At 45.8% G+C, this 72,089-nt stretch overlaps 1 protein-coding gene and 1 non-coding gene across 6 annotated transcripts; both read right to left on the minus strand.

The window, feature by feature from the left end:
* Nucleotides 1–8,058: 8,058 nt before the first annotated feature.
* Nucleotides 8,059–8,131, minus strand: TRNAR-UCU (transfer RNA arginine (anticodon UCU)). The gene has a single exon. It is a non-coding gene; the product is annotated as a tRNA-Arg (tRNA).
* Nucleotides 8,132–9,680: 1,549 nt separating this feature from the next.
* LOC127324220 (E3 ubiquitin-protein ligase listerin) lies at nt 9,681–46,156 on the minus strand. 5 transcript variants are annotated; one of them, XM_051352214.2, is made up of 23 exons: nt 45,925–46,156; nt 45,714–45,776; nt 45,165–45,242; nt 44,621–44,712; nt 44,099–44,201; nt 42,339–42,491; nt 40,681–41,390; nt 39,659–40,457; nt 38,117–38,756; nt 36,960–38,032; nt 36,412–36,867; nt 33,855–33,925; nt 32,799–33,564; nt 32,616–32,691; nt 32,430–32,546; nt 22,196–22,282; nt 21,940–22,113; nt 19,434–19,710; nt 19,199–19,360; nt 18,901–19,116; nt 18,790–18,827; nt 18,566–18,697; nt 9,681–10,744 (listed from the first exon to the last, which is right to left on the minus strand). In XM_051352214.2, exons 1-23 carry the CDS (start codon nt 46,045–46,047, stop codon nt 10,578–10,580), a joined length of 6,573 nt encoding a protein of 2,190 aa, XP_051208174.1. In that variant the 5' UTR covers nt 46,048–46,156; the 3' UTR covers nt 9,681–10,577. The 5 variants fall into 5 exon arrangements, with proteins under 5 accessions (XP_051208174.1, XP_051208173.1, XP_051208175.1 ...); XM_051352213.2 differs by having other exon boundaries at nt 32,799–33,567; XM_051352217.2 differs by lacking the exon at nt 9,681–10,744 and adding an exon at nt 16,171–16,316 and having other exon boundaries at nt 32,799–33,567.
* Between the last annotated feature and the right edge of the window lie 25,933 nt (nt 46,157–72,089).

The raw sequence follows: 72,089 nt of genomic DNA on the forward strand, positions 1-72,089 counted from the left end.
GCTTGACGCGGCGGACGCTCTCCGCCGCCTCGTACTCCCGCACTTGGCGGACGGTGCCGGACTCCTCTCGCCGGAAGCGAGCACTGGCCTCCGCCTCCGTGATCGCCGCCACCTGCGCGATCACGGCGTCCTCCTCGTCGGAGCTGTGCATGTAGTCTCCCGCGGAGAACGTCGGCTCCAGCGCGGCAATGAGCTCCTCCTCCTCGGAGCTATCGTAGACGGGCGGGCGCGGTGGGCGGCTCCAACCGCCGGACGAGGAGCCCTCGCCGCCGTTGTTTCCGTACTTGGCGAGCTTCCATGAGCCCCCAGTTCGTCCACCAGCAGGTACTGCACTTGCGTGTGCCCTCCGACCTGTTGAACTTGCGCAGTTCCGCCTCCGTGCAAACCACGGGGAACCGACGGCGAGTCCCTGCCGTCCAATCCTGCACCGTCCCGTGCAGAGCCACCACGTGAAGCCATGGCGTCGCGGAGCTGGGGCGAAGCGTCGTTTCTGCGCGCTGGATTGCTCGCCGGAGAGGTGGCTGGTGGCGGCGTAGCGAGTGGTAGCGTCGGAGAGGTTTGGAAACCGAACTCCCCTCCACGACCCGTTTTAATACGGGGCGGCCGCCGAGTTTCTCGGGCACCTGAACTCTATTTACAGGCCAGACCGCGAGTTCGGGCTTTGTTCTAGGCCTATTTTGGCCTGAACCCGCTGGAATTTTTCGGTTCGGCTCCTTTTTCGTTTGAGTTGCTCTTAGGCCTATCAGGCACTTTGCTTTAATTAAGTGTTACCACAAGTAGATGATCTCATCTAGTCTTCAACATATATCTCCTGACTATTCTTTTTATATGGATGTGTCAATAAAAAAATGTATGTTATAGAAAAAATTCGAGATATCTAATATTCATAGTTTTGAGTAATCTAAAATTTATATTTACATATTTGTAAGAAAAATTAAACAGCAGTCCCTTTATCGTCTGGAACAGTGCTTATCAATGAAAAATACTTATTTATTGGGGCATATACAAAACATCAAACCATGAGGTTTGAATTTTGGTGCGTTCAGGATACAATTATCGATTGTACTAATTAATCACCTAACCATAGCTTCAAAATACTGTATAAAAGAGTTTGACGACACGTTAATTATGGGTATGATAAGTTTATAGCATGCTGAGACGAAAATAATGCTGTAGTGTTCTGGTGGGCCGTGCCTAAACCAAGGAAAGGCAGTAGCTCCTCCTGCTGAACAATCCCAGTCTAAGCTGGCTAGCATGTGACTAACATAGACACAACAAAAGCGATATGGCACACTCGACGCATCTCTTCCGAGCAAGAGCCCAAACCTATCCATCTATCTATATGGAGATCTCTGGAATAAAAATCTATCTATCCATCTACGTCCACACATCTCATCTATATATGAGAACTAGTGAGTACCGTAGGAGCTATTTAGGTAACTAATTTCCTCCAATGTTGGACAGCCACATCACCGGAAATAACCATATACTGGTTTAAGCGTATAGTTAGATAGGCAGGCACGTAACATGCTTGATCCTTAGTGGCCAAATATAATCGTCTTAACCCTCTTTTTTTTCAGGAAGTGGAGCTTGACCAAATAGGCCTCCATGTGCATGGCGCCTTTTGTTGGCACTCTTTCTTCTCTTTCTTCTTCCTCCATAGTTCACTGGAAGAGAAGATCCATTTTATTCTGCTGACGGTGTGATATATACACTTGACGAAAAATAGGGCCGAAAGTGGAATGCAACCTTCCACTTAACTAACTTCTTATATATATATTCTTCTTTTATATAGTTCATTGATAGAAGATGTCAGTTTTGGTGTGGTGACAATCTGGTACGTACACCTTCCACTTGCTAAAATTAGGGACAAACTACAACTGCAACCAAAGTTGGCCAAACAAGGGGCTCTAATCAGCATGACGCCTTTTGTCTGAACTCTCTTTAACTCACTTACTCTTATGTAGTTCCTTAAGATCCCTTGTAGCGCGCTAGCTGGTGGCACGACATGGCTTTACTAAAACTGGAGCCGGAACCAAAACTACAACCACGCTCGGGCTTAATATACATGACAGTTTTCATGTGAATTTAGTTTCATCTTGATAGAAAGATTATCAATAGCTATTATTAGAAATGGTAGGAAAATTTATTAATTTTCTTCATGACCATAGATGTGGAGCTCAAGATTGGTGTGATCTAATTTTAGTGTGCATGTCAAAAAATGATCTGAAAAGTCTTCAACTTCTTCTGCTATTTGTTAATCTAAATAAATTTTGGGGTATATTTGAATGATATAGATGGAAATATCATGAATATAATTAAAAATAATTTGGACATATTAGAATGTAAGAAAAAAAGAATTACAAAGCATCAAAACTGAAGAAAAAAAATGTTTTTAATAAAATTCTCCAACAAACATGGCGCCTTCTGTTCGAACTCGCTTTTTTTTTTTAGAAACACAGTACAAACGCAGGCGCTCACATACACGCGCATACACTCACCCCTATGAACGCACACACGCACACCCTACCCCTATGAGCACCTCCGGAAGACCGAGCCGGCGGATTGGATCTTGAAATTGACGAAGTCACCACAGACGCCTCCCACTGAAAGAATATTGTTCGAACTCGCTTTGTATAGTTCCTCAAACAAGATCCCTTGTAGCGGGCAAGTGTTGTGCTTGGGGTTCACATTGCTTGACTAAAAGGGGATCCTTAACCGGATGTACAAACTAGTTCGGCCAAACAGAGGCTTAATGTACATTCTGGTCCCTGTTTAACCTATTGTTTACTTCCTCATGATGATAGACAACTCATTCAAAAGTTTAGCGGTGCTAGCTAAGTTCTTTCTGTACGACCCATAAACGATGTGTAGCTAGAACTTGGCATGGTGTTGCGTGGATTTATTTGCATGTGTCAACATGTATCTGAACCGTCTCAGACTTTTTTGAGGTTTCTTTGGATCTTATGGATGAAAAGTATCATTATTAGAAAAGAAACATAATTTTGACGTGAATGTAATCACAAAATAGAGAATTACTAGATATCAAATTTACATAGACGAAATTTTCTGATGAACATAGCGCCTTTTGTTTGAACTCTCTTTAAGTAACTTCTTGTAGGGATCCTCAAAAGAAGATCACATGTACATGCTAGTCGCGAGGTACACATCGATGTACAACAAGTGGAGAAAAAACCGAAACTATAAATAAGCTCAGCCAAGAAGGGCCTTAAGGTACATTAGTATGTTCCCTATTTAACCTACCATGCATTAACTCCTTTGTCGGAAAGACGGTTTGTTCCATAGTTTCTTAGCAATTTAGCAGAATACCGTAAGACCTATAGATGACATGGAGCCAGATGCACGATATGTTGCTTTAATGTGGATATGTTGACGTGTATCAAACCGTCTTGAATTACAAAGCATCAAAATTTACAGTGCGCAACATACAGACTTAGAAAACATCAAATTTGCAAGAAGAAATAGTCATTTAAATAAAGTGGACTTATAGGTGCACCCTAAAATCTCTCGAAAAAATGCAAAAAAAACACAAGGTACCACAACTTTAAGCGAATGTGCGGGAAAAAAGTAATTAACCTAGATGCTGAATATCCTATAAAACCAAAGTACACAAGAAAGCAATAATTCATACAAAACACCGAAAGCGCATTTACAGATAATTTCCTAAAGAACAAAATTGTTAAATAAAATCTAAAAATATTCGTGCATTCCTCTACCAGACTCGCAGTTCCTCTAGTAGATAGAAGACTAAATTAGCACTGCATCCAAGTGGGACAGCTCAAGTAAGTGTGGTACACCATGGATGATGCATGTGATGAGCGAGGTGACTGACGCATGCCTGCATGCATCTTGTCGCGCTGCTGCCGAACCGTTGAATTTTTGTTCCAGGGGGCGGTTGTTCGTACTAGCGGCGCCGGCCAGAGATATCTGGGAGGCCACATCCTGTTGGAGCCAGATATAGCAGCTCGACAGGAACTGCTGGTCATGTGGGGGTCTTCGATCTCTTTGGATTACTAGCTTGTACTTGTTGCCTTACCTCGGTTGAGTTTGAACTGTGGAGGTACGTGCTTGATTGCTTCTTGCCTTGCCTTTCTCGAGACACTGCTAATTCAACAAGTAGATGACTTTTTAGACATTTGATCATGTAGTTTTCAACATGACAGTTGGCTTCTTCTCTGATTGATTTGCCATGTATCGAGCTAGTGGTATTGGTTGTGGAATCTATCTGTCTATCTGTTTAGACTAGCTAATCACCGAGGAAGTCAAGCCGGCGCCGAAGATATATTGCATACTAATCCTTCTAATCGGCAAGGACGACTAGTCTAATCTTATCTTTGCACACCATCATTGACTTGAATGATTAATTATTATTTGTGCATCCATTGTGGCGGTGAGTCAAGCTCGAAAAGTTGGAAGCTCGTAGCTAGCTAGGAACATGAAGTGGTCTAGGGTTGGCCCTCAAGTGCCTGCCTCAAACATGGATGTTGGTACATGTTACCTCGCTGCTTTTCACTTCTAATCTACCGTCTCTCCGTCTTTCTCTTGTTTATGTATCTAGAGAGAATTGAGTTGTCATATGTACATGCCACAAGACGAAGTTGGTGGCTTAGGGAAGATAGCAGCGTATGGGTTGATCACATTAAGGGCTCCTTTGATTCAGAGGATATATAAAAAATTGTGTAGAATTTGAATCCTATAAAAAATTGCATACATAAGGTGTTTGATTAGTAGAAATATGCCCTATAGAAACTAATCCTATAGAAATTTTGTAGCGTAAATTTTATCGAAAAAGAAACATTAGATCATATCTCATAGAAAATTTCTTTGCTACAATCAAACATAATTTATCTTCCTATAGAATTCAAGTAGGCATAACATTCAATCATATGCCTTTTCTATTCCTATGATTTTGCTATATATAAATCAAAGAAGCCCTACATATGCGCTTGCTTCCCACTAATAATATGCCAATAGTAGAGTCATTAGTAAATTTAGTTATTAAATGTCATGAATGGAGTAAAATGTAGGGGCCTCCTATTTGACGCCGGTTGGCCAACACCCTGGTATCTTTTTTCCTTTTTATAAAAATATCCTGAGACGTATTTTAGAAAGTTGTTTTTCATACGGTTCAAAAATAAATCTGTAAAATTTTATATTAAAGAGGGATTTTTAATAACCATATTTACAAACTAAAGAAAAAAATGTTGGAGAAATTAATAAAATGTAAAAATATTCACACAATACAACATGATATTTCCTATGCTTAAAAATATATTCATGTATTAGATAATAAAAATTACTGACGCGATTTTGAAAGGAAACAAGAAAAATATTGGTTTAAACGAAAAGAATGAGTAAATGAATTAAAAGAAAAGGAAAGGAAAGCACACACACACACACAAAACCCACCTAGAAGAAGGAAAACCCTTAGATGGCCGGGCCAACACATCAAAGATACAAAGCATTGACAAGTTGACAAAAAACGCGGGGTATCTTTTTTTTTTTGAGGTAAACAAACGTGGGGCATCTATTCACCGCTCGACGCCGGATGGATGAAAGTGTCCCACCTGAAGCGATTTCTTCATGGATCACAATTTGTTGAAAGAACATTTTTTAATCTAAATTTTATAATAATTATTTTAAAAGAATTTGAACACTTTTTAATCTAAATTTTTTAAATCACGAATATTTTTAAATCTAAACATCTTTAAATCATGAACATTTTTAAAAAAATGAAATCTCACGAACACCAAGAAAACCAAACCGATTTTTTTTTGTAGAGAACCACAAAACCCAAAAGAAACCATCAAAACCGGCGAAAAATCGGAAATAGGTAAAAATTGTGGCGCAATATGTGTAGGCCCAACGCGAACATACGCCCACGTGATTTAAAACACTTGGAAAGCACAAAGGGGCATTATCCTATGCGAGCAGGCAGAGAAAATGATATATACTACGGTGCAAAATTCTATAGAATTAAAGCATGTAGGAAAGCAAGCAATTCGTCAGAATTGTCGATCGTGAACACACCTAAAAGGGGCATTAAAGAAAACCAAAAAGTTATTGTGAATTCCAAATGCTTGTTGTCCCAGGCTCGTAGTTCCTTTGACAGATATCGATTGATGCATAGACGGGACTATGTTTCCCATTGTAAAAAAATAAAATAAAAAGTGGATCGGTACAAGCATATATTGTGTGGTACAGCTGACCTGGATTGTATGCACGAGCATGCATCATATGCATGTGAAGAGCTAAATAGTCACTGACGCAGAGAGTGGTACGGTGGCAGAGAACTTGTCGCTGCCGAACCGTTGATTTATCAGGGGTTTACGGGCGGCGACAACAGGCAGGCGGTGTCAGGAGATATCTGGGAGGCCACATCCTGTTGGATCCCGATATGGCAGCTGGACAAGAACTGCTGATCAATTGGGGGTCTTCGATCTCTTGGGATTACTAGCCTGTACTGTGTTGCCTTGCCTTGGTTGAGTGTGAACTGTAGAGGTACGTACGTGCTTGGTTACTTGTTGCGTTACCTTTGTTGAGTATGAAGATAAAATTACTCTCTCAAACGTCAATTAGTAGATGACGTCTTAGACATTTGATCATGTAGTTTTCAAGATGAGTACGTGACAGCTGTGTTCTTTTTGGTCTATTTTCTTGACTATTAACTTAAGTTGATTTGTCATGGATCGAGTTAGTGGTATGACTAGTGGAACCTTTTATCTAGCTAGCTTATCGCTAATGAAGTGAAGCCGGCGCCGATCGAAGACATGGTGCATGCTAATCCGTCTAATAATCGGCGAGGGCGACTGGTCTAATCATGTCCGCGCTCTATCATTGAGTTGAGTGATTAGTTGTGCATGCCATTGTGGTGATGAGTTAAGCTTGGAAAGTTGGTAGCTCAGCTAGCTTGCTAGGGGCTGGGGGTTGGCCCTCAGTGCCTGGCTCAGAAATGGATGTTCGTACACGTTGCCTGGCCGCTTTTCACGTCAAGTCGGCCGTCTCTCACCTCTGTGTTTGGTGGTTCATAAGTCTTGTACTCCATATCCAGGCAGAGATGACTTGTCATCAAGTCATTCGTGGACGAGGAAACTGGCATACCTGACGATCACCCGCCTAGGTTAAGCACGCACTTCCCAACTATTACCTCCATTCCAAAATATAAAACTTTTTATAAAGCTAAGTAGTAATGCGTCAAGGGAGGAGTAGGGAGGAGATTAAGTTGCTCGTAATAACTAGTAGAAAGTGTGGCAAAATGTATGGTTTGCACTCATACTAAGCCGCGTGCTGCCCGTACCAGTGCAAAGTCCACGAATCATGTTGGCTAGATGCCAAGGAAACATCTCCGCGTCGCCTCGGTGCAGGTCACCGTGACAATTCCTGCTCCGACGCTCGTTGGGTTGGTTAACGACCCAACATACCCCTCTAATCGCGTGGGCCTGGCGCGTTAGTGAGGGATGGCGACCCGTGAGGTAGAATCTAAATTTTGATGTGGTGGAATTGACAAGTACTAGTACACAAAATTAACTAGTCTATGCACAATTACACATATATAATATAATATACATAATATACGAATTTAGGTGTGGCAGAAGCCAGAGCTTGCCAAATAGCTAGCCCTGCCACCGTTGAGGATGATGTTCGACAACTACCGGAGACGGCACATAAAAGGCCGTAGGCGGTGACTGCGAGGAATGGACAAAGTCAAAGTCGGTGGCTAGGCGGCTCGGGTGGAGAAGTGGAAGAAACTTAGGAGGGCAGGTGAGGTGGTGCTCATGGTCACGGAATGATGAAATGGGCAACTCAGGCAGATAGCAGTTGGGCTGGTGCGGGTGGGCAGGTGGAACGGTGGCGACACCAGTTGGTGTGTTTGTGGTGGGCTAAGTTGGTGTAGACAAATAGGAGGACGCTGTCAGCACCGGGGAGCTCTTATTTGCCGGTGGGCATCGTACCAACAGGTAACGCCAGATTCAGCCCATTCAGGCCCAGAGCGCTGTTATGCACAGTAAAATTGAAAAAAAATAAGCGTAAAAAGAGCACGCCCGGTGGGACTCGAACCCGCAATCGCCTGATTAGAAGTCAGACGCCTTGTCCATTAGGCCACGGGCGCTGTTATTGACTGTGAATACTATGATTGCAATAAGTAACCGAGCGAGTAATGCGTAACCTGTACAAATCGATCGCAATGGAGAAGCACTGACAGCAACCAGAAGAAAATAATGATAAAGAGATGCCATTACAGGAAGGCCTGGCTAGAGAACAACAACATTTTTTACTTGCCGGCGTCACATCAATCATCAATGTAGGTGCAAGGAAGGACAGGTTCCCAACAGCTAAACCATTGAGACCAGAACCAAATTTGGAACATCACAAGTCTGACAGGCTCCAATCAAGAAACATTACATTTACACCTTACTATTTCATGTTCACAACAGGTCAACAATCAGATTAAGTGGGCGGAAACACACATGCTCCGCGGCCTCAAGTCATGCACCTGCACCTTCCCAGCTGCACACCAATCTTTTTTTTTTTTTTAATTTTCACCGGGGGGGAGAGGATCCCCACCTTCCCAGCTGCACACCAATCTGAACCAGTGCCGACAATCTTTCTGAAGATGACGGGGACCGATTTGGATCGCTGATTGAACAATTGGAGTTTCCAACTAATCAAGAAACATGACATTTATACCTTTTTTTCATATTCACAGCAGGCCAGCAGTCAGCTTAAGTGGGCGAAAAATGCTCTGCCGCCTCCAATCAATTGGTCTCATTTTCAACCATCCGCAACACATCATATAAAAACCGTCACCACCAGGAAAAAAAAGAGTAGAACGAAGCAGCAGCTTGCCACAGAGAATTTGGGCAAAGAGGATTGCCCAAGATAGAACCAAGAGTGCTGCAGACCACACGAGCAACAGGAAATAAGGACAAGAGGCTTAACCTGACTTGTACTGGACAGGCTTACACGAGGAGGACAAGAAGATTCTGCGCGAAGGAGCAATGCTGTTGATGCAGAAGGCAGCAAGTCTGGCTGCTGCTGCTGGAGACACAGCGTCTTCAATCTGGGAGTCTGATAAAGTTCTTAGCCAATCCCTGCTGATGGTTGTTTAGCTCGTTTGGCTTATCTTTTGCTATGCTTTAGCTGGGTTGCTGTGGTGCTGATATTGGTTTTGACCTCTCAGAGGATTTCCTTTTAGTGCCCCAACTCTGGCTTTCCTGTATGCTCTCAGTTCCTTTCTCCTTCGGCAATTAATGGAAAGGGGGCTAGCCCAGTAGGAAAAAGATCCATGCCAATCCAGGCCGCACAAAGTCTGATCTCAAGCAGGAACGCCAAATTTCCCGACCGAGACCTCCGTCTCTTAAAAGCACCGCCGCTGTCCATTAGGCACAGAAAAAGATCCGGCAGATGGCTCCTGATCCAAAATGCTTGATAAAGAAGGAATGAATAAACAGATACACTAGACTTGTTGATCAGATATTCAGATAACTCCCAAATATGAGCAGTTCTTCAGTCATCTGGGTAATTTCAGTGTCAGCCCCAGTTTCGCAGCATAACCACAAGATGACATTTCGATTGATGATACACTAGAGTTTCAGAGCACTTCTTGGTAGCACGTACTGCTACTGTGCCACATGTGTAAATATACGGCAAGACATTGATTAGAGGTTGCTCACTTCATCAACCATGGTATGTCCGAAACTTTTCATCAAGTCTGCTGTTCATAAGGAGGTCCTGAAGCAATTTTGACAACAAACGACAATGTGACCATATGGCAAAGCAATAGAATACCATGTTCATTGGTTTTGGTAAAAAAAAAAGGCAGATACTTAGTGCTGTAAACCCTCCAGATGATTTTTTCTGCAGGCCCAAGCTCAAGGTGTCGGATTGATGCTGTTCAAGAAAGACAGCCTTCTTCTAGCAACCTTCGATCTATAACACCAGGCATCGAACGCCTCCGTCAGGTCCAGGAACGCGGCATCCTTCGACTGAAGCCACTCCGACAGAATATCAGCCTGTGTGTTCGAAGGCAGAGTCATCACAATTGCGGTAATCGCAGACTCTAACCCCTGCCAGACCTCGCTGTCCAAGCCGATCTTTGCTGCTGTTTCAGCATCACCATGGTTACCACAAGACTGCTACATTGCTTGAGGAGGTACAATTTTTTCTTTCATGTTTGGAGAAGACGACAATGACATAGTTCCATCAATCGACAAGACACGCACATGATATATTCCCTATCTAATATTATACGAAAATATTACACTCTTTATCTTAAAAAAAAATTACACTCTTTGGCAGCCTATGTAGTTATAAATAGTGATATTTTTCATGCATCGATTATGTTCCTGTAAATAGGAGAAAATCGGTATCATCATCGACGATGCTAACAAAGATAAGAAGTATTACTCGGTAACACGGATGGTTAGCTACAATATTTAGTAGTAGTATTTGTTTATCCCGACGTACGGGTATTTTTGCTAGTACAGGATCATACATGCATGAATGGTGCCTTTGCATCCTGCATCGATCGTCTTGAATCAACCATCGGCAAGCACCTAATTCCCTGCTGCTGCTAGTCCTTGCCGGCGCCGATGGAACGCCTCCGAGAGTGGGCCGTGGTGACGACCAGCTGCAGATGCGTGCCTTCCAGCATCTGCTCCAGGTGTGGCAGCAGCGCCGAGCCCAGCTTCATGTACGCCTCCACCACGCACAGCAAGATAACCTGCAACATATCAAGTGCAGCACATGGTGATTAGTTCGTCGCCGGAGAGGACGTGGTGCTGTTGCTGCAGAAGTTTTTAAGGTCTTTCAATCGAAAATGGTGTTTTGATCTCGGGCTCATATAGACCCGTTTTCTGATTGGTGGTACTGGGTAGTTTGGGTTGTATTTCCTGTTATATAGCTGTTTCCTAGTGTGCAGTCTACAGTGCCACAGGCCCACACCTGCGCACGTATTTATGTCGATCCTGATGGATGAGCATCGCCGGTGCAAAATACTTCGACGGAGTGGACCGGGTAGTGAAACATTCTATACGAACCACCCCTGGAAGTCCCAAACATTCAATACGTACGAGTCCAGCTGCTACAATCGAACGATGCTCAAACATCTTTCATAAGCATACATGAATCTCGCCTATTATGGATGCAAGTTCTTCAGGTTGCAACGACTGTAAGACAGAAGTCACACTTCCAGTCCCAGCCAGGACTCGCCTCAGGTCGCCGGAATCTGGCCGCCTTTCTCCCGGAACATGTCCGGCAGACCTAGTTGGGTACGACAGCTCAACGCAACAAGCACGGTGCTCCGCGGCTCTACGGCCATTAGTTCCTGCCGGCAAGCGCAATCGCACAGCCTCAGCTACTCTGCCATTCCTGGACACTCCACACTCAGGCAATGGAACGCCTAATGGAGGCAGAGTTCTCGGAGCCCGTCTTGCCACAGAGGAAGAAGAAGAAGCACTCGTCAACTTCATGACGGTATGGGCGAGACCGGCGGCAGACAGCAGACCATGGCTGGAGCAAGGCGACCTGCGTGATTTTCTTGTCGGAGCTGAACGTGGGAGGGCACCGGGTCACGGAGTTATGCAACTGCACGCACGCATTCAGCGCAGCATCGAGTCTTGGGTCGCTGGTGAGGAGGCCAACACCTGCCCGCTGTCCGGTGCCGTCTCGAAACTGGACGCGCCATCGCCAACGAACAAAGAGCTGCCGGTTCCGGCGAGCGAGAGCTCACCTACTACGTATGAATCTTGATTCTTGAGACACGAGCCCTCGTCACCACAAATTAGACCTGGCCGATCGAGCCATCTCGAGCTCGAAATGGCCTCTTCCGCTGCTCAAGCGAGAGAAACGGTCTCCCCTAGCGGAGATGCTATCTCTGAGCTCACTGACCAGGGAAATCCCCAAATAATTGTTCACCAACCACCGGAACAGAAAAAAAAACCATCTGTACCACTCGAACAGAATAACCGCTCTCACGCGACGCCCGGATCCCGCTCCCACGTCTGTCAAGACCTGTTCCATCGTACACTACGTGTATCGAACCATTCCACTATTTTTCTAGACACTGTATCTGACACTGCCTGTCCTGGCGGCACATATCCCAAGACGAATTGGACGGCCCACAAAACGAGCTCATTTGTGCTCGGGACCAGAAACACCCCATCCGTCTTTCAATGTTCTTGTTTCTTCTCTAAGAAGAAGGAAATGAATGTGCTTGAATTCTACTGGGCGAATTCATCTGTTAATTTTTTTCATCATTTTGTGTGCTGACTGACGAGCAATGAGCCAGGCATAAAAGAAGATGCAGGGTCAGGTCGGGTCAGGGTTCAGGATGGACACATGGGGTCTGGTACAGAAAAGGTGTACGTGTGCGTTTATTGATACTCATATGCATCGCAGCTCATGGTTAAATATCCCAACAGTTTGGTCCGTCCCTTAGGTGACAGCTTTGTCCCCGGTCTGGCGGCTCGTCGGCGAGTGTGGGTTTCGACCATAGTCCCTGCTCCGGCCTCGTCCTAGTCCTGATCCCGTGGAGGGCGCCATTGCCCAGGCCTGATCTGGTATTCCCACCTCTGTCCTCCCCTGCAAAGGCCCGTGGTTCTTGAGCGGCGGGCAGTTTCTTGTTCCAATCCCCACTCCAGATCCCTCTCTGTAACCCACCACCATACAGCCTTCCACGGATTGCTAGGGTCCGCGGTCGTAATACACCAACCTAGCTGAGTGTTTGCTCCATGCTTTGTGTCCTTTGGCAAGATGGAGAAGGTCGCGGGTCTACTGAAGAAGCTGAATCTGTCGGAGGCGGAAAAGAAAGGAGTCAGGCTTAGAGGGAAGAGGGATGATAATCAGGGGGTCCTCGAGCCCCAGGCTGTGGGGAAACTGCTCTCGGAGAAGCCAGCAATTGCAGATGCAATAGCGAGTTCAGTTGGGAAGATCTGGTGTCCCTTGCGAGGTGTGGCCTGCAAGGACCTAGGAGAGAACATCTTTCTGTTTACTTTTCGCCAAGCTTCATGGAAGAGGAAAGCGCTTGAAGAAGGTCCATGGATGTTTGATGGGGAGGCTCTAGTTATGGAAGATTTTGATGCTGCGAAAGCCCCAGATGAGTACAGCTTCAGACACATTCCTATATGGGTTCGTGTCGCAAACCTGCCGCTGGGGAAGCTGGACGGGGAGACAGGTAAAACAATTGGTGACAGCATTGGGGATTTTGAAGAAGTTGAGCTCGGTGAGGATGGCATGGCTAAAGGCAAGGTACTGCGGGTGAAAGTCAAGCTAGACATTAGAAGACCGCTGTTGAGGGGGCTGATGGTGCACGTAGATGATGATCAGAAGGATCGGTGGTGTCCATTTGAATATGAATTCTTGCCAGCGTTCTGCTGGACGTGCGGTCTTATTGGTCATATGGACAAATCCTGTGCAATAATTCTGAAGAAAGGAGAACAACAGCAGTACGGGAGTTGGCTAAAATACAAACCAACAAAGAAGAAGTTCTCTGATGATGATACGTCTAGGCTGGGAGGATCACAAAAAAAGAATGGTGGCCGGGGCTTTGGTAGTGGATATGCCAGTGGCAGCCGCTCTGGGAGTGATAGCCTCTCGTGGCGAAAGGATGGAGATGCTCTGGGTCGCCAGGAAGATAAAGCTGGTGAAGACCGGGAAGTCACTAGCCCACTGAAGCTGACAGATGGGATGGAGAATACAAGTTCAGAACGAGGTCGTGCAAAAAAGTCACTATCTCTCCAGCCTGAAGGTTTGGTGCTGACTGATGGAGGTATTAAAAATGATGAAGAAATGGAGACGAAAATGACGAACAACCTAGTGGGAAAGGAACCCGAGGTCATGGAGATGGGCGCGCAGCCCCCCACACAACAGAATGTTTGTACTGGTCAGGAGACAGTTTGCACAGCCACTGATGCGGACCAAATAGGCGATGAAAAGAAAAAGCGATATGTCCGGACTCGGCGCCGCAAGGAGAATGGGAAAGCTGTGAGCAAAGATACGGATGTGAGTTTAGCTGATATGGAAGGTATGGTTAAAGATAGAAAGAGGGCGCTAGAGCCAATGGAGGAGGATGAGGGCTGAACGGTAAGAAGCAAAAATGTGATGTGGTGATGGAGGAATCCGAAAACCCAGTTAGTGTTTCCGCGGGGCTGTCAGAACAGCCCTGCGCGACCCAATGAAAGCTGCCGGGGATTGGGGAACAGGCCGGCAGTTCGTGGTCTTCTGGCTTTCCAGAAGAGGGAGGACCCCGATATCCTTTTCTTGTCGGAAACAAAACTTGACAAGAAGAGGATGGAAAAGTTCAGGTGGATGCTAGGTATGCCACACATGGTAGTGAAGGATTGTCAAGGGAAGAGTGGGGGCCTTGCGTTGTTGTGGAAGAGAGGTACTGATGTGGAGCTGAGATGGAAGGGGAGAATGCATATTGATGCCATTGTCACCGAGAGTGATGGTTTCAAGTGGAGGTTGACGGGGATCTATGGTGAGCCAAAGCAGGATAAGAGAGAATATACATGGAGGTTGTTGCGCACTCTTCACCATCAAATCTCACTTCCATGGCTTTGCGTGGGAGACTTCAACGAGATCATGTTTAGCTTGAAAAGCAAGGAGGTCTTCCTAGGCCCCAAGTTTGTATGGATCGCTTTCGCGATGCCTTATATTTTTGTAACTTGAATGATCTGGGCTTCGAAGGTGACATTTTTACCTGGCGTAATAATAACTTCCGAGTTGATGGTTACATTCGCGAGAGGCTTGATAGAGCTGTGGCAAACCCAAGTTGGTGTGCAAAGTTCCCGTGCTACAGAGTCTTGAATGGCAACCCAGAGCACTCCGATCATAGGCCAGTAGTGGTGGTCATTGGAGAGGTGGCGGATGGGCATTGGAGGAAATGTGGAGAGGTGAATAAGAGGTTTGAGGCGCGATGGCAGTTGGAAGAGGACTATGACTCAATTGTCACAAATGCCTGGAATTGTGCAAAGGACCGTGGCCACACCCAAGTCACAGATCTGATTCGGTCGGTCTCTAGGGAGCTGCACACATGGAGCAAGGACGTTTTAGGTGATCTGCAAAAGAGATCTGATAAGTTGAAAAGGGAGTTGGAGCACTACCGGAAGGGTGAGCTCACGCAAAATACCATTCATAAGGAGCAAGTTGCCAGATATAAGCTTGCGCGGTTGGAGGACCAATTGGATGTGTATTGGAGGCAAAGATCCCATGTGAATTGGCTGGAGAAAGGAGACCGAAATACCACATATTTTCATTCGTGTGCATCCGAAAGGAAAAGGAAAAACACCATACGAAAGTTAAAGGGGGAGGATGGAGTAATGGTGGAAGGGGACGAGAGTTTAAAAACCCTTATTACTAATTATTTTTCCTCTTTGTTTACCCCCATGGCAGGTATTGATATTCGACATGCTCTGAGTCATATACCAGCCCGTGTCACACCACAGATGAATGAGATCTTGCAAGCTGAGTTCACAAGGGAGGAGGTGAAGTGTGCTCTGGATAGCATGGGGGACCTTAAGGCTCCTGGAGCGGATGGAATGCCTGCCGTCTTCTATAAGAAGGGCTGGGCATTAGTGGGGGACCAAGTGGTAAGTGAGGTTTTACAAGTGTTGCATGGCGGCAGTATACCGGAGGGCTGGAATGACACCATTGTCGTGCTCGTCCCGAAGGTGCAGAACCCGGAAAGACTAAAAGACCTTCGCCCGATTAGCCTATGCAACGTTGTATACAAGCTTGTCTCGAAAGTTCTCGCCAATCGCCTGAAACTGATCTTGGGGGATCTTATCTCACCTAACCAGAGTGCCTTTGTCCCAGGTAGACTTATCTCGGACAACACCATCTTAGCCTATGAGATGGCACACTTTATGAAGAAGAAAAGATCGGGGAAGAAGCATTACATGGCTGTCAAACTTGACATGAGCAAAGCGTACGATCGGGTGGAATGGAAGTTCTTACAGGGGGTCATGACCAAGCTTGGTTTCTGTGCTCCATTCGTTGACCTTGTAATGAAATGTGTCTCGTCGGTTTCATATCGGTTCAAGGTCAATGGCCAGCTTACAGACACTGTGACTCCGGGTAGGGGGCTACGACAAGGAGATCCCATCTCGCCTTACCTTTTCCTCCTATGTGCAGAGGGTTTTTCTGGTCTAATACATAATGCTGAGATGCAGGGGAAAATTAAGGGTATAAAGCTTGCTCATTCTGCCCCCACGGTGAACCACTTGTTGTTTGCCGACGATTCGTTGCTGCTCATGGAAGCCAATGCAGAGAGTGCTGCTGTTGTTAACTCCATTCTGCAGATGTATGAAGCTAGTTCAGGTCAGGTCATCAACAGGGAGAAGTCTTCAATTATGTTCAGCCCAAATACTCCCAGATGGGCAAAAGAAATAATCATGCAAACCTTGGGTCTGGGTCTCGAGGCCCATGGAGGCAAGTACCTGGGACTACCACTATATATCGGCCGGTCAAAAGTGAAGTGTTTTGAGTATCTGAAGGAGAAGATATGGAAGCGAATTCAAGGCTGGAAGGAGAGGTTTCTGTCTGCTGCCGGCAAAGAAACTCTAATTAAAGCGGTTGCGCAGGCAATCCCGGCCTATGCGATGGCATGCTTTGATCTGACGAAAAGCTTATGCGACAGCATTAGCCAAATGATTTGCCACTATTGGTGGTCCCAACAAGATAATGAGAGCAGATTGCACTGGATTGGGTGGGAGAAGATGAAACTAAGCAAAGGTGAGGGGGGCCTAGGCTTCCGGGATCTCCATTCTTTCAACATGGCAATGCTAGCCAAGCAGGGCTGGCGCTTACTTCAGGCTCCTAACTCCCTTTGCTTCAAAGTTTTGAGTGCTAGATATTTCCCAGATGGTGACATCCTTAATGCTAGACCTGCACCGGGCATAAGCTATGTATGGCGTAGCATTCTTAAAGGGATTCGACTGCTTAAAGAAGGCCTTATTTGGAGGGTTGGAGATGGCACGCATATCAATATCTGGTCTGACCCATGGCTACCTAGAGGGAGCATGCGTCATCCAACCTCGAGACAAGGTAATGCTATTGTTACAAAGGTCTCTGAGCTTATTGACCCTGTCACCGGCTCCTGGGATGTGCAACTTGTGAACCAGTTATTCAGTAATGATGAGATATCTTCTATTCTGGCCATCCCGATTGTTGAAGACATGGATGATTTCTTGGCCTGGCACCTGGACAGTCGTGGGGTTTTTTCTGTTAAATCTGCATACAAAATTCATGTCAATCTGCTTCGACAACAACTAGGATCTGCTGGTAGTTCTTCTGGGCAGGGGGAGAACTGGAAAGGGAGAATCTGGAAGAACATTTGGAAAGCGGAATGCCCACCGAAGGTTCATCACTTCCTGTGGAGATTTAGCCATAATAGTCACCCACTGCGGAGGAACATCGAGAAAAAGGGAGTTGAGCTGGACACACGCTGCGTTATCTGCACTCATTTCTTTGAAGATGGTGGGCACCTATTCTTTAAATGCAAAGAAGTGAGGGTCTGTTGGCGAGCGCTTAATCTTGAGCACATCAGACTGAAGCTTGCTGGCCTAACTACTCCTATGGATGTTTTGGAACAGGTCTTTGCGCTGCCGGCGGACGAGAAACTGAAGGTGATATGTCTGCTCTGGAGCTGGTGGAAGGAACGAAATAAATGCAACCATGGGGAACGACGGCTCAATGCTGACCAAGTCCGGGCCATGGTTCTGCGGGTCACTGATGAATGGCTTGAACATCTGAAGAAGACTTCTAAACCTGAAGCCAAAGTTGTGCAAAGCTGGAAACCGCCACCTACTGATGTGATCAAGGTTAACATTGATGGCGCCTTCTCTGGACAGGCTTTGGTGGGAGGCTGGGGGGCGATTGGGCGCGACCACCTGGGAGACCCCATCTTTGCGACGTGTGGCCGTATCCCCATTGCCTCCGAGCCGCTGCAGGCTGAGTTGCAAGCTCTGCTCCAGGCTATCCCTGTCGCTGAGCAACTGGGTATCAGACATGTGATCTTCTCCACCGACTGCATCCCTCTCAAAGAGGCGATTAGTTCCAACTCCTATGATGCTTCTAGGCTGGGACCGCTGTTCCAGCAAGCAAAATACATGCTCCGCCTGGCTTGTTTTGAGTTTGTTTTTGAATATTGCCCTCGGGCGTGTAACAAAACAGCACATGAACTTGCTGCTTTAGGTGTTGGATGTGAACAGCCGAGCGAAGTCCTCTGGCTGACAGACTTCCCGTCTGATGTAATGACTCTAGTGGCCAACGATGTTGTTGGGCCTTAATGGAATATGTTTTCCAGCTCAAAAAAAATATCAAGCAGGTTAAATTCGTGCTTGGTCAGCATGAATGTGATTCAGAAGGAATGTGTTGTTCTTGTGTTTTCCTTCAGCAAAAGGGAAATGAATGTTGTTATTTTCCATTGGGTGGATTCATCTCATTTGTGTGTGACTGAGAAGCACGCGGAGGCATAGAAGAAGATGCAGGGTCGGGTCATGGTGATTCAGGGTAAGACACATGAGAGAGAGAGAGAGATTACCTTTTTGCCTCTTTGCTGGGCCCAATTCAACGCCCATAGCACGTTCAGCAAATTTTAAGGTATCGATTGTTTCTGCAAGATCATTGTCAGATGGGCTTATCTGCACAAGCAATAGGGCTTTCGAATCTCCTCCTGTTACAAATGTCCCACAAGAACAGAAAAGAACAAGTTAAGAGAGAAAGCAATTGTTGAAACGGATTTCTTTAGGAATAGCAGATGATTACCTAAGAAGTCTTGTAGCAGATAAGTTAGTTTGGAATCCCTGTTTCAAAAATGATATGAGAATAGTTCACAAAAAGAGCATAGATGCAAACTTGTTGGTTGAAACAACAAACCTGTAAGGGATGTGGCTGTGGCCGGAAGCAAGTGCTGCGATGACATTGCCCAAAGCAGAAAGAGACCTATTTATGTTCTTTGCTTCTTCAAGCCGGTCACCTTGCGCACCAGTCTTGGCATTGCGCTCACTTCCAGCCAAATCTACTAGCCAGAGCTTGCTTTTAGTGCAGACATTATTTATCAGGTTATTCGCACTCACTGTGATGCAAAGCATGCTGAAAAGAGAGATAAAAAAGGTCTAAATACATTGATAAGAAGCAAGCAATCTAAATAACAAATGAAATTAAATATCCTAACCTGTGTGAGCGACTGCTATGCTCATTCACATCAGTTGACCCTACAGCCCTAGAATTGCTTCCACTTAGCAAGATATCCCAAGCGTCATCTATGTTATCTACCTCTCTCTCGGCTATTCCACGGATGTAATGTGATCCATCACTTGCCGTTTTTATTTCCAACCTGCATACAAACATTATCACGAGGATATACAATTGGGAACAAAAATAAAGGGCGGAAAGGAAAAGGATTTTACTTGGTTGGTGAGGCCATGGATGGTGAAAGCAGGTCCCTTATGTTCTCATTGTAGACCTCTAACATGCTGACATATATGTTGTACTGAAACAACTGCTTCTTATTGTCGGTAAGACTGAATAACTCTCTGAGGGTTCTATAGTTTACACCCCGGTTTTGCTCAGTCCCTTCCATTGTGAAAGTTTTTCCAGTTCCCGTTTGTCCATATGCTAAGATGCATACATTGTAACCATCTAACACAGAGGTCACTAGTGAAGATGCATCCGAGAATACCTTAGCTGTTCATGAATAGAATCCATATATTAGATGTCAACAACAATATTAAAGCATTTTTCCCAAGCAAGTTGGGAAGGCTAGATATGAAACCCAACACAAACATAAGGAAACCAAAAAGAGGAGAAAAAAGTAAAACAAAGAACAAGTAAACTACGATTTCTGATTTCCATGCAGTCCTATCAAGAACCACATCACCCATATTGTTTCTATCCGTTTGATCAAAAATCTGTGGTCGTTAGTTATCTGTCTAGATTGCACAATCAGTTTGACTATTCTACACCGTAAAACGCTCTCAAGGCGCTACAGTAGCCCAGCTGCTTTGAGAGTCCGCCGCCTGTCTTCCCCTCTGCCGGCCCGACCCCGATTCTTCTCCGACGGCGATGCCGAGCGGAGCGGAGGAAGGAGGCGTCTGGCCAGATGTATATAGTAGTCTAGGTCTCCAAGTTCTGTCTGCTACCCTTGTGGAGTATTGGAGTAGGCTGTGGGGTCTTCTTGGCCAGATCCGGCCCATCCAAGTCTTCTTCTTCGTTGCTGTGCTTCTCTGGTGGCAGGAGGAGCGGCAGGCGGCGAAGGGACAGCGTGGCATCTCCAGAAATAAGGCCACTCTCTTCTCCCCCGGTCATCTGATCTGGCTGTGTCGGAGCAGCAACCAGACGATGGAGCCTCTGCTTCTGGAAGCTTGTCCATGGTGGGCGGTTGAAGGAAGGAGAAGATCCAGGGATGGCTTCATTAATAAGCTCTCCTGGGTACACCGATGCCGCTATCATCAACGCCCGTCTCCCCGAGTCCGTGGCAGGCCCTTCGGGATTGACGGCGGGCCGATCTCCCCGTCGTGGCTTTGGTATGGCCCTGCCACTTCTTCAACCTTGCCTCCTCTTCTTCTCTCCCGAGATCTAGGCGTCATGGTGGCGTCAGGCAAAGGAGGATGCGGAGTGGTGGTGCTGAGGAGGTGGCGTCGGAGTTCTTCAGAAGCAACCTTCTTGTGCAACACATCGACGGCATCTCTGCCGCTCGTTATCCACGCCGGTGAAGTCCGGCTATTCTTCAACCTCCATCGGAGGCCCTTCTTGAGGTCTGCGGTCGCGTCCATCGCCGGCTTTGAAGCAAGTGGTGTAGTCCCCGCTTTGGAGTCCGACGACGACATTGCTGATCTCCAGCTCATCGGAGGGGAAAGAGAAGGACCCAATTGCGTTTGTATAATCTTTAATGGGGTCTTTTCTGCAAATACCAGGGGCCTATGTAAAATTTTCTCATTTTATGGGGTCCTTTGTAAAAATTGTACACCCACCGACTGGTATAAATGAAGCTTCTACGCCCTTCGGGGCGCCCCGTGTTCAAAAAAAAAAAGATTGCACAATCAGTCCATAGCGCTCCCGTCACTGTCTCACGCACATGAGCAGCAGCGCATGCAGCCACACTGACTGTCTGATTCCTCTTCTCCATTCAATGGTGTAGTCCCTTCCGCTTCCATGCAATCTTCAGAATAAAGCAGATGCTCCGTTCATGTCCTTCACACACTTGATCGTTGCCCTCTAGCTCTGGAGCTTCTTCGTTTTGTCCTAAAGCACACGTCCCACCTTCATATTCAGCCGTCCATGCCCCTGCTTGAGATTCAACTGATTTCCCCATGTGAACCACCATGCAGGCCGGACGCATCTGCAGCCCTAGCCTTGAGATGAGTGAATCAGGCCCATGTTTCCTTGATTGCGCTGAGCCATGATTGAATCCGGGTTGATCTCCATCAATTCTAGAGGTACTGCTCTGCACGTATGACCTATGGACAGTGGCTAGCTTTTCTTATCCTCCCTTCCTCGATCATATTGTTTTGTGTGTTTATTCACCGTGGTGTTGTTCGTTGTTCTTCCTATATAACATACTTGATTCCATTCCTGAAAAACATGTCTCTAGCATCTATTTGACTCAACTGAGCCAGGAACAGTTCTTCAAAAAGGTCACTAGCATCTTTGTGATTCAAATAAGCCAGAAGCAACTATGAATGGACAGAAGTGGTGCTCCACTAGGCCCAACAACGCCCTATAGATGCCATCAAGAACAGGTTGTCATTCTTTTCTCCAATCGTCGTTTCTCTCAAGGAAGGCAAATAGGCAATGCATGTTTTCCCTTTTTTGTACTAATGTCAGTTTTTCAAAACTAATAATTAGCATTATTATGACTGAAAGAACAATGGTGAAATACAATAAATAAGACAACTTCAAAGTAACATTAGTTACCTTGATCATCGTCCGGTGCATAGACTCTGTCAAATTTGAATAACCTTCTTGATTTTCCTTCGATGATTCTGAGCTCTCCATCATCCGCTCCATCAAAATCCACCGCAGTTTTAAAGCCTAATGATGCCTCTAATTTGCTCAAAGGACGGCATCGACAGAAAACCCTAATATTTCCTGAAATAGCAGACATAGTTAGTGATATTGCGAACCATTTTTTAAAAGGTGTGTATCTTAATAGGCAGAAGGCAAGGAGCACCTTTTAGCTCTTGCACAATATTATGAAGCTTTTTCTTCTCCGCCATCTCTTCATTGTACTTTATTTTCAAACCTTCACACTCCGCAACTGAAATTAGAAAAAAAAAACTCTACACTTTAGTCTTGCTACATTTAAAAATTTGGTTAATTGGATAGAGGCCATTGCAATTTCCCGCTGTTTGAGATACGCCACTACAACTTTCGACTTTTGAAAAACGCCATTGCAATTCTTTGTCCATCTTACATATGCCATTACACACAAAACATATGTAGGAGAAAATATACTTTGCATATTCACCCGTATAAACATATATGCATGATGGCCCCCCCCGAATGACCTTACGTGGGCTAGGGGAGTGGGTCAACTCAAAAGGGCGAGTGCACTAGTGGCTCAACTAAAATTTAGCAATTCCCTTCTCGCTCCCCCATCCCTGTCTCGAACCCTACAACCATGGCAGTGGATGGGAATGGCTACAACGAACGGCGAAGATTCCTGGCGGCAAGGATCACCTTTCCCGCACTCCCTCCCCACCCCTCTAACCAGACAGAAGCCCCCTTCCCCCGAATCCTCCCTCCCCTTGGCGGTGGAAGGCGAAGAGCATGGCGGCAGAAGCTCCTCCCAGTTCCCTCTCCCCTTGGCGACAAAAGGCGGCGACGAGCATGTGGCCGGTAGGCTTGTGTTTCCGGGGAGTGTTGACTTACCGGAGGCACCCCTTCCTCCCTTCTACTCTCAGTTCATGCGAGTCATTAGTTTGGGCCAACAATTGGTATCAAAGCCCTAATTTGTGAGAGATAAGCAGCGGTGATGACCTGGAGCAACAACCAAGGCTGTGGTCACCACCGCGGAGAAGGAGAGCGGGAGCTCGCTGGTTCTCCAACGGGTGGTCCATGAAACCGGATAGGCTTGTGTTTCCTTATGCAAGTCATGATGGAGGCGTGCTAGCTTTGGGTCGTCGTCAACGACGGCACGCCGGAGCTCGAGATGGACCGCACGGCTATGGAGTGCTTGCTGCGGTCTGCCCCGTTGGAGATGCTCTCCACTCTTGCTGTCAAGGTGACGACAAAGGATGCTTGGGAGGCGGTGAAGACGATGAGGCTCAGGGTAACCCGGGAACAAATTGCGAAGGCAACGGGGCTAAAGAAGCAGCTCGAGGCCATCAAGTTCAGCGATGGTGAGGACATCGACAATTTCGGCATGCGCTGTTGTCTTTCGTGTCGCAGCTCGATGTGCTCGGGGTGAAGATCAACGAGTCGGATATCATTCGTAAGTTCCTCTCCGCCGTCCCTAAGAACTTCTCGCAGATGGCATGTTCTATCGAAACCTTGCCCGACCTCGACACTCTCTCCATAGAGGAGATCATCGGTCGTTTGAAGGCAACCGAGAAGCACCACGAGAGGAGCCAAAGGCCAAGCATGCCTCTCTAAAGAAGAATGGCTCGCGCGGATGAACCTGCAAGATGGAGGTGCATCGACCAGCCAACCGGACGGGGACCCGGCAGAGGCAACCCGGGTGCGAGAGGCACCAGGAACCGCAGCACGTCGAAAGACACATGTCGATATTGTGGAACCACCGGCCATTGGGCGAAGGATTGCCGCAAGAAGAAACGTGATACGGGTGGCTTTTGGACACCTCCTCAAGACCGACAAGCCCTCCTCGTGGTCCAATGACACGACCTCGGGCCAAAGCCATACACCAAGAGGTGAATTCGCTCCTTTCCACGTATGCATTTGATACCTCATTGGATGGCATGCTACTTCATGCAAATACCCTGTGTTCAATCAGGTACATCGATCAAGACGCAAGCCATGGAGACCAAGCCATTGGCGAGGGAGCTGAAAATGGAGAAGATGGAGACCTAGCGCTCCAGCCGGAAGTTCCGCCCCCAGGACCGGAACTTCCGCCCGAACGACGGAACTTCCGCTCAAGTTCCGCCCTAGTTCCGAAATCGCGCCAAAACAACCATGGATGGTTCTGCAAGGAAAACGACCATTTTCGGAACTAGACCGGAAGTTGGCCGGAACTTCCGCCCCGACCGGAACTTCCGCCCCAGGACCGGAACTTCCGCCCAGATGCCTCCCAGATGTTGTCCAGCACCCTGTGAAGGGAATCCAGCCGGAACTTCCGCCCCGAGCGACCGGAAGTTCCGCCCGAGCGACTTTCAGCACAAAACAGCACGTTTCAGCATGTAACTTACCCCTTCGCCCCACCAACTATAAATAGCCTTGTTGGCTCAGATCTGAGATTCAGACTTGATGTAAGAGAAAACCTGAGCTTTTGCTCCTCCCTATGGGAAACCCTTCTAGATCCACATCTATGAAGTTATCACAACTCTTCTAGGGAATTGGTCTCTTCCATTCTAGGAATTCTAGTGTTGTGGATCTTTTGCTTTTGCAATTCTATCTATTTGCACTCTTTTCCTCTTTGGAACTCTACCAATTGCTATTGCCAATCTTTTGTGAGGGATTCTACTCCTTGGGGTCTTTGCCTTGCAATTTCATTGGGTTGGTGTATCGGGCTAACGAAGAACCGGTTGTGTGTGTGTGTGTTGCGTTTGTATCTTCGATCCACCCCGCTTTCCACCCGTGTTCTTCATGTTCTTCCACCTCCCCCACGAATCTCATCCAAATCCGTGAAGATCGGGCCTCCCCTAGGGCTTAGCCCATATCATATGGTATCAAAACCTCCTTAGTTGCCACGGATTTGACCCCCACAACCCAAAAAATTTCTTGAGAACATTTTCGAAAATTCCAAAAAATAGCCTCAAATTGGCCTTGGTTGGATCTCGCGATTTGTTGAGTTTTTGGTGGTTCTGGTCCAATAGAAACTTGTCTTTGGTGTTGATCTACAATCCCCCCACCTTCCCACAGCTTTTAGTGCCAAATTTTTCCTCGAATTCGAAGAATTTCGGACCGGATTTCCGCCCAAATCGCCCGCAGATCTGATTGCGACCGGAAGTTCCACCCGGTAGGACCGGAAGTTCCGCCCGGGACCGGAAGTACCGCCCCCAGACCCCGGAAGTTCCGGCCGGCCGAAATTTTGACAGCTACCTTCGTTTTTTGTTTTGGCACTAACTCCTTTTGTCTTTGGACTTCGGTTTGCGTGCCATTTCAGCTACCACAAAGCTTCCGCAACATCGACAACGACGACGGCACCCCAGGGATCCAAGCGGTTCATTTGACACCTTCCACCACCATAGCAAGTTCAAGATCGTCGGCCACCATCATCAAGTGGTATAACTTGCCCCTAACTTCTAGCCCTAGCCTCCTTTGCGTACCTTCCCCATCGAGAGTGAGTTTCTAGTGTTGCGAAGCATTGCGCAAGCGTCCCGATCGTGAGGGTGTGCGTGTGTTGAGCAAAGCTAAGAAGCAAGCTCGTTGTGAGAAGGCAAAAGAAGTGTGACATACTTACATAGATAGTCGTATCCTTACATAGTGAGAAAAAGAAACAAAAATACAAAAAGAAAAAAAAGTGTGAGTGACACCTATACACAAAAAGAGTCCAAAGCTTATAAGCAAAAGAGAGAAAAGAGAAGAGAGGCATCTTGCGCAAATCTTGTTGCTTTTCAATTTTGCAACCAAGCCACGGTCTCTCTTGCGTTAGCGTGACACCGAGTAAGTAGTCTTCGTTAGGACCAATTTTGTTCGTGCTCATTTTCCTTGGTCGCGCTAACCCCATTTTGTCCCGTGCGTGTGTTCCACATTGTGTATGCCTTTTGTGATCACCGGCTTTTGACTTGTGACTTTTGGATCTTACCCACTTTTGACAATAGACTTTTTGTTTGGTTCTTCCATTTGGCTTTCCACGTCCATACCTAACACCATATAGAGTTTTTGTTTTTGTGTGTGTAACCGGTTGTTCCTCACCTTGACACACCTTTCCAATTTTGTTGTGAGTCTTTGACTTAATTGTGAGTTTTCCTCTAACCCCCACAACATAGTTCTTGTTTTAGTTGTAGCCATGTCTAGTGGAGAGGGGAACCAACTACCGATGACACGGCACCAACATTGGATAGCTACTCAAGCTGTCAACAAAAGTATCCATGACCTCACGGCAAGGATCGATGAGACCGTCATACGCTATGAAGAACGAGCTCAAGTGCAAAGAAGGGACCTAAATGTCCAAGTGCAAGACCTCCATGACAAGCTTGATGCTCAAGGCCATGATATGAGGGCAACACTCGCTACTCAAGGTCAACAAAACATGGCGAGCATGAGAAGGCAAGAAGAAAGGTTGGCACGCCTTGAACAAGCTATTGCCAACATCGCCAATAACCGAAGCCAACACTCAAGGTCTTCGCGCTCTCATAGTTCAAGGCATCGAGTTCCATCTCCGTCTTACCATGCTTCTAATGAAGACCCACACCACCATAATGTGGATGATCAAGTACTTCAACAACAAGCTCGAGATGCGGAGCAAGCACGTGCTCAACTTGAACAAGAGAGACTACAACAAGCAAATCGTCAAACTCATTTCCAAGAGGAACAACAACGTCTTCGTCATGATCAAGATCTCCTTCATGCACGTGAGCAAGAACTGTTAGCCTAAATATAATCTTGTCATGGTGTGACCTGCATACGTAGGTTGAGTGCAGGCTGTAGTGTGAATAGCACACATAGGTTGTGTGCTTGCTGTGTGTGAGAACAGGGCACATGAGTTGTGTGCAGCAATCTCAAAGTTGGCTTTGACTAGCAGTCCCCAAGTTGGATTTGACCAGCCATCTCCAAGATTGGTTTTGCTTAGTAGAAGCCAACTAGACATTAGTTGTCAAGGTCGGTTATTGTAGCACCGACTTAAAGCCTCTATATAAGGAGAGGCACCCCATATGGAGAGTAAGTTGTAAGCCAAGATGTAGCATATGTTGCTATATAATAGTGAAAGAGCATTTGTTGCTCAAGCAAGTTTCTCCCCTGTTCTCCTTGCTCATGTGTGTGCCCACTAAGAATGAGCTGAGAGATTGAGAGAAGGCTGCACCCAACATTTAGTATGGGTAGGAGCTAACAATTGGTATCAGAGCCTCATGGTTCGGGGCCATGGCGAGCGGTGAGTCCGTGGCGAGCCCGGCGGATGTGGAGGCGGCGCGCTGTGACGTCGTGCGCACGGCGGCATGGAGGCGTTGCACAGCAGTATGGAGGCTGCGGCGGCCGTGGCGCAGTGGCCTCATACCAGCACTAGAGCCAAGTTGGGAGATGTCGGCACCACCACCTCTCCAGCAGCGGCGTGCGTCCGCAACCCCTCCTCCGGCAAACGAGCGACGGCGATCGCCAAGTCGGGGACGGAGCAGGGTGCGACACGGCGGGGGCGAGGTCGTGGTACAGCGGGAGGTGATCCGCGAGATGACTAGCGGCGGAGGCGGCGGTACGAGCCTCGTCTTCCCGATGCTCAAGCGCGGAGACTACACCAACTGGGCCATGGTGATGGAGGTGAACCTGCAAGCGGCATCGCTCTGGGACGCGATCGAGGACGCCGCAGTCTCTCGGCGAGAGGACAAGCACGCCTTGGCGGCACTGCTCCGCGTCTAGGTTGTACGTGGCCATGGCGGGTGTTCCGGGTGGAGGCTTGAGAGGCAACGACGATGGTGGTGACCAAGGTTTGGTTGCGGCAAGGTCATGTTAGTCGGCTCCGTTCCGGCGTGTCTGAATGTCTTCGTGGTGGTCTCCTCTTGCTGCGAAGTCGAAGCTGCCCTAGGGCGGTGTACGATGACCTTCGAGGGGCGGTCCGGTGAAGGCCTTTTTCGGCACTTGTCTTGCGCATCCCCTCTCCGAGGCTCGTCTTCAGAATCGGAGCTGCCGGTCTCTCCTCGAAGAGCCATCTGTTTGGCATAGGCCGCCTTGAGCTTCTTAGCTTTTGTGGGTAGCCAGGGTGGCTAGGTGTGCCCATGGCGGGTGTGCCCAGCTTGTATGTATCCGGTCCACGTCGTGCGTCTGAGCGCGTTGGTGATCTGTTGAAGGCCTGCGGCGTTGTGCGCGTTGGAACGCGTTGTGCGTGCGGCCGGTATGTGCGGATCAAGCAGCCAAGTGTGCGTCTCAAGATGAAGTGGCAGGAAGAAGTTGCGGCGTTGGTCGCCTTGAACAAGGAGATCCTGGAGACGAGGAAGAAGATGACAAGATTAGGGGGGTGATTGTTAGCCTAAATATAATCTTGTCATGGTGTGACCTGCATACGTAGGTTGAGTGCAGGCTGTAGTGTGAATAGCACACATAGGTTGTGTGCTTGCTGTGTGTGAGAACAGGGCACATGAGTTGTGTGCAGCCATCTCAAAGGTTGGTTTTGCTTAGTAGAAGCCAACTAGACATTAGTTGTCAAGGTCGGTTATTGTAGCACCGACTTAAAGCCTCTATATAAGGAGAGGCACCCCATATGGAGAGTAAGTTGTAAGCCAAGATGTAGCATATGTTGCTATATAATAGTGAAAGAGCATTTGTTGCTCAAGCAAGTTTCTCCCCTGTTCTCCTTGCTCATGTGTGTGCCCACTAAGAATGAGCTGAGAGATTGAGAGAAGGCTGCACCCAACATTTAGTATGGGTAGGAGCTAACAAGAACGTCTTCGCCATGAGCAAGCGGCACGTCAACAACAAGGGCAACCTCGCCCATCTCAAGCGGCCAATGCTCAAAGGCATCCACAACATGACGCCGAACAAGAAGTGAACCAAGAACGCCAAATCATCAATATTGATGCTCCTCAAGATGATGGCGCAAGAAGAAACAATATGGACAATAGAAGACACAATCCTCTCAATCATCGAGCTCGTCAAGCACCTCATGCCCATCAAGGTGAAGCAAGGCACCACAATGAAGAAGACGCCTCAAGTGAAGCTAGTGTCATGCCACGCCCTCGGCAACCACATGAAAGGCGTCCTCCTCCTCCAAACCGCCACAATGAAAATGAGGATCGACCTCAACAACCTCGCAACCATAATGAGGATGAAGATGAGGCAAGACCAATACCTCGACGCAATGACCGTAATGAGGAAGAAATCTTTGGGAAGCTAAAGTTCACCATGCCCAAGTTCCAAGGAGAAGAAGACCCCGATGCATACTTATCTTGGGTACTCAAGGTTGACAAGATCTTCCGCATACACAACTTCTCTGAAGCAAAGAAGGTGGCCATGGCATCACTTGAGTTTGAAGGATATGCAAATGTTTGGTGGGAAGAAGTAAACAAGAAGCGTACTAAAGAAGACTTAGAGCCTATTGATACATGGGAAGAGATGCAAGAAGTCATTCACAAATGCTTTGTGCCCACCCACCACAAACGTGACCTCTTCAAAAAGCTCACTCAACTCAAGCAAAGCTTCAAGTCCGTTGAGGAGTATTACAAGGAGATGCGCATGACCATGATGAGTGCCAATGTGGATGAGCAAGAAGAGCAAACAATGGCAAGATTATTGAATGGATTGAACATTCCCGCCAAGAGGATAGTGGAGTTCTTACCTTACACCAACATTGTTGAGTTACTTCATCAAGCTACAAGAGCCGAGCGCCAAGTACGAGAAGACCTAGCAAGTGCTAAATCCAAGTCCTTCTTCGCCGCAAGAAATGCAATCAATGACTCCGCAAACACAAAGAATACAAGTGATAGTTCCTCCAAGGACCCTCCCAAACAAACAAGAAGTGACATCAAGACAACAAGCTTCAAGCCGGAGCAATCAACTATGTCCTCCAAAGCTTTCACGGGATCTAGTAACATCACTTGCTTCAAGTGTGGTGCACAAGGACATAAATCCTTTGAATGCAAGAACACAAGAGTTATGATAACTCGAGATGATGGCAATGTGGAATACTTAAGTGAAGATGCATATGAAGCCTTGGTGCAAGCCGCAACAACACTTGAAGATGAGGAGTTGGAAGATCAAAAGCAAATCCTACGTGTGCATGATGCAAGCCCATCACTTGTGGTGACCAAAGTTTTGACAACCCATGCACTCCCCAATGAAGACCAAAGGTGCAATATCTTCCAAACAAGAGCTGGAATCAATGGCAAGTCAATAAAGGTTATCATCGATGGAGGGAGTTGCCACAACCTTGCAAGCACCGAACTATGTTCCAAGCTCAACCTTCCGCTCCGAAAACACCCCCATCCTTACCATGTGCAATGGCTAAGTGACAACGGAAATGTCAAGATACAACACACCGTCAAAATCTCCTTCAAGATCGGCGCCTATGAAGACACCGTTGAGTGTGATGTAGTGCCTATGACGGTGTGCCACATACTACTTGGTCGCCCTTGGCAATATGACAAGAAAGAAAACAATGATGGTTACACAAATGCCTATAGATTCAAGGTAGACGACAAATCCTTCATCCTACGCCCAATGACTCCTAGCCAAATAATTGCCGACAATGCAAAGGCTTTAGCGAGGGCTAAGGAAACTACTATCACTAGTGAGATGAGAGGTGAGAGAGTGATTCACCAAAAAAAGAGTGAGCGCCACAAGCCATATGTGAGTGAGATGAAGAGTGTCCTCATAACCACCAAGAGTGAGATGAGAGAAGTGCAGCACAACTCATCCACCAAATTGCACTATGTGCTCATTTGCAAGAGGCCACCCTCGGAGACTAACAACTTAACAACACTTCTTTCGTCTTTGTTGTCTCTTTTGAAGGAGTCTCAAGATGTCTTCCTCAACAAGCTCCCTCTAGGACTACCACCGCTTCAAGGCATAAAGCACCACATCGACCTCATGCAAGGCGCCACACTACCAAAAGGTACCACTCACCACACCAAAACCGACGAACAAGAGGAAATGCAACGTCCAACTCATAATTGTCAAGCACACGGGTATGTTCATGAAATCCTTAGCCCACGTGTGGTTCCAACAATTCTTGTCGTGCCTTTGGGTTGTTCCTTTGTTTTGTCACTCGTTTTGCATCTTATGCAACATATCTTGACCCATCTTGTTGGCAAGAGTATTATTACAAGCTTTGATTATACCCTCAAGAATCTCAAGGACCATATTATGTCAACAGGGGGGAAGCCGGCTGCCCTGGAGTCGATCCTCTTCCTGATGGTGGAGAAGGCACAGGTCAACCTGGTGCAAGAGGGGGACGCCAAGGAGGGCATCTAGTACCTTGAAGCATGGTAACTCGAAGCAGAGCAAGTGGTGCTCGAAGTCGACAGGTTGGCTCAAGAGCCCTTCACACCTAGTCAACAGGGGGGAAGCCGGCTGCCCCGGAGTCGATCCTCTTCCTGATGGTGGAGAAGGCACAGGTCAACCTGGTGCAAGAGGGGGACGCCAAGGAGGGCGTCTAGTACCTTGAAGCATGGTACCTCGAAGCAGAGACAGTGGTGCTCAAAGTCGACAACAAGTCAGCTATCTCGCTCGCCAAGAATCCGGTCTTCCACGATCGATCCAAGCACATCGACTTGAAGTACCACTTCATCCGGGACACTGTGGAGACGAAGAAGATCGAGCTAGAGTTCGTGCCAACCGAACATCAGCTCGCCGACCAACCCCCTTGGTCCAGTCCGCCTTGCGGATTTGCGCTCAAGCATCGGCATGGTGGATGTGTAGCCAAAACTCAAGCCTAGGGAGTGATTGTTAGGTAGGCTTGTGTTTCCAGGGAGTGTCGTGTTCCCCGGAAGTCGACACGATAGGCCGGCTTCCCGAAGGCAGCAGTAACTACCGGCTTTACAGAGTAGGTATGGCATGGCATACTATATGTCATGAATAGTGCACATGACGTGCAAAACGTCATGCATAGTGCATATGACGTGTGTGACGTCATCTATAGTGGTCAGCGGCATGGTAGATGTCATGGACCCATCATATCGGAGTCCGATGTGATGTTACTTTCTGACTTCGTAATCACCCAAGTCCCTATAGAAAGAGCAGCATAGCAATGGAAAATGTGTGGCAAATCATTTCTCATTTTTCAGTCACCCCTTCCTCTCATCTACTCTTAGTTCATGCGAGTCATTAGTTTGGGCCAACAACAGCCATCACCCGACAACAACGACGACGGCAGCCCCGAATCCTCTCTCACCGTAGGTACAAATTTAATCCTCAATTCCTGGTTCTCTGTTCCAAATTCGATTCATCGTTCTAGTGAAGTAGCACATGTCGATTTGTTTCTCCACCCTCCCATGTTGTGACAATTTTATCCCAATGTTGTCACAAACTGTTTATTTTCTAAGTGGAGCCAGATGAGATGACATCATTCAGGAGGGCCTAGCATGTGTATGTATAAATAACTGGAAATAAAAATTTGGGTAACAAGATAGTTTAGATATTACCTAGTGCTTCAATAGTTGTAAACGTATTTTTTCTTTCAGTCTCCCAACGCTTCTTATCATTTTCATGCTGCTGGCAAATATTCTTCATCTGGATCGCTTGTTTCTCCAAGACTTGCTCTGTCGGTAATTATGTATTAGCATAATATAAAGATACAACATTTTTTAGTGAATTGCATTAATACATACCAAGATTATCAATCCTTTTTTGAAGCTCTATGTTTTGCATTCTCCTAGAGCACTCCACGGATTTCTCTATTCTTTGCTGCATTAATATAAACATATCATGTATCAGGAATGGTTAAGCATCAAATATTTAAAGGTCCAACACGTTGTCAATAGATTGACATGGATGGGTGAAGAACTCTCAACCTCCTTTGGCAGCGACGAGGCTAAGGCTGCAGGTAGAGCCGGCACGGGCGGCAAGCAGTGATCTGCACTTGGATTGCCACCCAAAGCCTTAGACACCTCTTGGTCATCAACCTCCTTTGGCAGCGACGAGCCTAAGGCTGGACTTGGAGCCGACACGGGCGACAAGCACTCATCCGCAGTCGGATTGCCGCCCAAAGCCTTAACAACTTTTTGATCTTCCTCGGTGAGCTGACACTTTTTGCTGAGGGGTCCTCCTCTAGCCCACTTCTCAGGGAAAAGCCATCCTTCATTTGACTTGGACTTTATGAAGAAGAATCGCTTATGCCACTCCATCTTTTCATGTCGACCAGTACGAATTTTTTCAGCTTTAGAGACTTTCATTATATCAGACTCTCTGGTTTTGAAGGAATAGTGATCTCTATCATCGTATTTATGACGTGACTTAAAAATGGAGAAGAAGTATAAAAAACTATCTACTGATGGTTTTAGCTGCTTTTCGTCACACTGAGTGAGAAAAGTTTGCATTGCTAGCCATCCGTGCTTCAGCAGCTGCGCCGGTGAGATTCCGAAAGCATTTACTATGCTTGCAATGAAAGGATGAAGCGGCATTGTGAATCCACTGTGCATCGTAGCCTCGTAAATGAGTATTGACCCAGGCTCCCAATGTGTCGTCGCAACGATTTCTTCTGGAAATGACTTGCAGAGAATATCCACCTCACTCTGAGTTAAAGATGTCTCAATGCCATGGAACAGAGTGCTTTCGTAGCTGCTTGAAGTTAAGAATATAGTTACATAAGCATCCATATAGTTTAAAAGTGCATATAAAAAAGATAATATGCAAAATAAAAACACACAAACTAAATTATTTTGTCTATTTATTGAATATACAATAAAAAGAATAAATCTGATTTTTGTTCTGTTAAATATGGAGGATATTAACTATCGACTTATTTGTGAGGAACATCTAACAAAAGCTGCAACTTGCAAGGAACACTATGAGAGTGCACGTGTAGTAGGTGGCACGTCAAATATATATATATATATATATATATATACCTTGGAGAGTTATGCCAAGCACTGTCACAATTGACTGGCGTTTCATCTGCTGTACTTTGATATTCTCCTCCCTGCAATGGTGAAAACAAAATGAGAGCGGAACAGTGAAAAAATGGACATAGAGACCAATGAGATAGCGGAAGGACGGGAGGCTCATTTCCCCCCTTCCTGTTCTCCTCCCCCTACAGTAACCTTGATCCCCCTACACCCTTGACCGGGCCGCCGATGGCCACTCCGCCGGAATAGCTGGCTAGAGTTGGTCTAGGTTTGGTTCCGGAGTAGTTTAGGTGTAGATCCTTAGGTCTTCTCAGTTGTTTGTGGCTGAATGCCACCGTTTGGGCGTATGCCTCGTAGAGGAGGCGGTGGTCCGGATCTCCGCCGCCGGATCCTGGCTGGTCTAGGGTTGCTGCTTGCACTACCCCTGCTCCTATGGTCGGAGGGAGGTGGTGCTGGGAGCGACGCCGTCTTCTTCTCGTTCCCAAGGTTGCTGCGAAGATGGAGCTCTCCAAGCCGGCCGTGGGGGCCGCCGATGGCCACTCCGCCGGAATAGCTGGCTAGAGTTGGTCTAGGTTTGGTTCCGGAGTAGTTTAGGTGTAGATCCTTAGGTCTTCTTTGTTGTTTGTGGCTGAATGCCACCGTTTGGGCGTATGCCTCGTAGAGGAGGCGGTGGTCCGGATCTCCGCCGCCGGATCCTAGCTGGTCTAGGGTTGCTGCTTGCACTACCCCTGCTCCTATGGTCGGAGGGAGGTGGTGCTGGGAGCGACGCCGTCTTCTTCTCGTTCCCAAGGTTGCTGCGAAGATGGAGCTCTCCAAGCCGGCCGTGGCGGCGAGGGGGGAGCCAAATCGGAGCTGCAAGGCGTGCTACTGCTTTTCTCCTGGCCAGCTGGCGAGGAGCTGAAGTGTGGTGTGCCGATTTTGGATCTGGGAGGGGGATCATGTCCACTCCGCCGATGCGGTTCGTGGTCGAGATCTGCTCGTCTGCAGCTTCCCCTGCATTGCCGTGGTGGCGAGAAGAGAAGCGGCGGAGGTGCGGTTGCGCCCCAAGCTCTGCATCAACGTTCGCCGGTGAGGTGCTATGGAGCTGATCGGTTTGAGCTCCTTTGTGGGGAACACACTGCGTCCCCTAGCGACGCCGTGATCTTTGGCCGACATGGCGGCCCTTCTTCTACCTCCAGATTAGAGTCCTAGTGCGCCACACACAGAGCCAAGCCCAACGCCAGGCCAGCCACAACCTACTACGGTGCCCTCCACGGTCCGCAATCCAGCGCCACCGTAGTCGTGCATCACCCCGCGCATGGACCTTGGGGGAATTCCTCGCTTAGGCCACCAAAAACCTCACCGCCACCCACCCCACTCCAGGTCGACGCACACGAAGGCCATCGTTGAACTTCTCGCCACGCCGGGGCATGTCTGCGACATCTGCTTGCGCTAAGAGCATAGCGCCACCCACCACGGAACGCCGAGCCCACCTTCGCACCATGGGGATCATCGGAGCTAAAGATCGCTGCCGCTGAGATGAAAGCATACGATGGCCTTTTCGCCCTGCCGATCCCGTCCTCTGTCCTCGCCGCCATTGCCACGCTGGTTGACCGCGGGCTGCCACAGAACATCGATGCGCCCACAACCACCGTGCGGCCGCCGGACACCCCTGTACTGGTTTAGCGTCGTTGCGCTGCCTTTCCTGTCAACCTCTTTGCTTATGGAGCACGGTCTTAGGATTATTTGCTGGAACGTGCACGGGTTGAACGCACGAGTCCGTCGCCTAGCTATTCGCACGCTGATCGACTCATCTGGTCGCACGATGTATGCTTCCAGGAAACAAAGATTGAGTTGATTTTCTCGTCGGTTGTGCTTGAGACGCTTGGCCCTTAGTTCGACGAATATGTGTACCTACCGGCTGTTGGCACTCGTGGTGGGATTCTGCTCGCTTGGAAGAGCCAGGTCGTGACGATCACCGACCCCAAGTTCTCCACAAACACGCTCTCTGTGAGGGTGACCGCGACTCGCCTGTCGCCTGCCTGGTGGATCACGATCGTCTACGGGCCGCAAGGCGACGCCGACAAGATAGCGTTCTTGCGCGAGCTACGCGATGTACGTGCGAAGTGCCCCGGACCTTGGTTGCTATGTGGTGATTTCAACCGCATATACCACGACGAGGACAAGAACAACGACAACCTGAACCGGAGGATGATGGCCAGATTCCGGCATCTTCTCAATGACCTTGCGCTCAAAGAGATGTACTTCAATGGGCGTAGGTACACGTGCTCGAACGGCCAAACACCTACGTTGGTGCTCCTGGACCGGTTCTTCTGCACCACCGATTGGGAGGATTCCCACATCGACCACCTCCGGCGCATGGCCTCTGTGGTCTCTGATCACTACCCGCTGCTACTAAACCCCAAAGATTATCGGTGAACATCTCTGTTTTGCGGGTAACAGATTATTGTTCTAAAATCAGGGCTGAGGAGTGGCCGATAAATTTAAGCAGCAGAGTATTTTGACAATTAATAAAGCATGGCCAACAAGAAAACGTAAAGCCAAAAATATCATGTCATACCTGAGAGAACTCGTCCAGTAGCAGAGGAGGACTGCACCATGCTCTAGTGAAGGACTCGATTGAGTAGGACAGCGAACGATCTCTCAAGCTAGTAAACCATGTGCGTACATAGGAAGGCAGTAGTCTAATCATCATCCCATACAATGACCCTGCAAGTGAGGCCATTTGCAAAACCCCAACAGGCCAAAGAGATTCCACATATGGCAGCAGTGAACATGTAGTGATGGCACCCTTAGAAGCTTCGGCAGCAGCTCTTGCTTCAGGCATGAGTTCAACATCTTTTTTCTTCCCGCTAGGTGCAGCAGTCTTTAATGGGATATGCTGGAAAATGCAATCCAATATGCTCGGACTAATCTTATCTTGTACATACTGAAGTACTTTTTCCCTGGTAGCAGATGATAGTGGCAGTAACTGCAGGTGGGACAACACCAATGCCCAGGCAACAAAGACATTAACCTAGTGAGTGAAAAAACAGGACATTAGCACATAAACTAAGAAATACAGCTGAAATGAGATATAGCTAAATTTAAATCACAATTATATTATACCCTTTCTAGAGCAACCAGATCCGTTTTGACCAGTTCAGAAGTAGGCATCTCAATCAAGGCCGTTAATTCATCTCTGAGGTATAGGGCCTTCTCGGAATCTGGTATCGACTCAATATTTTGACCCACTTCAGACTCCTGAGATGACAAAGGGATTTCTCCTATTTCTCCTACAGATGACCCTTTGACTAATGAAAGTTGACAGAGCGGCTCAGACATAAGTAGAGAGTATGCTGCAAACTGTAGATGAGATATTGGCTCTGAGGAGAAAAGAATTGAATATAGTCCATTGACGGGTTCCTTGGTAAGCCCCCACAGTTTCATGGAGTCCAGTGCAGATCTTCTAATCTGTGGTGAAGCATCGATGATGAATGATGCCACTAGCTCCCAGAAATGCAGATGATCCACACGACTTGAAGCTATGATGGATGAAGCCTCTTCACTACACGATCCCGCAATTGCTTCTGAAACACCAGAAGCCAAGAACAAACGGAGGATATTCTCCATCATCTTGTCATTACTCTCTGCATACTCCCCTGACCTAATAAGCTGCAGATTTGGGGAATTATCTGTTTCATGGAGATTGTCAACAAGGTTGAGGTGGCACAGTGTAACCAAAGCGGATTCAGCAAAAGTAAATGTTAGGTCTTCCATAGTGCAAGCTATCAATTTAAGCTTCTCCAAGATATCTTGAGCGGATGTCTGGTTTACCGCAGCATCATTGATGTTGTCTGTCATTTCTTCAACAAGTAATACAGACGATTCTATCCACTTACGTAGAATATGGAACACAAAACACCAATCAGTTTCACCAAGTTTTGTCCAGCAATAACCAACCATAACTGCTGTTAGTTTCACTCCCAAAAGTTCAACAGTTTTTGATAGGATAGTTTCCCTAGAGGACAGAGATGGATCTGCGCTACCATAGAAAGTCTGGTACCTCGAAAACAAAGTAAGCAGTAATGATGTTTCTGCATCGCTGATCTCACGTTCAAACTTAACTATCAGTTTTGATGTTCCTCCTGTTATCTTCAATGGGAAGCAAGATAACACCACTTGCATCCAATCCTCGATATCTGACAAGGTAACAGATGACATATTATCTGATTGTAAAAGCAAATTACAGTAGTATAATTTGTGAGAATTAGAATGCAGCCTACCTTGTTGTGCTACTTCCCTTGGGCTCGATGACAAAGAAGAGATGGCTTCCTCAAGCCAACTCAATATGCTTTTCCCCAACAAATCAGTGCACGGAGAAGCTTCATTCAATCTCACTTTTTCTGTCAAGGGCTTGATGATTGTACTCATGACAAAGGGAAGAGTCCTTAAACATTTTCTATTTACTGCTGAACCAATAAGAAGACTACTCCGTAGCTGTTCAAAAAGTACATGTGCATCGGATTCTCTCAAAACAGATTCCTTGGTGTAAGCAGTAAATAACAAAGCCACAAGAGAACGCAGAAAACGATCTTGAATTTTCTCAATCTCACTGTCAGAGAGGTGCCAAGAATTGAACAGTGCCCAGTCACTACTCTCGTGCATAAGGGCCCCTTCTAGCAATGTGTCAAGCAATAGGGACACGAAGCTGACCTCAAGACCTGGCTCTGTTTTCATGTACTGAACAAGAGAAGGTAAGAATGTGCTAAATGCACTTCCTCCTTTCCAGTTCCAAGTGCAAATCATCTCTGCAGCAACCCATGCTCTAGAGAAGGAAGAAAGAGGTGCTAAAATCACTTCACCAAAGCTGAGGTTTAGGACAAGCTTGTCAACAAAAGCAACGAACCGCTGATGTTTAAGTTCCTGCATCAAAAGAATTAACCATGTTAAGCGCATTTATTTCATTGCACAATAGTAATACAACAGTATAGTAATGGCCAATTCTTCACAAATTTTGTGCAATTCTTCTGTCAATATGTAGCTGTGAGCCTGTGACATGGCAAGCAAACTTATACTGTTTTATTTTATTATGAATTTTTTATTCAAGCTTTTATATTCTGCATAAGAATATTTAATTATGTATTCCTTCAGTCAAATTTTGTGTGGGTTCGTTTTTTATTTTCTGAACATGTTGCAATTAATTAAGGAAGGAAAAGATAATGAGGCTAAGACTCATCCTGCCATCTCTGGCCTAGCCCTGCGCACAGCCCCGCATGGTGTCAGGCATGATATATATTGTTAAACGGAATTTCACAACTCAGGCATCCGGAGCCACAAATAGTTATTACTCCCCCCCGTCCCAAAATATAAGGCGTATAAGTTTACTTATAGAAGTCAGCATCTTCTAAGTTTGACCAAGTTTATACAAAAACATATGAACATCTAGAATACTAAATCAGTATCAATAGATTCACCATAAAGTATATTTTCACAATATGTTTATTCAATATTGTCGATGTTTATATTTTTTCGTAAATATTTGGTCAAACTTAGTTGGGTTTGACTTTTGACTAAACTTATACGCCTTATATTTTAGGATGGAGGGAGTACATATCAACTAGAATATTTCCTGGCTAAACAATTCTAAATAGGTAAGTGCTATTTCTGGTTAATGCACAGAAATGCAATTCTTAGAACAGAAGATATTTAAATGAGAGAGAGCATGCTATTGTAGATGAGAACTGGAGCATGGCTAGTAATAAGTGTGCAAACAGAAATATGCACTAGTGCTGGTGGGATGGAGGTAAAAAGAGACAGATTCTTACAGTTCCATCTGTTGTAAGCGGCTCGCGTTGGATCTTCACTGATGCATGGCCATTCTGTAAAGAAGGTTTCACCCAGAGCGGCCAATATTCTCCCTCAGATAACAAAGCATCAAAAAAGCTTTGCAACTTTATGTGATCAAGACAAATGAGTCTCAACATGTCCACCACCCACTCAGAACATAAGACTGCTGTCCTATCAATAGGCAAGTCTACCGTGTCAAATACAGCATACCTGACAGACTGAGCTAGAATATTCACCAGCTTATTCAAAGTGCCTGAATGAAGGTCGTTCCAAAAGGATGGAATTAAGCTTTGGCGAAAAGCATGTATACGTTCTGCAAGGTTAGCCTTCAGATGTACTGTTTCATCCAAATGATCATCTGAAGTATTGCACATCAAAGCCTCAACATTGATTTCTTCCTTATGACCTTTCAAATCACTCTCTTCTGCAAGAACTAAAGCCATGCTGCATTCCCATTCGATGATAAACAGAGCAGACAGAATATGAGAAAAAACAGAATATTCCTCATGTGTATTTAGGGCAAACAAGCTACGCTCGAGAACTTGAAAAGCAAGCTGAGCTATCTCAAGGTTTGCTGACAAGGATTGTTCCCCTAGAATCTTGGAATGCTCATGTTCCATGGGCAACAACAGAAAACGTGAAGACTTTGTCCACTCAAAAGTTGATGTGATGAGTACCGATGCCAAAGACTTCAAAATGGATCCACGAATTTTGCAAACAGCCTCAGCAGAAAGAAAACAAATTTGATCATCTTGACTGGAGCCACCAAGTGCAGCACTACAATTTCACATATATCATAAAGTTCAAGTCAAGCCCACATCAGCTATGTATTTCAAGGAACAGTTTCAACTATTGGGTAATCAAAAAGAACTATAACTATTGGCTACTAAGCCCACGTCACTTATACTTTCGATAGAAATTTGAAGAAACAACTAGTCCACGGAATGTGTGAGCAAACAAGAAAACATATGATAGAGCAGATAAAGTTAGACGTGCATACCATAGAAAATGTACATGAGAATCTGTAGCAGGCAGATCACAGAAGACAGAAACTGCAACAGAATCCAATAGATCATGTCGCCAATGTTCTGGCAGGGAACCACTTCTCTGCAAATTTTTCATCTTTCCACCAGCAATTCTTTCTCTGACTTTTTGAAGTATAAGTGTGAGCAGTTCAAATTGGTCTTTAGTGTGTGAGATTTTATGATCGACAGATTGCTTTTCTTTAGCTCTAGTTTGTTTGATGATCAAACACCACTGGTCAAAGAAGCACTCTTCTTGAATTAAAGAAAGCAATAAATCAATCTTTGAGCTGCAGGTGCTATACTTCCCATCCAAGCACCAAGGGACAAAATCAGCATCGAATAAACTCAGATAAGGCTCAACATATGATTTCTCACTGAAGGCACCAAGCAGAGTAGAAGATAGTATCTTCATGGCTTCTTCATTGAAAACATTAGGAACATATTTGACATAACTTGTAAGCAGAGTATATGTAGCCGACCGTATAACAGCACTTTTAGACCTCAGAAAATTAATAAAATATTTATGCATAGAAAGTGCAGCTTCAGCAGAAGACAATGTGGCAGATCGAACTTTTGAATGACTTTTGCTTTCGGTATTCATACTGTCACCGCCATCACTTTGTAATTTTACTCCTAACAAAATGTCAATAAGAGTTGCCATTGCTAACAGTGACGATGATATCACCTAACACAGGGAGATAGAAAAGTCAATGGCAGGTACTAGAAGCACAGTAGACATTTACAGATAAATGACATGTGAAGAACAATAATTATATCCACAACTAAACATAATGAATGCTCTTAAAAAATTATATAACTATTGACTATTTCATTTCATAGTGTGAAGTCCCTTTATAAGAAGGTATGGCACGCAATGTAAGTATGTAAATACTATCACTCTAATATATAAGCATCGGTGAGGCTACACTGAGCAAAATAAACTAACAAACCAACGGTCTGAGTGATATGTCCTAGTACGTACTCTTGGAAGGAACCTTGAAATCTTACTAAAACAAGGACCTGTGTGCCAACCAGATCAAATTGCTCCAAATTCACACGGTTAGAGTTGGGTTGCCAACAAGGGTGATGGCCCATACCGCAGGGTGCAGTTTGTTGCCAGGGAAAATGATTTTTTATTTTGATTTCCCACAGACCTTGCTCGGTCTGGCTGGAGGAATAGCATTCTATGCCTCCGTGCATGCAAGGAAGAAAGTGCAGTAAAATTTGGGTTACCCCTTTCCCCCTGCTGCAAGCCACTCATGGTGACCGTGGAGTAGCGCAGCGTCTCTACGCGCATATAGATTCGTAGTAATGACAGGAAGCAGCAGAAGTTGTGAATGATGCATCTAATGCTAAATACACTCAAGCAACAAATTGAGAGCACAATCGACTACCACAAAACCAGCCATAACAAATCTAAGAACAATTTTGCACAGCACAAAGAGCACACACAGGTCTATCTGTATAACAGATTGCACGCACACTAATCAATCTTCTTTGCAAGGTTGCAAAAGTGATCAATTCATATAGCAGCTTAAGATTCTTTAAATCGGACTACATTCAGAACAAAACAGGTTAAACATGAAGATAACTGATGAAAAAATTGCATGTCAGGTTAAGACCATAAACATACCCTCTCATGCATATCTTCCAATTCATCCATCGGTGTAACCTTGTCAGATAAGGCTTGTGTTGTTAACTTAAGATTCTCATTTAGGTACAGAAACGTCTCCTTCACACATAGCATTAAGGCATCCATCCTTCTGTCTGATTGTGGGAATGCTGCCTACAAACAGATAAGAAAAAAAGTTAGAAAGTCATACGAGCATCGGTACCGGTTTAAAGGTGACTATATGCTTTTTATGCTCAGGCCACAGCGGGTCTTAATTATATGGTTTTGCACATGGTTTTAAAGGCGTCGCCTAAGCGACGCTTAAGCGTCAGAGCGCTCCAGGAGGCCAAGGCGTCGGCGTCGCCTTTGTTTCCTGTCCAAGGCGTCCAGAGGCGTCTCTGAGGCGTCCAGAGGCGTCGCCTAGGCGCAAAAATGGCCGCTTTGCAAGAATCTGGACGCCTATGTCATTTGGGCGGGAAACGAAATTTTTGGTGGGAAGGAAAACTGGAATCTGGCTGGCTAGGAGGGAAAGATGCCATCTAAAGGGGAAAGAGAGGGAAAAGAGAGGGGAACTGACTAGAAAAAACTATCTGGAGAGAAGAGACAGAGGAGTGAGCTCCTCTCACACGTCCTCCCCAGCTCCGGCCAGATCTGCTGCTGCTCCCCCATCTGCCGGCCTCCCCAACTCCGGCCAAGCTTGTGGCCAAGCTTCTGGCAGCTCCTCCCACTGGTACAGCTTCTCCTCCCCCTGTGCAGCAGCTTGCTTTGCTCCCAAAATGCTACCATGGATGACTTTGATGATCACTTTTGAGACTTGGGATTGAGAGTGCCAGCCTTGCTTATGATTTTATTGTGTTATGTGGAAGTGGAACCTAGTTTATGTTGTTGTGAACCTTATTTATTGTGTTCTCTGGTTGTGTACCACACTACCAGTAGACCTATTTATGTTCTGGACCATTTGTCATGTAATATGTAATGCACTGCTGTTTGCCTGTTTGTTATCTTTTTTTGCATTTGGAGGCTCATTTACTCTCTGTTTGGTGGTCTGTTAAGACAAGTTCTAACCATATATTCTCATGTTTATGCAGATTTCTGTTGTGGAAAGAAGAAATGGGGAAAAGGATGGAAAATATGGATGCTATGTGGCCAGCAAATTCCAGGTTAGTTCATTTGCCCATCCCTACCTAGCTGGCGCCTTGCTTCCAGCAACAGCCTCAAAGGCGTCGCCTTGCAACGCGCCTTGAACGCCTAGGCGTTGAGGCGCCCCCCCCTCGCCTTGGGACGCCTGGACGCCTTTAAAACCATGGTTTTGCAGGTTCACATGTTACAGCACACTACATCAAAGATGTTCTAAAATTTCTAAAATCTGCAAGTTATCTCAAATGATATGGTGCACACAGCACCTATGCTCATATAATCACACTTTAAGAACGTGAACGCATTTACTTCTTTATGTATAAACAGGTCAGTATAACAAACCAACATAACACATTCCTCAAGAGCAAAATACAAGTAAACTAACAAAAATTATATGAACAGCAGACTAGGCCAACATGCCCTAACTATGTTTTAAAATGAGCTTAATTAATGCTACTGCATCAAGGGAAAATATTTTGTAGTTGATTGGCTTTAGGTTTTAGTTCTTCCAAGCTAGTGGGTTTTAGTTTACAGCAGAAAATCATCCCGGATGAAAATGAATGCAAAATCCAGATGGAGCTCCTGTTGACAATGACTTGCAGGCAATATCATCAACCAGACAAAGGAATAATCATAATACGCACCTCAAATGAACGTCGGCCAGCCTGTGCAACCTCAGTAGCAGGGTCAAACTGAGAAAACCACCAAGGACCCATCAAAGACTTGAGATGTGGAGCTAGACCCTTCCTGAAAATTTCAGTTGAAACATGCATGACCATTATTGATTGACAGAATTTGCAAAGTACGATTACTCTGTTTCTAGATATTTTGTCGCTTTTGTGTAAACACACATATATGTGATCATATTTTTCATGCACGCTGACCAAAATACCCCAGTAATATCTCAAGCAGAAGTAAGAATGTAGTGAAGATGGATAAATCTTACAGAAGGGAAATTTAGGAGAATGCACTGGGACTTCAATGTGTCAAAGTATTTAGAACACATCTTAAATAAACAACATCAAGTATTTGGAAAAGGAGGGAGTAAAATTAATTATAAGCATAAGGCCTTCAATAACTGGACCAAAAGCCACAACACAGTTAATAAAAAAGCAGTAAAGCACGGACTACGTGCATAACAGTTTGATGAAAGGAAATGTTCATACTTGACTGCGGACACTAGGCTAGCCATGGTATCATTAGTAGCACGACGAACGTCTCTGTTGTAGTCAAGCAGCAACCTCTTGTACTCGAATGCCTATAAAATAAAGAATTTAGATATTGCAGGTACGTACTTTCTGGAAATGGCATAAACATAACTTGAAATAAACCTAAGTATCACTACGTGAAAAAAGGGAACAAACTACTCAGAAAAACAACATCCTGTCACCAAAAGCTTTGAGCAAAACACTTAAGAAGTAACAGTGCATTCCGTCCTTCTATCCATTATTACCATATATACTCAATCTGGTTAAACGGATCAGAGAAGCAGATGTTAACCTACAGCTATGTTTAATATGAATTGAATGAAACAACATTACGTGTTGGAAACAAGACTACCATGGCAACTGGCATATTCCCATAGAAACATTACAGCTGTTGCTAAAGAATGAATTGAGGCCTAAAAAGAGCATCGCTTAATGCTCGGATGAGGACCACAGGAGTATAATGTTACTATGACAGGGCAAACGGAGCGAGTGAGGAAAATACCCATTGTGGTACTATTTGCACAACTTCCTCGCCAGGCTTTTGCGCAAAGAGCATAGAGAGCGTAGATAACGCCTTGAGCTGCATCAAAGAAGAAGAGAGAAGTGAGTGAGAGAATAATGAACCTTCAGATAGCATGATTTAGGCAACAGGGGTGATAAGAGCGGTAGCATGGTTGCCTCCAACAAGAATCGGTGTGAAGCACCAGACGATTTGAGGTAGCATGGTGTTGACGCGGTAGGTGCTTTACCAATTTATTAAATATAGTAATTAAGAAACATAAAACACGTCGTACGCTTCTGGAAAGGAAACAAAACTTGGTGTGCAGTGCAGTACCAGCCATATCTTCCTCACTAACTTAGAGGACAAACATGACTAAATTGCGCTTTTACGTTATGATTATACGGCGTGTTATGCTCTAGACAGTAGAATGGTATGCAGGCAATAATTGCTAGTGGATTTGAGGTACAAGTCACGACTGAGCGGATTGCAGTACTGTGCAAAGGCAGGGGCACCAAGGTAGAAAGAGATGGGGTGAGAAATGTGGGTGACCTTGGTTGTGGGATCCTTCCTCCCCAGCCTCCTCAGGTGCTGCAGCACCTCGGCATCCACGTCCTGGAAAAAATCGGCGAAACAGCAACGCATGAGACAGAGATTCCCGGTGATCTGAAGCGGAGCAAAACCCTAGCACGGCTACGTGGCAGCCAGCGAGCTCGGGTCGTAGCTAGGGTTTATGTGGGGGGAGAAGGAGAAGGGGACGTACGGGAGGCAGGCGTACGGAGCCGTCGGAGTCGGCGGCGGGCTCGACGCGGGAGGCGCCGTGGTAGCCCCCGAACCCCACGACGGGGACGCCGCTGCTGGACGCCCGACCCCTGCTCTTCCCCATCGGGCGGTCCTTCCTTCTGTTGGCCGCCGCGCCGCCGGAGTTTGGCCGGAGCTAGAGAGCGGGGAGGGAAAGGAGAGGGGTTCTGTTCTGTTTTGGAGCCGTGTGTATGTACTATGTGACTTTGGTTTGTGTTGGTTTTCGTCTGGTCCGTGCGTGCTACGAAACTCGCTGGAAATTCAAAGCTTTGGCTTAAGATATACTCCTGCTTCACAAATTTTGCAGAACTCCCTCTAGCTTCGTTTTCAGGTTTGTCTCGCTGTGTCACGCATTTGTGCAGGATGCAACGAATATTTGCTTTTTCCAAGGAAAGTGGTGAGCGTCCCCGAGGATCAAATCCTCCGATACCCCGGGTCGCTAGCTGTAGGATGCGCCTTGCATCACGGTCGGATGAAAGTCAACGACAGACTCCTTCTCCTTGCACGCTCCACCCCTTTTTGAGATGTGTCGGGGGGACCTTTGTATAAGTATTTTTAGGTCAAAACCATTAGGTAGGGCTTTGGATGGACGGCTATAGACGACCGAGGAGGGAAATAGGGGTGGTGGCGTGGCTAGGGGTGGGGCCCGCGCCACCTGCCCTCTTTCGGGCTTCCGGCTCCGTTTGCAAAGTTCCAGGACTCCAGAATGTTCATCTTTCCGAAATATTAATCCTTGAAAAAGCCCAAGTCCATTTAACTCCATATAGATCCATGAAAGAAAAGAATACACAAAATAGGGATTTCCTGTTCTGCCGAGTTATAACCAAAATAAGGGGATAACTGGAAATCCCAAAAACAATACATATGGAACATGGATATAACATTATATAAGATAGATATATGTGAGAATATGTGGCAAAAATCTACAAAGTTCATGTATGCATTTTACATGCATCACCGGCGCACCAAGATGCGTCGGCTGGCTGGTGGTGGTGCTTCTCCTATCCATGGAGCTTCGGTGGTTGGAGCCGGAGGGGGAAAGGAGTGGAGCTACAACATCCCTGCCTAATAAGCTCGAAGGTAAGCCTCAAGATCTAAAGGTCAAGGTCGGATCCCCTCCCTCTTCTCTATCTGTCTACCATCTCACATGGAGGTGTGAGCTAGAAGATGGAGCTAGAGGAGGAGGCTTGTGAAGAAGATAAAGATGCTTATCTATGGAGTTCATCCACGAAGGACAAGCTTGCTGACGTGATTTGTGACCACAAGAGGTTACTACGGGCTATGGTGTCCGGCTGGCACCACGGTCTCGTAGTCCTCCAGGCCGCAAGTGCCATTGCAGAGGATCTTAAGTTTCAACCTGGTGTTACACACTGACGGCGACCCAAGTTGCGTCGTCATCAACGGCAACCATGTTTGCATACCTCATTAGAGCAGCACAACACAGAAGAAGGACATGATTGAGTTTGCTCAATTTTATTAGATGTCCTTCTTGTAAAAGTAGAGGATTAAAGTGTTTTTTCTATTTCTTGCAGGGTCCTCTTTGTAAAAAAATATACCGCCGATTAATACAACTTACTGTTCAAAACAAAAGAACAAGGGTTTCTTCCATTTTGGGAAAAAGCAAGTCTGGTCCGGATTATTCATATTTGTTATGTAGTTTTTAGTTTGTTCTCTTTCATATTGTTTTTAGTAGACAGAAAAATATAGTAAATTGTATACCCAACAAAATCATGAGATATCCAATGTGCAACAGTGTACCAACCATCTGCTATACCAAATTACCAATCGTGAAAGCAGCCTAAATAGTTTATTGCGCCTAAATAGTTTATCACGTTACAACTAGAACTGCGATTTTACACACAAATAAAAACCTTACGCTAACCACTTCACCGACTTTTAGGTGAACCACTTTTAGAATCAACTCAGCAAAATCAATATTTAGTTACAAACAATTGCATAGATGTCATGGCGAGCATTAGATTATCATGCTTAAATCTTAACGGAATGAAGACATTAACATGTAGTTCTTCCGAACAACACAAGTTCAATGGATCTTTTGAAGTTTCACAAAAATAAAATTTAGTTTTAGGACGCTCCCGCCCTCTCACGGGGAAGTTGCCATGAAAAATTATTTTTTTGCGAAATACAGTACAGACCCAAACACTCACACATACGTACACACACTTACCCCTATGAACGCATCGCCCGTACACCCTAAAAGGGCTAAGACCCAGGTTTTACAGCAGAAGACAGAGAGGAACAAGTGAAGAACATAGTGGGTTTACATATGGGAGGCTAAAACCCAGTTTCCACCGTACACTTGAAAATCCAATGGTGTTCTCCCCCTACAATTTCAGTACTTTTAACATCTTATTAGGTTTTCTTAACTCTCTGATTTTTTTATTTGTACCTCGCTGGAGATGCTCCAACATTGACGCACTTGACATTGTCACGTGGCAGCGACTGTACATGGAGTTGCATACCTGGCGCACCTCACTCGTCTTCTTCTCTGCCACCGCCCACCGCTTCCCGTTTTCCCTAGCAACACGTGCACACCCATGTCGCGGTCGCCAGCCACAGCGCCGGCGAGCCAAATCTCCGCCTTGCGATCACCTCCAGACTCCAGCTAGCCAGCAGAGCCGTATTTCACCATGCCCTGTGCCCCTGTTGCACCGGACCAGCGAAGCTGCACAGGTGGGTGCCCCAAAGTTAGTCGTGCCAGCCGCATCCTGGCTGTAAGCCTCAAGCACAGATGACGCGGATTTCCCGCCTGAAAAACTCGAGCACTCTGAACGAGCTTATTTCCCCCCTCCTCCCCTCTCACGCGTGAACAGTGTTTTGAGAGTCCCTTGATACGTCTCCAACGTATCTATAATTTCTGATGTTCCATGCTTGTTTTATGACAATACCTACATGTTTTGTTCACACTTTATGATGATTTTATGCGTTTTTCGGAACTAACCTATTGACGAGATGCCGAAGTGCCAGTTTCTGTTTTCTGCTGTTTTTGGTTTCAGAAATCCTAGTAAGGAAATATTCTCGGAATTGGACGAAATCAACGCCCAAGATCTTAAAATTCCACGAAGCTTCCAGAACACCCGAGAGCCACCAGAGGGGAGCCCTGGGGGCCCCACACACCAGGCTGGCGTGGCCAGGGGTGGGCCGCGCCCCCCTATGGTGTCACCACCTCGTCAGCCCTCCGACTCCGCCTCTTCGCCTATTTAAAGGTCCCTGACCTAAATCTTCGATACGAATAAGCCACGGTACGAGAAACCTTCCAGAGCCGCAGCCATCGCGAAGCCAAGATCTGGGGGACATGAGTCTCTGTTCCGGCACGCCGCCGAGACGGGGAAGTGCCCCCGGAAGGCATCTCCATCGACCCCACTGATACGTCTCCGACGTATCGATAATTTCTTATGTTCCATGCCACATTATTGATGATACCTACATGTTTTATGCACACTTTATGTCATATTTATGCATTTTCCGGCACTAACCTATTAACGAGATGCCGAAGAGCCAGTTGCTGTTTTTTGCTGTTTTTGGTTTCAGAAATCGTAGTAAGGAAATATTCTCGGAATTGGACGAAATCAACACCCAGGGGCCTATTTTCACACGAAGCTTCCAGAAGACCGAAGATGATACGAAGTGGGGCCACGAGGTGGCGACACAGCAGGGCAGCGCGGCCTGGCCCTTGGCCGCGCCGGCCTGTTGTGTGGGGCCCTCGTGTGGCCCCCTGACCTATCTCCTCCGCCTACTTATAGCCTTCGTCGCGAAACCCCAGTACCGAGAGCCACGATACGGAAAACCTTCCAGAGACGCCGCCGCCGCCAATCCCATCTCGGGGGATTCAGGAGATCGCCTCCGGTACCCTTTCGGAGAGGGGAATCATCTCCCGGAGGACTCTTCACCGCCATGGTCGCCTCCGGAGTGATGAGTGAGTAGTTCACCCCTGGACTATGGGTCCATAGCAGTAGCTAGATGGTCGTCTTCTCCTAATTATGCTTCATTGTCGGGTCTTGTGAGCTGCCTAACATGATCAAGATCATCTATCTGTACTGCTACATGTTGTGTTTGTTGGGATCCGATGGATAGAGAATACTATGTTATGTTGATTATAAATTTATATCTATGTGTTGTTTATGATCTTGCATGCTCTCCGTTATTAGTAGAGGCTCTAGCTAAGTTTTTACTCTTAACTCCAAGAGGGAGTATTTATGCTCGATAGTGGGTTCATGCCTCCATTAAATCTGGGACAGTGACCGAAAGTTCTAAGGTTGTGGATGTGTTGTTGCCACTAGGGATAAAACATCGATGCTATGTCCGAGGATGTAGTTGTTGATTACATTACGCACCATACTTAATGCAATTGTCTGTTGTTTGCAACTTAATACTGGAAGGGGTTCGGATGATAACCTGAAGGTGGACTTTTTAGGCATAGATGCATGCTGGATAGCGGTCTATGTACTTTGTCGTAATGCCCAATTAAATCTCACTATACTCATCATATCATGTATGTGCATGGTCATGCCCTCTTTATTTGTCAATTGCCCAACTGTAATTTGTTCACCCAACATGCTATTATCTTATGGGAGAGACACCTCTAGTGAACTGTGGACCCCGGTCCATTCTTTTAATCGAATACAATCTACTGCAATACTTGTTCTACTGTTTTCTGCAAACAATCATCATCCACACTATACATCTAATCCTTTGTTACAGCAAGCCGGTGAGATTGATAACCTTATTGTTACGTTGGGGCAAAGTACTTTGGTTGTGTTGTGCAGGTTCCACGTTGGCGCCGGAATCCCTGGTGTTGCGCCGCACTACATCTCGCCGCCATCAACCTTCAACGTGCTTCTTGGCTCCTACTGGTTCGATAAACCTTGGTTTCTTACTGAGGGAAAACTTGCCGCTGTACGCATCACACCTTCCTCTTGGGGTTCCCAACGGTCGCGTGTTGTACGCGTATCAAGCAGATTTTCTGGCGCCGTTGCCGGGGAGATCAAGACACGCTGCAAGATGAGTCTCCACATCCAATCTCTTTACTTTGTTTTTGTCTTGCTTTATTTTATTTACTACTTTGTTTGCTGCATTATATCAAAACACACAAAAATTAGTTGCTAGCTTTACTTTATTTACTGTCTTGTTTGCATACTCTATATCAAAAACACAAAAAAATTAGTTACTTGCATTTACTTTATCTAGTTTGCTTTATTTATTATTGCTAAAATGGGTACTCCTGAAAATACTAAGTTGTGTGACTTCACAACCAGAAATAATAATGATTTCTTATGCACACCTATTGCTCCACCTGCTACTACAGCAGAATTCTTTGAAATTAAACCTGCTTTACTGAATCTTGTTATGCGAGAGCAATTTTCTAGTGTTAGTTCTGATGATGTTGCTGCCCATCTCAATAATTTTGTTGAATTGTGTGAAATACAAAAGTATAAGGATGTAGATGGTAACATTATAAAATTAAAATTGTTTCCTTTCTCATTAAGAGGAAGAGCTAAAGATTGGTTGATATCTCTGCCTAAGAATAGTATTGATTCATGGACTAAATGCAAGGATGCTTTTATTGGTAGATATTATCCCCCTGCTAAAATTATATCTTTGAGGAGTAGCATAATGAATTTTAAACAATTGGATAATGAGCATGTTGCCCAAGCTTGGGAAAGAATGAATCTTTGGTAAAAAATTGCCCAACCCATGGACTGACTACTTGGATGATCATCCAAACCTTTTATGCAGGACTGAATTTTTCTTCGCGGAACCTATTGGATTCAGCTGCTGGAGGTACCTTTATGTCCATCACTCTTGGCGAGGCAACAAAGCTTCTTGATAATATGATGATTAATTACTCTGAATGGCACACGTAAAGAGCTCCACAAGGTAAGAAGGTAAATTCTGTCGAAGAAACCTCTTCCTTGAGTGATAAGATTGATGCTATTATGTCTATGCTTGTGAATGGTAGGACTAATGTTGATCCTAATAATGTTCCGTTAGCTTCATTGGTTGCTCAAGAAGAACATGTTGATGTAAACTTCATTAAAAATAATAATTTCAACAACAATGCTTACCGGAACAATTCTAGTAACAACTATAGGCCATATCCTTATAATAATGGCAACGGCTATGGTAATTCTTATGGGAATTCTTACAACAATAATAGGAACACACCCCCTGGACTTGAAGCTATTCTTAAAGAATTTATTAGTACACAAACTTGAAGAAAAGTTTGGGAAAATTGATATACTTGCTTCTAAAGTCGATAGTCTTGCTGCTGATGTTGATCTTTTGAAATCGAAAGTTATGCCTAATGAAAATCATAATAATAAAATTGTTACTACAGCAAATGCCATCCAAGTTAGAATTAATGAGAATATAAGATTGATGGCCGAATTACGTGCTAGGTGGGAGAAAGAAGAAAATGCTAAAGAAGATAATATAGCTAAAGTTTGGACTATTACCACCACTAGAAATGCTAATGCTTCACATGTTGCTGCACCTCCTACTAATAATGGTAAAAGAATTGGTGTTGGCAATGTTTCCACTTCTAATGCAAAGCGTGAAAAACTACCTGAAACTGCTAAAACTGCTGAAACTGCCTGTGATAAAATTGCTGAAATATTTTCCAACATTGGGGATAATGATCCCATTGCTTTAGATTATAATGGTTTGGATTTTGATGATTGCCACACCTCTGAAGTTATAAAGTTCTTACAAAAACTTGCTAAGAGTCCTAATGCTAGTGCTATAAATTTGGCTTTCACGAAACATATTACAAATGCTCTCATAAAAGCTAGAGAAGAAAATTTTGAATGCGAAGCTTCTATTCCTAGGAAGCTAGAGGATGGTTGGGAGCCCATCATTAAGATGAAGGTCAATGACTTTGATTGTAATGCTTTATGTGATCTTGGTGCAAGTATTTCTGTCATGCCTAAGAAAATTTATTTGGATGTTAATCTTGCTGATCATTCTACAAAGAAACCTTTGGGGAGAGTTGATAATGTTCGCATTACCGTTAACAATAACCTTGTCCCCGTTGATTTTGTTGTCTTGGATATTGAATGCAATGCATCTTGTCCCATTATATTAGGAAGACCTTTTCTTCGAACTGTTGGTGCTATCATTGATATGAAGGAAGGTAATATTAAATATCAATTTCCTCTCAAGAAAGGTATGGAACACTTCCCTAGAAAGAGAATGAAGTTACCTTTTGATTCTATTATTAGAACAAACTATGATGTTGATACTTCGTCTCTTGATAATACTTGATATACACTTTCTGCGCCTAGCTGAAAGGCGTTAAAGAAAAGCGCTTATGGGAGACAACCCATGTTTTTACTACTGTTCTTTATTTTATATTTGAGTCTTGGAAGTTGTTACTACTGTAGCAACCTCTCCTTATCTTATTTTGTTGCATAGTTGTGCCAAGTAAAGTCGTTGATAGTAAGGTTCATACTAGATTTGGATTACTGCGCAGAAACAGATTTCTTTGCTGTCACGAATCTGGGCAGAATTCTCTGTAGGTAAATCAGAAAATTATGCCAATTTACGTGAGTGATCCACAGATATGTACGCAACTTTCATTCAATTTGAGCATTTTCATTTGAGCAAGTCTGGTGCCTCAATAAAATTCTACAAAGAATCTGGGCAGAATTCTCTGTAGGTAAAATCAGAAAATTTATTTGGATGTTAATCTTGCTGATCATTCTACAAAGAAACCTTTGGGGAGAGTTGATAATGTTCACATTACCGTTAACAATAACCTTGTCCCCGTTGATTTTGTTGTCTTGGATATTGAATGCAATGCATCTTGTCCCATTATATTAGGAAGACCTTTTCTTCGAACTGTTGGTGCTATCATTGATATGAAGGAAGGTAATATTAAATATCAATTTCCTCTCAAGAAAGGTATGGAACACTTCCCTAGAAAGAGAATGAAGTTACCTTTTGATTCTATTATTAGAACAAACTATGATGTTGATACTTCGTCTCTTGATAATACTTGATATACACTTTCTGCGCCTAGCTGAAAGGCGTTAAAGAAAAGCGCTTATGGGAGACAACCCATGTTTTTACTACTGCTCTTTATTTTATATTTGAGTCTTTGAAGTTGTTACTACTGTAGCAACCTCTCCTTATCTTATTTTGTTGCATAGTTGTGCCAAGTAAAGTCGTTGATAGTAAGGTTCATACTAGATTTGGATTACTGCGCAGAAACAGATTTCTTTGCTGTCACGAATCTGGGCAGAATTCTCTGTAGGTAAATCAGAAAATTATGCCAATTTACGTGAGTGATCCACAGATATGTACGCAACTTTCATTCAATTTGAGCATTTTCATTTGAGCAAGTCTGGTGCCTCAATAAAATTCGTCTTTACGAACTGTTCTGTTTTGACAGATTCTGCCTTTTATTTCGCATTGTCTGTTTTGCTATGCTTGATGGATTTTTCGATTCCATTAACTTTCAGTAGCTTTGTGCAATGTCCAGAAGTGTTAAGAATGATTATGTCACCTCTGAACATGTAAATTTTGATTGTGCACTAACCCTCTAATGAGTTGTTTTGAGTTTGGTGTGGAGGAAGTTTTCAAGGATCAAGAGAGGGAGATGATACAATATGATCAAGGAGAGTGAAAGCTCTAAGCTTGGGGATGCCCCGGTGGTTCACCCCTGCATATTTCAAGAAGACTCAAGCGTCTAAGCTTGGGGATGCCCAAGGCATCCCCTTCTTCATCGACAACATTATCAGGTTCCTCTAGTGAAACTATATTTTTATTCCATCACATCTTATGTGCTTTGCTTGGAGCGTCTGTTTGTTTTTGTTTTTGTTTTTGTTTGAATAAAATGGATCCTAGCATTCATTGTGTGGGAGAGAGACACGCTCCGCTGTTGCATATGGACAAATATGTCCTTAGGCTTTACTCATAGTATTCATGGCGAAGGTTGAATCTTCTTCGTTAAATTGTTATATGGTTGGAAACGGGAAATGCTACATGTAGTAATTGGTAAAATGTCTTGGATAATTTGATACTTGGCAATTGTTGTGCTCATGTTTAAGCTCTTGCATCATATACTTTGTACCTATTAATGAAGAAATACATAGAGCTTGCTAAAATTTGGTTTGCATAATTGGTCTCTCTAAAGTCTAGATAATTTCTAGTGAAGGATTGAACAACAAGGAAGACGGTGTAGAGTCTTATAATGTTTACAATATGTCTTTTATGTGAGTTTTGCTGCATCGGTCCATCCTTGTGTTTGTTTCAAATAACCTTGCTAGCCTAAAACCTTGTATCGAGAGGGAATACTTCTCATGCATCCAAAATCGTTGAGCCAACCACTATGCCATTTGTGTCCACCATACCTACCTACTACATGGTATTTCACCGCCATTCCAAAGTAAATTGCTTGAGTGCTACCTTTAAAATTTCTATCCTCTACCTTTGCAATATATAGCTCATGGGACAAATAGCCTAAAAACTATTGTGGTATTGAATATGTACTTATGCACTTTATCTCTTATTAAGTTGCTTGTTGTGCGATAACCATGTTCCTGGGGGACGCCATCAAATACTCTTTGTTGAATATCATGTGAGTTGCTATGCATGTCCGTCTTGTCTGAAGTAAGGGCGATTTACCACTTTTTTAATGGTTAGAGCATGCATAATGTTAGAGAAGAACATTGGGCCGCTAACTAAAGCCATGATCCATGGTGGAAGTTTCAGTTTTGGACAAATATCCACAATCTCATATGAGAACATTAATTGTTGCTACATGCTTATGCATTAAAGAGGAGTCCATTATCTGTTGTCTATGTTGTCCCGGTATGGATGTCTAAGTTGAGAATAATCAAAAGCGAGAAATCCAATGCGAGCTTTCTCCTTAGACCTTTGTACAGGCAGCATAGAGGTACCCCTTTGTGACACTTGATTAAAACATATGTATTGCGATGATAATCCAGTAATCCAAGCTAATTAGGACAAGTTGCGGGCACTATTAGTATACTATGCATGAGGCTTGCAACTTGTAAGATATAATTTACATAATACATATGCTTTATTACTACCGTTGACAAAATTGTTTCTTGTTTTCAAAACCAAAGCTCTAGCACAAATATAGCAATCAATGCTTCCCTCTGCGAAGGGCCATTCTTTTACTTTTATGTTGAGTCAGTTCACCTATTTCTCTCTACCTCAAGAAGCAAACACTTGTGTGAACTGTGCATTGATTCCTACATACTTTCATATTGCAATTGTTATATTACTTTGCATTGATAACTATCCATGAGATATACATGTTACAAGTTGAAAGCAACCGCTGAAACTTCATCTTCCTTTGTGTTGCTTCAATACCTCTACTTTGATTTATTGCTTTATGAGTTTACTCTTATGCAAGACTTATTGATGCTTGTCTTGAAAGTACTATTCGTGAAAAGTCTTTGTTATATGATTCATTTGTTTACTCATGTCATTACCATTGTTTTGATCGCTGCATTCATTACATATGCTTACAATAGTATGTGTTGTGGGTATACTTCATGGGTGTACCATTGACAGTGCCTAGATCCGGCAAGCCCGGGTGGCCCACAGATGGTGATGTGGCATGTGGCCCGTCGGGCGGCCCAGTTGCAGTTGATCCTGACGGATGAAGTCCGGCCCAGGAGCAGGGAGCCGGATCCGACCGACCTTGAGGAGGAAGCCGAATCCACGAAGGCCCATTAAGGAACCCGGATCCGGTACGACAAAGATAGGAAGGCGGATCCTTGGTGTGCACGGCAAGACATTGTACGTAGTTAGGTAACCTGTATCCGGGTAGGACTCTCCATGTAAACCCTAGATCCGTGCGCCTTTATAAGCCGGATCCTGGGAGCCCTAGAGGCAGAACCTCAACTCATTGTAACATCGTGAAAGCGCCCAGATAATTCCAGACAAGCAGCAGTAGGCCCTGTCATCGTGCAGGTGTTCCGAAGCTGGGTAAATCGCGTACCACCGTCCCGTGTGCACTCCGCCCTATGGCCCCTACCTATTCTCCCCCTCGTGAGGATCCCTCCTCCGAGGTACCGTCGATTAGGCAACGACAGTTGGCGCCCACCGTGGGGCCTGCGGCGTCTGGAGGCCGGAACCGGGAGGGTTCCGCCATGGGAAGCTACGACGACACCATCGCTGTGGGGCGCGTCCTTTACGCCGGAAATCTGCCGTTCGTCCCTCCAGATGAGTGCTGGATTCCGGCTATGACAAACCCCGTCAAGCTCTCCATCATCCCAGTTGGCGGCATACACATCTTCATCGGGGAAACCGTCGATTCAGACGGAAACCCACTGGTAAGTAACGCGGACGCGACCGCCGCCGAGCTGGACGCAGTCGCGAAGATCCGATCTGAGATGCAGGAGCTTCCCAAGGAAGATTCCGCCTCGGATCTGGAAATTTCAAACCCCACCCAATCCGCCCCTGAGCAGGAAATAACGGTGGAAGACCAATGCAGATCCGCCTGGGTCTCCCAGGTGTTAGAAAAGCAGAGGTGCCACTTCGTACACTTCTTGGCCCATACCGCCGGAACCGCCCCTCAAGAAGATGGAGCTGGTCCTGAGCAGGTCGAGGCACCGGAAAACGACGCTGCTCCGGATCAGGTCGAGCCTACCGGAGAAAGCGGAACTCCGGCCGAAGAGTCGATTTTGGGCAATCTAAGCCCGATTTCCAGGGATACCCCCTCCATGGATACTGAAGAGTTCAACCGCAAGCTAGGGGAGTACGGTTTTGGTGATCAGCCTGAAGTTGAATCCGCCCAGCCTAAGCAGGTACTTGTGACTGTGGCGGCGCTGGGAGAACCTGGATCAGAAGATGCAAACACCCAATCCGACCCTCAGCCATCCCGTCAAGGATCTCCAATGTCGCGGGAGCGACCCCGCAAGGATTCCTCCTCTGAGGACCTCCTGTCGCCTGAAGAGATGGTTGCACAAGCAGGCATGGATGCAATTTATCGCTCGGATATTATTAACAAACCCATCACTCCCGAAGACGTAGAAGCACTAGAAGCTAAGAGACTGGAGATGTTGGCCACAGCCAAGAAGTTCAAGGACACCGCAGCCGCAATGCTTGAGGAAAGGAAGCACGCCGCAGTTTTTGTGGAAGACTTCATCCAGCGAGAGCAGGAGGTAGACGAAGGACTGGCAAAGGTCAAGGAACTCCGAAAGCATTGGGAGGACAAGATCGTTGAAGCTCATCATGAGGTCGAAAGGGTCCGGCGTGAGTTGATAGCTCCCCGCAGGATCACCTTCGCAACTCCAACAGAGCAGCAGCCGTTCGCAACCCCAAAGGACAATATGACGAAGGCTGCAGAGATCTTGAAGAAAAAGAACGAGGAAATCGACATCGACTACGTTCGCACGCTCGTCGCTTCAGCAATGAGGCAGCAGAGCAAGGCAGACACTTCGCGCAAACTGGAATCTAACCCAGAGCATTGCGTCTCCACCACGCAGAAGGACGCCTACGACAACCGCCATAGAGATGACGAGTCGCGAACCGGATCCTCGGAACGCAGAAGGAAAGCCAGAGAACACCCAAATCCAATCCCCGTCCCATCAAGGACGCCTCCGTCAGATCCAAGAAAGGGAAAGGATGCAATGTACTCTGGACGGGACAAGTACCGCAACCCCTCTCCTCCACCCAACGGTTACCCGCGTCCCCCTCGCCGCCGTAGTCCAGCCGGAAACACCAGGCCCCAGGGGCATGGTGGAATCGTTATCCGCGACAACGTGCTGCCCTCAAGAAACAGGAACAGGGAGCGCACGCCGGAACCTCGCCGGAACCAGAACAACGATCGTGAGCCCAAGCCTAGGAGGAGTCGGAATGAAGAGCGCGACCCGGAGCCCCGCCGGAGCCGGAACGACCAGGGCAGCCAGCGCCAAGGCGAAGGCAGCCACAGGAGCCGGAGCCAGCATCGGGAGGGCCGAGGAGAATCTGAAGGCGGAAGCAAGAAGTCGGATCGACCCCCTCGCAGGTCTCCCTCACCACCACCTAGCGGTGGCGGCGGAGGTGGAGGCGGAGGCGGCGGCCGGAGATCTCGCTCTCGCTCACAATCTCCTCGCCACGGCTCGCGCGATGCGCGGGAACACCTCAACGAATACAGAACCGACTACATCGGTCCGAAGTGCTTTGGCAGGATGATTCGAGAGGAACCAAAACCAAGGATGAACCTCAAGCTACCCGGAAACCTGAAGCATTATGATGGCACCGAAAGGCCGGATACCTGGATAGAGGATTACTACAATGCAGTAACCTTTGCCGGAGGAACCCCTAATATCGCCTGCCGCATGCTTCAGTTGTACCTTGTAGGTCCAGCCCGGATCTGGCTCAGCGACCTCGAGAAGAATTCCATCTTTTGCTGGTTTGACCTGAAGACTGCTTTCGAGAAACACTTCAGGGGCACCTACAAAAGACCTGCCACAGCAAGCGACCTACAAGCTTGTATCCAGAAGAAGGGAGAATCCTCAAGACACTTCCTCACACGATGGTTGGCATGCAGGAACGAGTGCGAAAATGTCGACCACACCACTGCTATGTACGCCTTCATTGGTGGACTACAGAGAGGAGGATTGCTGAGGCATAAGCTCACTTGTTTGGCTAACGCAAATAAACTGACTTTGGATGACATGATCTCCATTGCCAGTGATCACACCACCGCCGATGACGACGCAGGCGGAGATCTCGCAGCTACAGCAATCCCCCTACACCAACAAAAGAAGAACCGGGATAACGGCAATAGCAGCAGCCATAAACGCAAGAACCCTGATGACCGGAAGAGTGGCGGATCCGAGATGGTCGCCATGGCGTTCCAATGCGGAGGTCCAGGAGCCGGAAGAGGACGCGGCCGTGGAGGCGGAGCCGGCAGGGGCCAGCAGCATGGCACTGAGGTCACAGCTGGCGGATCCCGCGCCCCGCAAACCTACGAGGAGTACAGAGACATGCCCTGCCTGGCCCACCTGGATCCGGTTACGGGGAAGTCCACTCACACCAACCGCAACTGCAAGTGGGTCAATGGTTTGAAGAACGACCCGGAAGCAGGATACAAGCGAGCCCGGAAGCACCGCCCACGCGGCAAAGGAGGCAAGGGCAAGAACAAGGACAAAGAGGAGGACAGTTCCGAGGCGATGGATGAGGATGATAACTCGCCGGATCCCAAGGCAGGGTCCACAGGTAAATCCAACCCATTCGAGAAAAAGAGCGTGGGGGCTTACCACACCTTCCTCGGAACCCCAACAGTCCGCGCTACCAAATCAGCTATCCGGATCCTGAACGCCACAGTTCCGGCTGTGCCGCAGTATGTCAGGTGGTCGGAAGTCCCGTGAACATTTGACAGGGAGGATCATCCTACCATTGTGCCAAAAGAGTGCTACGCCTTGGTTGTAAGTCCCCGCATAGACGGGTATGATTTCTCCAAGTGCCTCATGGATGGCGGAGCCAGCTTGAACATCATGTACCTGGAGACTCTAGAGCGGATGAACCTTACCAAGGCACAGCTAAAACACAGCAACACTGAGTTTCATGGCGTGGTTCCGGGTAAAAAGGCGAATTCCCTCGGCAGCATCACACTTCCCGTGGCCTTCGGCGATGTTCACAATTTCCGCGAAGAGAAGATCACGTTTGAAGTTGTGCCCTTCAAGAGCTCCTACCACGTCATCTTCGGCAGGCCCACCTACCACAAGTTTCACGCAAGAGCATGCTACATCTGCAACAAGCTCAAGATTCCGGGTCCTAAGGGTATGATTACCGTATCCGGAGACTACAAAAAGGCTCATGAGTGCGAGTTGGGCGAAGCCGCCTTCGCAGAGTCTGTGATATCTGGAGAAGAGCTGAAAGGCTACAGAGCCGCGGTGGATCCGACTGAAATGCAGACCACCAAGAAGCAGATCTCTGAGAACAAAAACTCCTTCAAGGCCGCGATAGAGACCAAGAAAGTCAACTTCAAGGAAGGCGACGATTCCAAGCAGGTCTCAGTCGGAGCCAACATGGATCCCAAATAGGAAGACGCGCTCGTCGAGTTCCTCCGTGCTAACATGGATATCTTCGCATGGCAGCCTTCTGACATGTCCGGAGTACCAAGGGAACTCGCCGAGCACTACCTCAACATAAACCCGGGGGCTAAACCGGTGAAGCAAGCTATGCGACGCTTTGGAGACAAGAAGCGCCGCGCCATAGGAATGGAGTTAGCAAAGTTACTAGAGGCAGGTTTTGTAATAGAAGTTATCAACACTGATTGGATCGCAAATCCCGTCCTTGTACCCAAAAAGAATTCTGAAATACTAAGAATGTGCATCGACTACTCTGGCTTGAACAAACATTGCCCGAAAGATCCGTTTCCCCTGCCGCGCATTGACCAAGTCATTGATTCGACGGCAGGGGTGGAACTTCTGTGTTTTCTTGATGCGTATTCCGGGTATCACCAGATCCGGATGAAGAAGTCCGACCAAAAGGCGACCTCGTTCATCACCCCATTTGGCACTTACTGCTATGTTACTATGCCTTTTGGCTTAAAAAACGCAGGTGCCACTGACAAGGCATTAACTTATCAATGCCTATGGATTGTAGGCTAGGGTTTAGTTGGAAGTAGAGGGCAAGTAGATCTCGAAGGTTTCAGCCGAAAAGTACTCGACGATTATGAAAACTAGGGTTTGTAAACAATGATTCGATGATCTCTTCGTCCCTCGACTCCCCCTTTATATAGGAGGCGGAGCCGAGGGTTTCGTTTTGTACAAGTTACAGAGTCCGGAACGGTTTCTAACTCATCCCGCCAGATTACAAGTAGCACTTCCTATTACAACTCTTAACTTTCCTTAATATATCTTGGGCTCCCGAACTTTCTTATTCCTCGGGTAGTGGGCCTTCATTAAACCCCGGGTACTATCTTCGGCAGGCCCATTTGGGATGCCTATGTCAGTAGCCCCCGAGATTTTGCTTGAATCGTAGAATCAGGGAAAATCTCCACTGTTTATTTTTATTTGAGAGCTTTGACTTTTTTATATTTCTCCATATAAAATTCTATATTGTACAGGGATAATGGTAATTGGGGCTAGTTCATCTGACGGATCAGGTACTAGTTAACTGCTCTAGTGGCAATCCGCAAAAACCTACTTCAAGATCACGTCCCTGGACATGATCTCGGGATACTGGTGCAAACTTCGACAGGTGCTGCTTAAGGTCTTACCATTCTGTCAAGTCCCAGTCAAATTTATCGAATACCTAACGCGTCCGTTAGGATTTTTCTTCGTATCTGTTGATACGGATAAAAGTAGCAGAGCGCAGTCTTCAGCGATGCCACGCCCAGCAGAACGGATCTGGGGTCTTACCTTCGCAAATTTGCGGCATTCATAAATTGATCGCAACTTTGGCGTTCTGAGAATATATTGTCGAGTGCTTTTCCGGCTGTTGGAATGGCACATTTTATCGAGTCAAATATGACTTATATTGCTCTCCCGATGGGAGTATATGTAGAGTTAATTATAACTCGAAATATACTCTCTTGCTTTTCTATCTTTTTTCTTTTTTTTTTAATTTCATCGGGCACGCGAACAGCGTTCCCGATGGGAGTAGCCCCCGAGGCTACAGCCAAGAACTTGTGCTTGGTTGTAGGCTCAACATTTTAGTCCACCTTGTTGCTATATTGTCATTATTTCCCGATATGATCTTCTTTTCATCTCTCGGGTGCGCGAACAGCGCTCCCGATGGGAGTAGCCCCCGAGGCTACAGCCAAGAACTTGTGCTTGGTTGTAGGCTCCCACAATTTCTATATTGCTATACTCGAAATTTTACTTTTATCGAAGTAGCCCCCGAGCATTTGGGCAAAAACTTGTATTTGACCAAAGGCTCCCGAAGTATTCAAATAACTTCTCCTGTCGCCAATCTTCTTTTATTCTTCTTGTCGGCACGCTTCCCTTAGTTAAATTCACTTCATCTCTATTAATAGTCGGGATTTTTCTGCCTTGTGGGTCCGTTGTTTCCACCACGTTGACACGTCGTGCAAGTGGGGGACACACGTCCTCCGCTTTTCCTGGCGCACGTACGGTAACGCCTGTTCTATTCCATCTCAGTAAAAATACCTTTTTACCCTTTTATCTACAAGATCTTTTTTCACCACACGATTTCTTCATCCAACGGTGCATTGCTTCGCCCGATTCCTATATAAACCTTTCTTCAACCTCGGTTCACTCCTTCGCTTGCGCCGCACATCTGTTCCTCTTTGCAAAAACTTCCCCTGCGCCCAACTCTCTTTGATCTTCCGCACGCACGAACGTTGCTTTTCCAGTGCCGTTGATGCCACCGCGCACGCGACTCACTCGCCACAGTACTCCAGAGTCCAAGATGGCCGCTGAAGATCTTGAGTGGGAGAGATCTAAAATCTCCAACCAAGACGTCAACATGCTGAAGAGGCTTGGCCTGATGAAGAAAGAGGACGCCATCCGCTTTCCCAGCGAAGAAAGCTACCCAAACCCTCCAATGGAGTACAGGGTTAGTTTCGTTGATCACCTCATCCGCGGCCTTTCTGCCCCAATTCACGATTTCCTCCGCGGCCTTCTTTTTGTTTATGGGATTCAACTACACCAGCTGACCCCCAATTCCATCCTCCATATTTCTATTTTTATCACGCTGTGCGAATGCTTCCTTGGAATCCCTCCTAACTGGGCTCTGTGGAAACGCATTTTCTGCCTCCGCCGCAATGGCTCCCACAACGCCACCTATAACATAGGCGGCGTTGTTATCTGTGTCCGAACTGACGTTGATTACTTCGACGTCAAATTTCCTGATTCTGTCCAAGGATGGCGCAAAAGATGGCTCTACATACACGAAGAGAGTGCCAATTCTGTGGAACACAACATAATCCCTTTCGACGGAAGTGCCAAAATTCAACGCCGCCGCTCCTGGGATGCTGAAGCTTCCGAAGAAGAGAAAAAGGCGACAGAAGCGCTTATGTCTCGTATTCATCAGCTTCAAAATACTCGAGGCAAAGAGCTGTCTGGTGTTCAAATCACTGCCTACTTTCTTAGGATTAGAGTGCAGCCTCTTCAGGCTCGCAAAAATCCCCTTTGGACGTATGCTGGTGAAAATGACGCCAATAGGCTCTCCAATGATCTTTCTTTGAAGGACTTGGAGAAGCTGATTCGAAGAATTTCCTCGCTGAACAAGAAGGATCCTATTCCCTCCTCTTGCCGCGTGGAACCATACAGCTCCGCCAATCCTCTCCCCGAGGTATTTTGTCTTCTCGAATTTTTATCTTGTTCCGAACTTTCCCTGCATCTCATTGTATTGATATCTCTCTAATTTTTCTTTTGTCGCTACCTGCAGAACCATCCTACTATGGCTTCCCTTCCTCCTCTTCCTGAGGATGGAGAAGTCGAAGAAAGGGGCATTGTCAATGATGACAATCAAGAAGCTCCATCTTTTGTGAATGATCCCGTGGATTCTCGAAAGTCTGCGGGATCTTCCGAGGACACTACGTCGGTCCAATCTCCTCCTCCCGTTGTTTCTCCAAAAAGGAAAAGGAAGAGGAGTAACGCCGAAGATTCTGGCACTTCCAAAGCCGAAGAAGTTGATCCTTCACAGCAAAAGGCAAATTATGATCCATGTTTCGCATCCCTCGTCAGCTCGTAAGTCATCTTGATTTCCCCTTATTTCTGTAGTCGAAGTTTTTTTATCTTGTCTTGCTTTTTATGCTATTGATCCTCAATCGCAGTGATGACGAGGAAGAAGTACCAACTCGTGACGTGGCTCCTCGGACGAGCACGTCACACACTTTGCTTGTATCGGAGACGGTAGTTGAAGGAGAAGAATCTTCGCCTCCTCAACAAAACGTCGTCACCACCACTCCTCCTTCAAGCCCCCTTGCTTCTTCACCAAAAAGGACAAGGGTTGAAACGATCATCGAGCCTGCCCCTCAATTGGGCAGCTCTTCGACCCTGCTCTTGGATGATGTAAGTTTGTCGATATCTATATTTCCTCTATTTTGCTTTTTCATGCCTTCACTCTTTTTTCATGCCGATGTTTCTCTTGCTTTGTTCTTCTTTGACAGCCCATGATCAAAGATCTTATCCGCATCGGATCCCAATTCATTGGGTACCGTGAGTATGCCAGCAGAACTGAAGGTAACAACCTTTATATTTGCCATTCTTTCTGACTTTTTGCTCCTGTTGTTTGTCGCAATTTTTTGATCCTTCCTCCTTTTTTTTATCTCGACAGAGAAACTTGCAGAGGCCAATAAACGTGCCGACGCACTTGCTCAAAAACTGGAGCAAAGTGAGGCGGCTCGCAAGAAAGCCGAACTTGTTGCTAGCGAAGCTAAAGCCGAGGCTGATGAAGCCAAAGCAAAAGCTGCTAGTGTCGAGGAACTGCAGAAAAGACTTGAGGATGCTGAATCTGCTTTAAACGAGCATAAAACTGCACAAGCTGCTCGTGAGCAGGGGATCCTCAAGCGTCTGAAATCACAAAGTCGACGTACTGAAAGTAATATTATCGATCCCTTCTATTTTTAGTGGACTTCCTGTTTCTTGTTTTTTGATTAATTTTTTGTTTCCTGTGGCAGCCCAAACAAACCAAGGTTTTGATCTGGAGAATCCCGTCAATGACCCTCTCCTTGACGCACTTTCTTATCTGGAGCTTCATGGGTCCGAAATTCGTGAAGGCGTGGCAAATGCTAGTGCAGGATTGTCGACGCTGTTCCCCTACTTCTTCCCGAAGAAAGAGGAGCCCCCGACTTTCCTTGCCCTTGCCAAGAGCTTCAATTCATCAGAAGACCTTGGACTGAAGATGCGTCAGGAAAACATGAAGATTGCTGTCGAAAGCACTGTTGCCCTGGTTGCTGACAGCCAACAGACTGTTGATTGGATGAAAGTTGGCGACACCGATCAAATAGAGCAATCGAGATGGAGGTCGCTGATTAAGGCAGCCAAGCCCAATACGAAGAAAATCTTGGCATATCTCGGGATCAAGCCAGCTTCGACTCCTAGCTCATCGAGGCCGGAGGTCTAGTTGCATGCCTCCTTGTTTTTCCTTTCTGTTTCTTTTGCTCTTGTCGCCAAAGTAGTTATTTGGCGATACGTACTTTTTTAGCTCCACTGTAAGGTCTTTGTAACTATCCCGAAAGATTAATGAAAACTCTATCTTTGCTTGTTGATTGATATTGTCTTGTTTTATTAAATTTCAGTTGGTATTTGATAACTATACTCCATCTTCCGCTCCTTCCAATATTTGGCCTTCTTCTTCTCGCTCAAGGAGAGCTCTTGCTGATACTACACCTGTCGAAGATTCCTTGCCGCAAGAATTGGATGAACTTCGGCAGCAACTTCAGTATGCGAAGAAGCAAACACTTGTGATGATGGAAAAGTCTCATAAGTCATCTGAAGCCGAAAAAATTGCACTTCAGCAAGCTCGCGAGGCCGTGGCTGCTAGGGAAATTGCTGCTTCCGAGGCTGAAAAAGCGACTTCTCGAGAAAATTTCATGCTCGAGTTAATGAATGAAGCCAGTGCGGATATGTCGGGTATGCTTGTTTCATCCTTAATATCTTCCGTCTTCATGCTACGTCTCTTAAAGTTTTCTGCTCCTTTGTTTTAATAGGTTCCTTTACTGATGCTGTTGCCGAAGAGGAGAGGGTAAATACTAGGACAAACCTCCTTGTTAACCTTGCCCTTGATCATGGTTCTCTGTTTTGGGCTACCCCAGAGAGGACCCGCCAGATTGTCAGATTTCAGGATCGTGCCTCTCAAACTCGCGACTTCCTTGACTTCTGTACCAAGTGTAGGATAACGTTGCATAGAAAACAAAAATTTTCCTACCGCGAACACGCAATCCAAGCCAAGATGCAATCTAGAAGACGGTAGCAACGAGGGGGTATCGAGTCTCACCCTTGAAGAGATTCCAAAGCCTACAAGATGAGGCTCTTGTTGCTGCGGTAGACGATCACTTGCCGCTTGCAAAAGCGCGTAGAAGATCTTGATCACGATCGGTTCCGGCGCCACGAACGGGCAGCACCTCCGTACTCGGTCACACGTTCGGTTGTTGATGAAGACGACGTCCACCTCCCCGTTCCAGTGGGCAGCGGAAGTAGTAGCTCCTCTTGAATCCGACAGCACGACGGCGTGGTGTCGGTGGCGGTGAAGAAGTCCGGCGGAGCTTCGCTAAGCTACGCGGGCAATATGGAGGAGAGGGGGGCGGCTAGGGTTTGGGAGGGGTGGCCGGCCACTCTATGGGGGGCGGCCAGCTTGTGGTCTTGGGGTGGCCGGCCCCCTCCCTTGGCCCCTCATTATATAGGTGGATCCCAAGTGTTGGTGTCCAAGTCTTCGAATAAGACCCGAAACCAAAACCTTCCATAAGAGGGGGAAACCTAGCCCAACTAGGACTCCCACCCAAAGGTGGGATTTCCACCTCCCATGTGGGGGGTGGCCGGCCCCCTATGGTGGAGTCCACTTGGGACTCCACCCCATCTAGGGCTGGCCGGCCATGGAGGTGGAGTCCCATGTGGACTCCACCTTCCTTGGTGGTTTCTTCCGGACTTTTCTAGAACCTTCTAGAACCTTCCATAGAACCTTCCGCGACATTTTATTTCACATAAAATGACATCCTATATATGAATCTTATTCTCCGGACCATTCCGGAACTCCTCGTGATGTCCGGGATCTCATCCGGGACTCCGAACAAATATTCGAACTCCATTCCATATTCAAGTACTACCATTTCAACATCCAACTTTAAGTGTGTCACCCTACGGTTCGTGAACTATGCGGACATGGTTGAGTACTCACTCCGACCAATAACCAATAGCGGGATCTGGAGATCCATAATGGCTCCCACATATTCAACGATGACTTTAGTGATCGAATGAACCATTCACATATATTACCAATTCCCTTTGTCTCGCGATATTTTACTTGTCCGAGGTTTGATCTTCGGTATCACTCTATACCTTGTTCAACCTCGTCTCCTGACAAGTACTCTTTACTCGTACCGTGGTATGTGGTCTCTTATGAACTCATTCATATGCTTGCAAGACATTTAGATGACATTCCACCGAGAGGGCCCAGAGTATATCTATCCGTCATTGGGATGGACAAATCCCACTGTTGATCCATATGCCTCAACTCATACTTTCCGGATACTTAATCCCACCTTTATAGCCACCCATTTACGCAGTGGTGTTTGGTGTAATCAAAGTACCTTTCCGGTATAAGTGATTTACATGATCTCATGGTCATAAGGACTAGGTAACTATGTATCAAAAGCTTATAGCAAATAACTTAATGACGAGATCTTATGCTATGCTTAATTGGGTGTGTCCATTACATCATTCACACAATGACATAACCTTGTTATTAATAACATCCAATGTTCATGATTATGAAACTAATCATCCATTAATCAACAAGCTAGTTAAGAGGCATACTAGGGACTTCTTGTTTGTCTACATATCACACATGTACTAATGTTTCGGTTAATACAATTCTAGCATGATATATAAACATTTATCATAAACATTAAGATATAAATAATAACCACTTTATTATTGCCTCTAGGGCATATCTCCTTGATCTCCCACTTGCACTAGAGTCAATAATCTAGATTACATTGTAATATACCTAACACCCATGGCATTCTGGTGTTGGTCATGCTTTGCCCTAGGGAGAGCTTTAGTCAACGGATCTGCTACATTCAGATCAGTGTGTACTTTGCAAATCTTTACTTCTCCATCTTCGATGTACTCGCGAATCGAGTGGTAACGCAGCTTGATATGCTTCAGCCTCTTGTGTGACCTTGGCTCTTGTGCATTGGCGATGGCACCCATGTTATCACAGTAAATGATTAATGGGTCCAATGCACTAGGAACCACACCGAGCTCTACAATGAACCTCTTCATCCATACCGCTTCTGATGAAGCCTCTGAAGCCGCTATGTACTCGATTACGTTGAAGACTTCGCCACCGTGCACCGCTTCGAGCTTGCCCAGCTTTGCAGCACCATTCAATATAAACACGTACGCATTGTGACTTAGAGTCATCAGGATCGGTGTTCCAACTTGCATCGGTGTAACCGTTTACAACGAGCTCTTGGTCACCTCCATAACAAAGAAACATATCCTTAGTTCTTTTCAAGTACTTCAGGATATTCTTGACCGCTGTCCAGTTGTTCCATTCTGGATCACTTTGATATCTGCTAGTCAAACTAACAAAGCATGTGCTATATCCGGTCTAGTACATAGCATGGCATACATAATAGATCCTATCGCCGAGGCATAGGGGATGTTACTCATCCTTTCTCTTTCTTCTGCTCGTAGCTTCGGTCCTTGAGTCTTACTCAATACCTTGCTCGGTAACATAGGTAAGAACCCTTTCTTACTTTCGTCCATTCTAAACTTCTTTAGAATCTTGTCCAGATATGTACTCTGTGATAGCCCTATTAGGCGTCTTGATCTATCTCTATAAATCTTGATGCCTAATATATATGATGCTTCACCAAGGTCTTTCATTGAAAAACTATTATTCAAATAACCCTTAACACTGCTTAATAGTTCTATATCATTCCCGATCAATAATATGTCATCTACATATAATATCAGAATGCTACAGAGCTCCCACTCACTTTCTTGTAAATACAGGCCTCTCCATGACACTTTGCATAAACCCGAAGTCTTTGATCACCTTATCAAAGCGTCGGTTCCAACTTCTTGATGCTTGCTTCAGTCCATAGATTGAACGCTGAAGTTTGCATACTTTGTCAGCATTTTTAGGATCGACAAAACCTTTGGGTTGTACCATATACAACTCTTCCTCAATGTCTCCATTAAGGAACGTCGTTTTGACATCCATCTGCCAAATCTCATAATCGAAAAATGCAGCTATTGCTAACAAAATCCTCACAGATTTTAGCTTCGCTACAGGTGAGAAAGTCTCATCGTAGTCAACTCCTTGAATTTGTCGGAAACCCTTTGCGACAAGTCGAGCTTTATAGACGGTAATATTACCATCGGCATCTGTTTTTCTCTTGAAGATCCATTTATTCTCGACAGCCTTTCGGCTATCGGGTAAGTCTACCAAAGTCCATACTTTGTTATCATACATGGATCCCATTTCGGATTTCATGGCTTCTTGCCATTTGTTGGAATCGGGCTCATCATCGCTTCTTCATACGTCGCAGGATCCTCATCATTGTTATCCACAATCATGACATTTAGACAAGGATCATACCAATCAGGAGTGGCACGTTCCCTTGTCGATCTGCGAGGTTCAGTAGTTTCCTCGTTCGAAGTTTCATGATCTTTATCATTAGCTTCCTCTGTTGCCGGTGTAGGCGGTACAGGTACAACTTCGATCGCGCTACTCGATCAACGAGTATAGATTCATCAATCTCATCGAGTTCTACTTTTCTTCCAGTCACTTCTTTAGTGAGAAATTCTTTCTCAAGAAAGGTTCCGTTCTTAGCAACAAAGATTTTGCCTTCGGATCTGTGATAGAAAGTGTACCCTATAGTTTCCTTAGGGTATCCTATGAAGACGCATTTCTCCGCTTTGGGTTCTAGCTTGTCCGGTTGTAACTTCTTTACATAGGCTTCGCAACCCCAAACTTTCAGGAACGACAGCTTAGGTTTCTTATTAAACCATAATTCATACGGTGTCGTTTCTACGGATTTTGATGGTGCTCTATTTAAAGTGAATGCGGCTGTCTCTAATGCATAACTCCAAAATGATAACGGCAAATCGCAAGAGACATCATAGAACGAACCATATCTAAGAGAGTTCGATTACGACGTTCGGACACACCGTTACGTTGAGGTGTTCCCGGCGGTGTCAATTGTGAAAGTATTCCGCATTTCTTTAAATGCATGCCAAACTCATAACTCAGATATTCACCTCCACGATCAGATCGTAGAAATTTAATCTTCTTGTTACGTTGATTTTCTACTTCACTTTGAAATTCCTTAAACTTCTCAAAAGTTTCGGATTTATGTTTCATGAAATAGATATACCCATATCTACTCAGATCATCTGTGAAGGTTAGAACATAACGATAACCACCGCGCGATGCTACGCTCATTGGTCCACATACATCGGTATGTATGATTTCCAATAAGTCGTAGCTCGCTCCATTATACTGAGAAAATGGAGTCTTTGTCATTTTTCCCATTAGACATGCTTCGCATCTATCAAGTGACTCAAAGTCAAGTGATTCAAGTAATCCATCAGTATGGAGTTTCTTCATGCGTTTCACTCCAATATGACCAAGACGACAATGCCACATATAAGTAGAATTATCATTAAGTTTAATTCGCTTAGCATCAATGTTATGTATATGCGTATCACTACTATCGAGATCTAACAGAAATAAGCCATTCTTTTGTGGTGCTCGACCATAAAAGATATTATTCATAAAAATAGAACAACCATTATTCTCAGACTTGAATGAATAACCGTCTTGCATTAAACAAGATCCAGATATAATGTTCATGCTCAACGCAGTACATAATAGCAATTATTTAGGCTTAAAACTAATCCCGAAGGTAGATGTAGAGGAAGTGTGCCGACTGCGATCACATTGACCTTGGATCCGTTTCCAACGCGCATCGTCACTTCATCTTTCAGCAGTTGTCGTTTATTCTTTAGTTCCTGTTTCGAGTTACATATATGAGCAACCGAACCAGTATCAAATTCCCAGGTACTAGAACGAGAACCAGTGAAATGAACATCTATAACATGTATATCAGATATACCTTCTTTCTTCTTCTTGACAAGGCTGCTCTTCAGATCAGCCAGATACTTGGAGCAATTACGCTTCCAGTGTCCCTTCTCCTTGCGAATAGCACTCAGCATCGGGCTTAGGGCCGTTCTTAGGTTTCATAGGAGGCGTGGCAGCTTTCTTGCCACCCTTCTTGAATTTTCCCTTAGACTTGCCTGTTTCTTGAAACCGGTGGTCTTGTTGACCATCAACACTTGGTGCTCTTTCTTGATCTCAATCTCAGGCAGCTTTTAGCATGCCAAAGAGTTCAGGTAACTCCTTGTTCATGTTACGCATATTGTAGTTCATCACAAAGTTCTTGTAACTTGGTGGCGGTGATTGAAGGACACGATTAATCCCGGTCTGTTAGGA

The sequence above is a fragment of the Lolium perenne genome, chromosome 5 (genome assembly GCF_019359855.2).
Source record: "Lolium perenne isolate Kyuss_39 chromosome 5, Kyuss_2.0, whole genome shotgun sequence".
Lineage (NCBI taxonomy): Eukaryota > Viridiplantae > Streptophyta > Magnoliopsida > Poales > Poaceae > Lolium > Lolium perenne.

Excerpts from the sequence above, each read along its gene's own strand:
- LOC127324220 (XM_051352213.2), bottom strand. The coding sequence starts at position 46,047 with ATGGGGAAGAGCAGGGGTCGGGCGTCCAGCAGCGGCGTCCCCGTCGTG. Across the intron at positions 45,777-45,924 it reads GCTCCGTACGCCTGCCTCCC|GACGTGGATGCCGAGGTGCT; the intron begins GTACGTCCCCTT and ends GATTTTTTCCAG. Across the intron at positions 10,745-18,565 it reads CCCAGCAAAGAGGCAAAAAG|GTTATCTTGCTGTGCGTGGT; the intron begins GTAATCTCTCTC and ends GATATGTTGCAG.